The 72089-nt window shown below is 37.3% G+C and overlaps 1 long non-coding RNA gene across 1 annotated transcript; it reads left to right on the top strand.

Annotated features, from left to right (window-relative positions):
- The first annotated feature begins 28319 nt into the window (after positions 1–28319).
- Positions 28320–69878, top strand: LOC126953484 (uncharacterized). The gene is made up of 2 exons (XR_007725232.1): positions 28320–44684; positions 56189–69878. It is a non-coding gene; the product is annotated as an uncharacterized LOC126953484 (long non-coding RNA).
- The last annotated feature ends 2211 nt before the right edge of the window (positions 69879–72089 follow it).

The raw sequence follows: 72089 nt of genomic DNA, 5'->3' as shown, positions 1-72089 counted from the left end.
ATTTAAAGCTTGGACTCTTAAGATTTTTGTTTTTTTCTTTTTTTGCGCCAGAGTATCTCTGTCGCTCAAGCTGGAGTTCAGTGGCATGAACAGGGCTCATTGCAGCCTCAACCTTCCAGGTTCAAGTGATCCTCCCGCCTCAACCTCCAGAGTATCTGGGGCTACAGGCATGTGCCATCGTGACAGGCTAATATTTTTATTTTATTTTTGTAAAGATGGGTTCTCACTTCTGGGCTCAAGCAATCTTTCTTCAGCCTCCTAAAGTGCTGGGATTATAGGCGTGAGCCACTGTACCCTGCTGTAAAGAATTTCATATCCCTGTTTTCGGTATGCTGTGTCACTGTTTGCCATGGGTAAAGGTATATGAATCTCTTTTATTTTGCTGCTTGCAACCCAGTTCCCATGCCAAACCCAATTTGTATCCAAACACACAATATTGAAGACAAGTTCTTCTATAGAAAGCTTCATAAGCCAGATACTGACTACTGTGTCTGTAAATATACTCAAACTATTTTGTAGTCTTGCTATTTTAAAAAATGTGTGGGTGTGGGAAGTAATGTTGAATGAATTCAGGGTAATTGGTGGTTCTTTGTATTAGGAAAACTCACACTAGTTAAGGGAAGTCTGTTTTCATGATTCATGTATGTTTAACTTAAAAACAAAATTCTGCCATCCTTCCCTCTCTCCAGTTTGCACTCTACCTCATAAATTCAAGCAATGAAGGAATTTAAATAATAGAATTTTATAACTGAAAGGATTATGGAGAGAATCTGTTAACCCTCTTATTACAGTTGAGAAAATAGATGTCCAGTGGGGTCAAATGAGATCACGTAGTTCGTTTAAAAGCCCAAATAACATTTTAGTAGTTTATATCCATTAGTAAACACTGTTCTATTTAATTTGCCCTAACATGTTCATAATCAGAGTCATAATAAGGAAAAATCACTAATATGTGTGTGGTACTTTCTTGTCACCTCTTGTGGCACCTTAGTCACTTCTCAAAAGAGGTCTGTAAGGTGTCGGTATCCCGGTTTCCATTCAGGGAGAGAACAGGCTATGAGCCTAAGAGACCTGTCTGTGCCAGTCACTATCAAAACAGTCTAATGCTACGAGTTTTCCCACCTTGGCAAAAGTGTTGGCTGGTCTCTGGACAGTTCTCATAGACCACAGGATTGGGCGGAGGGGGAACCACATCTTCTTGTTAGGGCTCTAATCTGTACCAATTACTAACTGTTGTCTCTATTTCATCACTTTTTAAAGGGGAAAAAAAGCAGTTTTTAAAGAGCTGTGAGATTTTAAATTGTTCAAAAGAAGTATGCTGGATAATTATAAGGTGTGTTTTAAAGATCTTATCAACATCTTAAAATTAGCCAGTATGTACTGAACATCCACTGTATAAAAGGCACATTATGGGGTACTGCAGTAGGTACAGCAGTGATTGAGACAGAATCCTAGCCTTCAGGGAAGAGGTGTATGCAGTGTTCTCTCCTTCCAAAGATTACCTAGATAGAGAACTGTTAATAAGAAATATCTTGGTACCGTCTACATTACTCTTGAGATATAAAATATATTACTTCTTATGTCTAAAATGGGTCAGTTGTTTCTAAAACAATTTGTATTAAAGTATTCACATTAAAAATTGGTAAAATACAGAAAAGTAGAGGGGAAAAATCATGAATTTTTAACATGATTATGTCAGTTTCTTTCTTGGAGTTTAACTCGATGGGATAACTGCTAATTTTTTTTATCATTGCATAGCTTTGTAAACTTCTTCTAATGATTATATAATTTCAGCATGGGTTAGTTTCTAAGTATGTCAAAAATCTAGCTTTTTTTGTGGTGATTATTGTTGTTTTACACAAAATGATTAATAAAAGACTCGAAACTAACCTTGGCTTTAGAAATGCTTTTTAAAATTTAAAATAATGAATGAGTAGCAAGATTACTTTCTAGTGTTTCCTTAAGGTCACCAAAATCACTTAAGTTGCTTAAAATATTGGTGGAAATATCAACTACGAACAGTTGACCTAAATTAGAAATGAGTGTTTAATAGTGATATTTATAAAATATGTATATTTTAAAATGCAGTTTCTATTATAGAATTATGTTCCTCTGTAATAATTTCTCTTTACACTGAATCATGTTGAGTTTTCATTGTGCAGATAATTTAATCTTACAGCTTTGATCTTTTTTAAAAAATAAAACAGCTATTTGGAGTATGAATTCAGCCATGTAGTTATTACAATGAAATTCATCTTAAATCTACCTAACGTCCCTTTAGAAATAAGACCTATTTCAATAGAAGGGCATTTCTTGGTTAGGGTTGCTCTTCCTGAGAGGAGTCTCCTGGAGCAGGAGCCCCTGGGGAGGAGTGAAATGAGCCAGCAGGTGGTCTAAGGGAGGTGCCAGGGAACTGCTGACAGTGCCTGAAGGAAGGGAGGGAGCAGGATGGGAGTGGGGTGGAAAGTCCCTTATTAGCCTGGGGGCTGGGATACCCTGACTCTCTGGAATCCCCCTCCCTTGCAAGAATGCCAGCCAAAGTAGGAAGGAGGGGCTCCAGCCAGATGGGGGTTCCAGTGCAGGAGGAAGAAAGTAGGGTGACCACAACTAAGAAAGCTATCTGACAAGCTTTGAGATCTCCTATCTGGGGAACCCCAGCATAGATAGTAAATCAGTATTACCTTAGAGGAGAGTTTGGCAAGTGAATATATATGATGAATGAATGAGTGACTGAATGAACTGCTTTATCACCAAAGGATCTGGATATTTGTTTCTACTCTCAAACATTTTTTCATTTGTTAACTTTTTATGCCTAATTTTAAAAGAAAATACAATTTTCATTGAACTGTGATTGACTACTTCATATTTATTGAAACCCACACCTTCCAGTACTCCACACATGATTCAGAAAAGCTTACAATAAAAAAAATCAAAATAGAAAAGTGAGTAACGGATGTGATTTCAATTCTCCAAGCCTGTTGTCCTTATCTGTGATGGTAATGATTATAGATGCCTTATCTTGCTGTGGCAGGAATGAAATGAGATCATGTATAGGCATTATTTATCATACAACAAGTACCTAGTTGAGGTTGTATTAAAATTAAGGCTTTAAACTTGAGTACATACACTTTTGCTGAATTCTCAATTTATTTTTCATTACCATTTTATCAGAGAATGATATTTAAGCGATATTCATTTCTAGAGTAGAAGAGATTTTATTCCTTATAACTGTAAGCTCTATACTATCCAAGATAATACTTTTTTCCTAGAATTTGAATTATTTAATCTTTCACATTTGCACAATCCATGGTCAATCACTCCCAGTAAATTCTTACAGCATTCGTCCACTTTCATGAGGCAAGGAGTAAGTAGGTCTGTATTTGTATTAATTACAAAGAAATTCAAGGGAAGGCTCATCATTATCATCGGTAGCAGGAAATATAATGAATTAGAAGCCCTTGAATTAGACTAAAAGAGTGTGGATTATGTGTGAAAGATTGAATCAGAGAAGGTAAAGATTAATTTTAAAGGGCAGAATTTTGTACATTTAGGTCACTTCAATTTCAGATCAATTCTATGTATGCTTTCTAGAAAAGATATAAAAGACCGCCTAGATTTCTTGTCTTTAAGTGTGTTTTTCCAAAGCAACATGACAGAGGATGAATGCCAAAACTATTAATGCAGCTACCCTGGACACTAAGCCCCCAAAGAGATGGAGGATTGGAGGATGTAGAACGTGGGCACTGGGTCCAGTGCTGAGATGGGACATATTCATTCTTAGAGTTTCACTACGAACACTCCAAGAATAGAGGATGAGAAGGTTATGTGGACAGGAGAAGGGTGGAAGAGGGTTGAATGGTTGAGGGTAGCTAAAAAAAATTTTTACACTTTATCTCAGGCTACTCCTAAACTCTCCACCAGAAAGAATTAATCCTGCAAGCACTTAAAACTGATGTGAGGAAGATAATAAAGCCTGTCCAGGGTGCAGACATCCAGATTTGCAATTTAGGGTGGGAAGACTTTAGAGACCTTGTCTAACAGGGCTAAAGAGTATCCTTATGGTTTTAAAGTAGTTACATTGTTTTTTGTAAGCATTTCTAGCGTTATATAAGACAAGTCAGGGTCTGATGTATTGAACACAGTTGGATCTTATTCTGCCATGTTTGTTTTTAATTCACAATTTTTAAATGGATTTACTGGTCATATTTCTCAGGTCATGGCAAGATTTTTTAGTCTTAAACTTATTTAGCTCAGTCCTTCTAGATCAATGGTTCTCTGCCCTGGAGGTGTAGTAAAATTGTTTGATAGCTTTTGCAAAATTCACATACCCAGCAGCCTCCCCATCAACTGAATAAGAATTGCAATGTGGATGTGGCAGAGGCAATCCAGGTATGCGGGGTTAGAAGAAGCTGTCCTGGTCATTCTGTTGCCACCCTCTCACTTGGAGAATTGCTGATCCAATGAATTCCTTAACATAACTTTGAAAACACAGTCTTTTGCTCAGAACTTCATGAATAAACATCAAAAGTTCACTAAACAAAGTGTAAAGACCATGAGATCTTAGTTATAAGAGTTCATAAATAGAAAAGCACTTTATTGCCTGTATGTATGTGGGCTCCTCTTTTAGCAAGATATGAGCTAGGTGAAATCTATGTGAAAGCTAAAGCAGATTTATTCCAATCGGATGTCAGATAATTTTGCCAGTTTAACTGAGACTCAGTGTTACTTAAACTACGTGCTAATTTTTTTGGTTACTGAGTAGTATTGGTCCCACTTGGATCAGCAATTCTCCAAGTGAGAGGGTGGCAATAGAATTATTTAAGCAATTATTTGTTATTTGAGGCTGTTTGCTTAGTATTTACTTGTCACTGTTTTACATGTTAATTTACAGTTACTTAAAACCAGTAAGATTCCAAGGCAAGTAGGGGACCTGTCACTTTGAGAAAAATTTATGGTAGTAAAAATATTTTTTTTTAAAAAAGTCACTGATATACAATGTCCCCCCAGGGTATAAGCCTTGGTATTTATCTATTTTAATTAAAGAGTACTCTGCCTGTCTAGTCGTGGCTAACTTAAAAGAATTGGGTATCTTGGTGAGAAGTTCACAAGGTTGGTAGCCATAGCTGAGTTTGGTGGATTGACCCAAGCTCTAGTCAGCAGTGGTATATGAATGCCAAGTAGTAAGAATTTCTGGAATGTAGAATTGCACAGCACTGATAAAGTTTGCTTTGTTCCCCTATGTGACTTGACCCATTGAGAAAACGGGTTCCCTAGGAAGTTTTAATAGTTCAAAGTCCTTAGTTAATAAAGAAAAAGGCCACAACATAATTCAGCTTGTTTTCACCTGCTGACTCAAAGATTAACTTTTTTAACCTTAATGGGATAGAGTTACCGTTTGCTTTGAAAAAGTAATTTATGGAGTTCTTCATATTTGTTAGTTTCAGTAAGCATGATGCTTTTTGTGTGGATTTTATTTTTGTTTCGGGTTTGGTATCACAAACTAGTAAGACTTAATGCAATTTAAGAATCTTACGGTAACTTCATCTAAAAACAAATCTCAGGGAAAGGCACACCCACTTTTCTGTATCAACTTAATCTTTCACTAGACTCAGAATGGTTTTGAATTACTTTAGGAAAGTAGTGACTGATGGAGCTTAACCTTCAGTTTTCCTCATTTATTTTCATAAGAGAATGGGAGTGGAATTCAAAACATTCAAATTTGGAGTTAATGTGCGTCACTGTTGTGAGTGATAGGTTCTGTGTTTTTCCAGTGGGAAACTTTGATCCACATACTGATATATGCCTGTGTTATACCTCGTTATTCTTTTCTGTTTTTCTCCTGATTGTTGCTTACTCTTTCAAAAATCAGCTGACTGTACAAGTCCTCTCTGGGAGCAGACTTTAGAGCAAAAGCGATCCATAAAAGCAGCACGTAAGTCTTTCTTTTTTTTTTTGTCAGAGTTTATAACTTTTAAAGTAGACCTTTTATATTTTCACTGGTAGTCTAAGCTCACTTAACTGCAGTATTTAATGTTAAATGTATGCTTTATGCTGTTAAGATAATTTAGTTTCTGTGTTTGGTCACTTTTGCTTAAAGGATTTTAATTACATAATGCATGTTGAAGTCATGTTAAGTAACCTGGCCACTTGCCTATTTACTTCTTGTGGCTAACAATAATGAATGAAACCGTTTACATATGTTGTCTTAGTATATCACAAAATTTTATAGAAACTAGAAACTCGGTGATGAGTAATAGACATCCATGAGCCTTCTTGTTTGTTTTGAATTTGAGACATTTTCTAGAATATTGCTGTTTGAATGAGGCTTCAGTAATTTACAGAATCGTTGCCTGCACATCTTAGAAACACTTGCTGGGATTACTTCTTCAGGTTAACCGAACAGAAAGCTAAAGAAGGTATATGGCTGTTGACAGTGAGCGACTGTAAACATCCTCGACTGGAAGCTGTGAAGCCATAGATGGGCTTTCAGTCGGATGTTTGCAGCTGCCTACTGCCTCGGACTTCAAGGGGCTACTTTAGGAGCAATTATCTTGTTTACTAAAACTGAATACCTTGCTATCTCTTTGATACATTTTTACAAAGCTTGAATTAAAATGGTATATATTAAATCACTTAAAAACCGTCTCTGTACATTTTTAGAGGGCTTCAGCAGGGCATTGAAGAGGTGCTCTGTGTATGCATAGAATTTGCAATGTCAAAAAGAAAGTATTTGTGAGAGAAGTAAGGAAATGTGTTATAGTATTTTTATTATTTTTAAAAGTATAGTAGGGCAATATTTCACAAGCAAATCTATGAAGTGATTTGTCCCGCCCTTTCTGCAGTTTCAAAATAGGTGTTTTTTAGACCCATTCACAAAAAGAATCCATTAATGAAACCAAGATTATTTGGGGGAAAAAAGTAAGGTGAAGGGTTAGTTACTTTCACATTACTTGGATTAAACCCCTTTTATTTCCTTATAGGCTTAGTCTTTAAGTAATAAAGTAGCAGCTCTCAGCTTAATAAAGTGTCTATAAAATAAACAAATGCTGATTCAACTAACTCTGTTATTTGAAAAACCTATTCTTGTTTTAGATGATTAGAATAGTATTTTAGGAATTTATGGATACTGTTTCCATTTGGTTGAACTTTTAACTTAGTTTTATGCAATAACTCATATCTCTTAAAAATAATAAATGCGTCAAATTCTGTCCTAAATATATGAAGACAATTTTAAAATTCAGAATCCTGTGGAAGATTTCTGTGATGGACATAATTTCTAATTTGCCTTTTTTGTAAACACATATTTTTCTTATGATGGATTTGTTTAATATTAAGTATACACTTAAGTATAGAAATATTAAGTATACACTTAAATAGAAACTAGACACTTTAAAAAAATATGAAGGTGATATCTTTTGTCCTCTAAAACACAGTATTTTATAAATGTATAGTGTTTCCATTAATGTAAAAGAGTTTCTTTTCCCTGTTTAGTACCCATTGGTGATGATGATAAAGAAGTGATACTAAAACAGTATGATCATACCACTATTTAAAATAGTAGGCATTTATACTAATACCTGGGATGGAGAGAAGTATGTGTTAGAAATGTCTTTAAGTTTCCCTCATACATAAAGCTATCAAGTGAAAAAACTCAATTAGTCATGCTGGGCCGTGAGAGGTTCATCAACTGCCACTGAAATGCAAGGGGCTTGGGGAGGCCTCTGCCAGGCCCTGGGTCTGGAACTGAGGGTAAACTGGACACACCTAGAGCAAATAACTTGGCTGTTTTTCTGGGGGCACCCAGCCATATTTCCTAGGTAAATGACTATAGGTTTGAAGAAACGGTTAAACTTTTCCTAAATCTTTGACCTTCACTTTCTTTAGGTTCTCTTCCTGTGTTATTTTATATCCTCTTCCTTACCTTACTGCCCTCTAAATTTTCCATTTTTTCACTCTTATCTGGTCATTTTGTTCATGTAAATAATTAGTTATGGGAACTTTTTAATTTGTAAAAATTACAACACTTCTAAATGTTTTAAAATCAACAAATACAAACCTCCATAAGCCATTCTGGGTAGTTTTGAACTTAATACCTAGTATTTCTTATGTCTTGTGCCCCACATTTCCACAGTAATAATGTGAAATACTATTTTTAAATAACGTCAATAGTCCAGGCACGGTGGCTCATGCCTGTAATCCCAGCAGTTTGGGAGGCTGAGACGGGTGGATCACTTGAGGTCAGGAGTTTGAGACCAACCTGGACAACGTGGTGAAACCCTGTCTCCACTAAAAATACAAAAATTAGCTGGGTGTGGTGGCGCGCACCTGTAATCCCAGCTACTCGGGTGACTGAGAATCACTTGAATCTGGGAGTCAGAGGTTGCAGTGAGCCAAGATGGTGCCACTGAACTCCAGCATGGGCGACAGAGTGAGACTACCATCTCGCTCTCTCTCTGTATATATATATGCATGCACACATATATATACACACACATACGTATATAAAATAACCTTACTGCCCTCTACATTTTCCACTTTTCAATTTTCAACAGTGTGTTATTTATAATTGAAATAAGATCTGGATGCAATGTTTTATTTTACAAAAAAACATAACTTCTAAAGTTTTCAGTATTATGTTTCTACCACTACGGGGACAAAGTTACCATGCATGCACTTAGATAAGATAAACTAATATTTAACATAAATTAGAAACCCTTACTAATTGCTTTCATGTTTTTTTCTTATAATTTTTAAAATCTGACGTATCAGCATAATAAAATATCTATAAACTAAAACATAAAATTCTTAAAATGGACTGTAGGAGGTCAGTTACTGAAAATAAAACGCTGTCAAAATGTGTTAGTTAATTGTTATGTGAGTGTTGCTATAAAGTTAGTAATGTTTAAAAAATAGCACCACACTGAGTAATCATCAAAAGTATTATACATTTAGTTTTTATTCATGATTTGCCAAAATAAAAATTGGCACATGCTTGAAAGGGAGATTTCTAAAGGAAGTTAAGAGCTTCTAAAAGTGTCAGTGGTGATTCATTTAAATGATACTTATTTTTCCTGACCTTAAAACTCTGATTTGAACTTGCACTCCATTTTACAATGATGCTGTCTATAAATATTACACATGTATGAAGCCTTTCCTCTACTACAAAATAACTAAAACCAGACCGGAGGACTGTGGAGACAAGGGAAATGCATTTGAAGGCCGTCCTGCATGGGAATTAGTTACCTAGACCTGAGAAACCCCTTTCTATTCAGATTTCTGTCAGAATTGCTCTGTTTTCTTTTACTAACATTTTAGCTAAATATTGCCATTCAAGGGGAAAACAATCTTTCCTGACCGGTATCGATTTTTGGTAGCTTAATAACACTAATTCAAAGTTGCTAGTTTTTTTTCTGTATCAGAAGAGTAACAGAAAGTTAATTGTTTATCTTAATTTTGGAAGCACCTTACTGAAATTTTAAAGGTGGTGCTTAGTGTACTATGTTAACAATCTCACTAAAATAATAGAGAAGACTTTCTTCATGTGGTTCTGTATCATAAAAAGTATTCTGTAGATATGGAAGATAAATTTGCTAGTGTGTGCTGTAGTTGTTTTTGTGCACTGCCAAATACAGAACGAAGCTGATAAATCATTTGAGATTGAGGGTTTTTATGATTATTATTTTTCCTCCTCATTTTTACACCTCCTAATGGCAAAAAGCCAGTAAATAAAATGCAAAAAAAGGAGCCTCTGAATGTGTTTATTATTAGAAATAATAGTCAATGAATTAAATATTATTTAATAGACTTCTATTGTGATGCACGGAGAAGTGTCTCACTAATGTACACTTCTAAAATCTCAATATGAATGTGATGGGCAAGTTAATGTTGCCAAGCAAGTGATGCTAAATCTGCCTTTCCTAATTTGTATACCTCATTATTATATAACCTTAATAATGCAGTACTTTCAGGGTAGAGGCTTTTTGATGCAAATTAAAACAAAGTAGGTTGGGGATTCATTTAGCACAAACACTAAATGTGAACTTACTGTCCCTACAGACTTCAGTGCCCTGAATGGTTAGAGAAATTAATGAAGGAGCTCCATCGAGTGCCTTTACAACTCTTAGTAATATTAGAATCTTTCCACAGCTCTTATTTCAAAAATGATAACATATTTCAGGATGTGAAATAACATATTAGCAAGTGTGTTGGAAAATATAAAATATTCTACAGTATGATAACATATCATCAGCTTGTTATTCTTCGTGTGTTTCCTTGTAGGGCCGGACTACCATTTCTGAATTTTGGAATTTGGTATTTTTTAGTAAACATTTGAAAAGATGAAATGCTTATACCAATAGTCTTTCAGTGAAGGAAGAGTTATGTAAACGCTGAAGAAATGCATGTAGTTAAACATACAAATAAATATCTTAATGCCATAAAACAGTAGCATTTGTAGTCATAATTCCCACAGTCAGTAAAAATATATTTATTTTCAGGATGTGTGATGTTAATGCAATAAAAACATTGTTGGCCTATTTGAATGAAGATTTATTTGCACTGAGTGTAACCCTGCAGAAATGAGTCAGAGAATTGGTAAAAGTTGCAAATCCAAACATTCAACTTTGAGTGTTCATGTTTTGTGCATAATAGATCTTTCTAAGTGCATATCAAAGAAGTGATTTTGCCAAATTTATTACTCTTTAATCATGTTAGATTAAAATTATCTTTAGAATACAAATCTTTAAATGATGGAATGCCCATCTAGAAAATTTAATTTTCAAACATTTGTTCTTTTTGATGTGCTTTCAGTGGCTTTCTTGGCCATATCAGGTATATAGTTGTCTTTCTGCAATTCTCATTCTACTGTTATACCCCAGTGAATCTATGTTTGGCTTAAAATAAATTGAGATGGTCAGATACTGAGTAAGAAATTAGGAGGCCGGGCGCGGTGGCTCAGGCCTGTAATCCCAGCACTTTGGGAGGCCGAGGCGGGCGGATCACGAGGTCAGGAGATCGAGACCATCCTGGCTAACACAATGAAACCCCGTCTCCACTAAAAATACAAAAAAATTAGCCGGGCGTGGTGGCGGCGCCTGTAGTCCCAGTTACTCGGGAGGCTGAGGCAGGAGAATGGCGGGAACCCGGGAGGCGGAGCTTGCAGTGAGCCGAGATCGCGCCACTGCACTCCAGCCTGGGCGACAGAGCGAGACTCCGCCTCAAAAAAAAAAAAAAAAAAGAAATTAGGAAATCCGCATACTGTTAATTCATAAAAACAATAATGTTCATTGAAATAATTAACTTTTCTGCACTTTAACTTCAGTTTCTGGTTTGATTTTATTGATTTCTTATAATTTGACCTAAAATCTCTGTGTAATAAAAAATAAATCATCATGAGTTATTGGAAATTCTAAAATTTTAAGACTATTTAAAAGATAAAATTCAATTTATGAAAATGCAATTTACTGAAAGGTAATTTCTCTGTTCTTTTTGTATAGAATAGAATCTATTTAGGTTGTTGGTACACATGTAATTGTTATTGAATATGTGTGATATGCTAATAGTGAATTAAAACTACTTTCATTCAGTTTACCACCTGAGACAACAGTAAGACTAGTGCTGGAGAAGTTAAGGTTAAGTTTAGAGTTAGAAAACAAGCTCTCAAGGAATTGTAAGAGCAGTCCCATCCCCTGAATCTCAGGATATGGTAGCTCACTTTGGCTGGAGGAAATTTTAAAGTCCTAGGGTGACTAACACTTTTCTAGCACTGTTGATTTTCTAGATTAGAAAAGAATAAGAGAATACCAATGAAGGCAGGACGATTTTTTTTCTTTATTTTATTTATTTATTTATTTTGAGACAAAGTCTCACTCTGTTGCCTAGGCTGGAGTGCAGTGGCGCGATCTCGGCTCACTGCAAGCTCTGCCTCCCGGGTTTAAGCAATTCTCCTGCCTCAGCCTCCTGTGTAGCTGGGAGTACAGGTGTGTGCCACCATACCTGGGTAATTTTTGTATTTTTAGTAGAGATGAGGTTTCACTATGTTGGCCAGACTGGTCTCGAACTCCTGACCTCGTGATCCGCCCACCTTGGCCTCCCAAAGTGCTGGGATTACAGGTGTGAGCCACTGCGCCTGGCTGAGTTTTCTTTTTTTCTTTTGAAGAATGATTAATCTGTATCATAGTTTAAGATATTACTTTAGGGCTAATGTGTGTAAGTACTATATTGCCCCTCTTGTGGAGCTTACTCTAAAGAGGTCTTTGTGATCTGATGTATGCCCTACCTACTGCTGTCCCCCTACACTGACCACTGACTTTCAGTTGTTCAGACAACCTTGTTCTATTCCTTCATGTCTCAAAATCTTTGCCTCATCTTTTCCCTCTGCATAGATTGAATGCTCTTATTTTATTCACTTCTACCTCCAAACACATATACCCATGCATACACATAAACACACATGCATATTAATACTTTAGGTCTCAATCCAATTGTCATTTCCTCAGGGGAACAGTTCCTTCATTCCCTTGTCTTCATGCTATGGTCTCCTTCCTTGTCCTGAGACAGAAGTCATCAGGAGGAGCCAACCATGTGCAATTTTGGGGAAAAAACATTCCAGGGAGGGAACAGCAGGTGCAAATGACCAGAGGTATCAGATCAAGTAAAAATTATGAAGTATTCTGGTACAAAATCAGCAAAACAGAGTCAGAGGTAAGAAAAGGCCAGGAATTGTAAAGCCTTGTAGGTCATAATGACAAGTTTGAAATTTACTAGTAGGCATTAGACTAGTATTTGTTATTATGAAATGGTCTTTAAATGTTGAATTTAGTTTAGTTAAATAGTAGGACTGCTATCATTGTGACTGACCCTACCAGAATGTTAGTAATATTTAAAAAATAAAAAGGTCTCCAGCCTGGACAACAGAGTGAGACCCTTTCTCAAAATAAATAAATAAATAAATAAATAAAAATAAAAAGGTGAACAACCGCTTACTTAATAAATATTGAATACCTGTTTGTATAAAGAATGGTGTTAGGTGCTGAAAGGTGCAACGTTGAAGAAACCTTGATCCCTATGGTTACACATAAGAGTGCAAATATGATGGTATGTGGACCAAAGCCCCAACATTACCTGAAATCAGCTACCCCTCTCTGAAAAAGTTCCACAGGAAATAGATGCTAAGGAGAGGAAAAGAAAACAGAATAACATCTCATTACTAAGTAGGACATCTGCTTCAACCCCACTGTAGAATGCTGATGAGCTACACTGGAATTACTCATTTCACACTCCCGTAACCTAGAGCCCTATATTGGGCAGTTCTTTTTATGACATATGTTGAAGAAGAAAGATTATCTGAGAAGATGGAAGAGAAGCAAAAGTTGGGACCTTTCCAGAACACACCTTCCTGCTTGCTTTTGGGAGGAAGAATGTCCCCATGGAAGTCTGCAAATGGCATAACGACCACGTCTGTGTGTCCTTGAACCTTTAACTTACCCACTGGCCAAGAAAATGTCTGTAAACCTGACCCATCATAGCAGTACTCCTCAGTGTGTGTGTTTGGGATGCGGGTGCAGAGTGGAGAAGGAGTAGGAAGAGGGAGGAGGGTGAGGAAGGGTACTAATGTGCACCTTACTCCCTCTGGATGCCAATACTTGCCTTCAGGCAATTTTTCTTGAGGTGGAGTAGAAGATGTATGTGTGAAATCAGTAGTAATGGCGTATGACGTCCTAAGTAGTGCTAATAATAATGAAACTCTGAATGGCATTTTTTGAGTGTATGCTATGTGCCAGGAACTGTTCTAGGTGCTTTACTTGTGTTAGTCATAATTTAATCCTGACAATAGCTCTGTGAGGTAGGTGTCTTCGTAACTTTACATGTGAGGAAACTGAGGCATAGAAAAGCCAAATTATTTGCTCAAGGTTACTCAGTAAGTGGCAGAGAATCTAAAGTAAAGAATAAGGTGCTGAAGATCACAAAAGAAAGAACACTAAGCTGGAAAAGTTGTGGAAGGCATTTGAGCTCTACTTTCCTCAGGTTGAAAACATGAAGATGGACAAAGTATGTTTGGAGAGAAACGTTTGAGTGCAGGGAGGGTATGTGCCATAGAGATTTCCTGGGCTGGCTAGATTGCTGCCTGATTGGCCCCACAGCAGGTAACAGCAAGCCTGGAAGCAATACAGTCAGGAACTGCTGAGAGATTGTGGAGGTTTTGAAAACGTTGTATAAAAATATCTCTGTAAGCTTATTGCAAGCTACACTTTTAAATAGCGTTGAATTATAGGTTAAAGTTATTATGCAGACATGTTCTGCTTCCCTTGAAAGCTGGAAAGCAAGGGACAGCTCTCACTGCATCTGTAAATAGGCTGCTGTCTGTTTTTCTTTCTTTTTGTGGTTGTAAAGAATCATTCATGCCAGCGTAATGAGCTTCAGCAGCTGTTAAATGAAATTATATATTCTGTTCAACTAGGGCCTTCTAATGCTGCCATTGTCTCCTGGCCATCCTGGTGTCTTCTCTAGTACTGAGATACTTCAGAATCACAATGGTCTGAGTTGTTCTTAGTCCAGGAGATTCTGAGGTTTGGGTCAGACTGGGCCTGTAGAGTGAGAAGCTATTTTGGCAAAGGTAGCCATAAAGGGATGTTATTTTTCTGTATCACAGCTGCCCTCTTCAGCAAGGACTATGAGGAATGCTAGAGGGAAACTATTCACAATTTTCTAAAAAGGTTTTTTTAAAACGAAATTATTATTTATCAAGTTATATACAGCATGACTTTTTGTCTTCCAAGTAGAGAACTTAACCAAATTCATAGACAGTTGAGGCTGAGGGTGTTAAATGAGACTTGGCACTTCTTTTCCTTTGTGATGTTTCTTCATTCCACACCTGTCATTCTTGGAGCTTCCTGGTCAGCTCTTGTAGTATAAGTTTGAAGATTTTTAAATCTCAATCTATTACTCCTCTAAATTCAGACTTGAACATTCTTTTAAAACTATTTCTCTGAGTTAATTGTTTTCCTCTAGTGCATTCTAAAAAATGTCAGCTCCCCATGCACCACCAAGAAATCACTCTTCATTCTGGTACCACCAGGCCCCACTCTGGGTCTCTGATGTGCAGGAGGCTCACCTCTCCTGGACTATGCTGTGTGGGTTCTGTCCCTGTCACTGGTGGTGGGTGGGGTTATATCAAGGCACTTTTTGATGGAAAGGAAGTAATCCTGTTTGGGACTAACTGCACAAGTCTCATTGCCTTGGAGTTATGAAACTCTGTGCTTTTTTATGCACAGAATTTCCCTCTCTCCAAACACCTAATTCTCTCTCCTCCTCCATTGAAAAAAGGTTTATATTTTTCCACAAACATTTCTGCTGTATATTTATGAAAGGAAAACAAAATATTTGCTAGGCATTATTTGAATATGTACCAGTTAAAAAAGGTCTGTGGCTTATGGGTTACCATACGTAACTACTAAAAGGCAAATCCTGGTGAAGTGTTAATTTAACCAATTAAATTATATTTAAGAGTCTAAATATAAGGGAACCAGAGACTAAGCACAGGAAACATATTTGTATGAGGAGATGTGTACAGATATAAATTCAGTTTTATATATTTTCTATTTGTTTACATCCCTGATTTCTATAGGAACCTTCCATAGATGGCTAGTTTGTTATTTATAAATTTGAGCTGTTTGCACAGTAGATGTTACTTTATGTTATTCTAATTATTCATTACATCTGTCTGCTTTTAAAACTATAGCAATATATACCTGCTCTTATAATCTCTTCACTTTTATATCTGACTTTTGAAAAGGAAGTTAATTTCAATGAACAGTAATGAGGAAAATCTCCTTGAAGACTAAAACACTGCAATAAAAAGAGAAAACCATGAGAGATTTCCATATCTTGGTCTCTGTTTATATTACTAAGGAGATGTTAAAAATATCGTTTGGAGACTATCTTATATTCTATAACTAGAGCATAACTATCTGCTGACACATAGGCCACTTCTGAAATATTGCTTAATAACACATTTTCAAATACCCTGGTGCCATCTCAGGCAAATTAATCTCTGAACTAACAAGAGTCTTTTCTGTGCTGCACAGATCTTCTCAGAGATATGTAATAAATGGTATGTATTCAAGGACTGCTGCAGTAATAGTATTTATGTAGCTTGGCTAGAAACATTTGCTCTCTTAACAGTGGGCATTTAAGATGAAGACTGTCCCTGGCATTGTGTAGCACAGTAGGAACATTGGCCTGCTGACTAAACAAATATGATTGCCAAAGTGAATTATTAAATTCCAACTGGCCTCACTTGCTAGAGAATTTCACTCCTTTTTCTCCCACACAGCTTCCTACTTTTTATTAAAGGAACAGTTTTCAACTCTTACAAATAATTGCAGTATTTTGCTAGTCATTACTACAGCAGTTTCCCACTGTTTATATTTTAAAACTAGCACTTGGATTAGTCCCGTTGAAGCAGAACAAATAACTGTGTGTGCATCTGTGTAAATATTTATCAAAAATTGCTTTATTAAAAGTCCCAGTGAACTTTTGTTCTAACTGCTATACCTTGTGTCACTTCTGAGACAATCACATCATCAAGCTACTGTTACTTTACAAAACATGGGTGACTTCATTTCAGTATTTCCTTCAGAGGACTTATTTGGGAGACTCCCTTCCAATAGAGGAAGTGGGTTGATGAGTGCTGGTGTTCTCATTCCAGATCCTTCACATGTCTGAAAAGCTGCATCCTTTGTAGAAAATAGATCTGTGTGTGTGCCAAAGTACAACCCTGATGTTCATCAGGGCAGTGGGAGGAGGTCATATATTCCTTGTCTGTCTGAGCAGTAATCCTCCCATTTGGCAGGAATTTGAGAGGAAGTATTTAACAATGGAATTTTACAAAATTTAATGTAGCAAAGACTTTTTATATTTGAATGGGTCTAAGGAAGTTTTCTTTTTCTCCCTCCGATAAGTGGAGGGTGTTTAAGGGTAATGGTGTCTATGAATTTGTTGGGAAGATTTGGCTGTTTTATTGGACCTTCTGGAATAATTTGCTTTCATTTTATCATTTCCATGAAAGGTAGTCCTCAGAAGAAAAAAATGTGGTCTCTTAACTTCATACCAATGTTAAATGTTTTGCTTAAGGGGAATTAGTGAGGAAATAACAGTCTCAGGAAGTTTGAAAACTGTGATTTTACTCAACAACCATTGCTCTTTTAATGTCTCCAGCCATGCCAGAAACTATGAAGTTATTTTCTTTCACACATGCACTGTAAGACCTGGTATTTTAGAAAGCTTTAAATATAAGTAGCTTTATCTTGAAAATAAAAATTGTACGTAGTAGGGGAAAAGATGTTCTTATCATCATCCCTTGCTTCCAGTCACATGATGTCTCCAGTGGAGTTGCTGACGACACAAATTTCCCTAAGTCTAGCACACCCAGATAGTGTCAAATAGTTGGTTAGCAGTTACTGCAGAAAGTTAGAGGTCATCTGAGAAACAAAGGTAAATCCCTTTCTCCAAGAACTACTAGGTTTATAGGTCTAGAATAAAAGAAAGGTTTAGGTCTTCATTAGCCAGTGACCCAGGCCATCATAACACAGAGCAAAAGTTACCTCTCTGTGTTTGAAGTGTTTGAGTGTCTGCTGGGAAATATAAGAAGGAAAAAATAATACCACCAATGTACTTTTATTATATACTTTATTTAGACTTTATTAATTTCTAGTCTTTAAAACAGTAACTTTAAGGAGATTTACTTGGTATAGGATCATCATAACATCATAAATTCTTTCCCTTGGTTGGAGCATTAAATTACTTGGTCCACATCCTTATCAAATGGTAGCCCCACCAATTGGTCATGCAGACGATGTTTGGATATCTTCTGAGTCATATCATTACTGACACCATATTTTATGTATATAAAATTCATTCATTCACTTGATATTTTTTGAGCCCTTACCCACATAAATATATGGCAAATAGCAATGCAGTCTCTTATTTCAAGGAGTTGACAAGTTACAAGAGGACAAAAATGGAGGCAGTGATTGCATGAGAGAACCTGTGGTAGAGGTGCTGTTGAGAGTTTTAGAAGGGGTGGACGGAGAAGGTCTTTTGAGCTTAGTGTGAAAATCAGTTCAAAAAGAAAGATTTGAACATACTGAAACACAGCAGATCCTGGGCCAATGTATCAATGGAGCAGACAACCCAGAAAGCTAAAGAGCATGTGCAGAGGATGGAAGTGTGGAGAGCGGAGCCCTCAGGAAGAGCTGGTGGAACATGCTGCCCAAGTCAGCGCGAGAAGACGACCGCGGAAAGAACCTGCGAACGTGGGGGAATGGGACATCTAAAGGTGGGCAGAGGAAGATGCTGCAAAGAGGCGTCAAGGAGGGTGGCTGAAAGGAGCCTCTAGAGGAGGAGGAAGAGGAAAATGAGGCTGGAAATGTGAAGGGAGAAAGACCACAGTATCAACAGCTGTGAAGACCAAGGAATTAGCCTAGAACAGAAGGAGAGGTGTCTTTCCTGTGAAGAAGAAAGGATGAGTGGACGTTAGAATAGATTTCATCTGGGAAGCAGTAATGTAGAGAACAGAATGTACTTCATGAAGTAGGAAGTGAGGTAGGTCACACCTGAAGGGGATGAAAATAGGGAAGAGATGGAGGTTTGGAAAGGCTGCTGCAAGCGTTTAACAGAAACAAAAACATGCTGGCTGTGGAAGAGACTCTGTGCTTCACTGAAAGCCAATTGAGATTAAAGGCCACAAATTTGGGGTGGCATGCATCCACTTGGTGGCATGATTTTTTTTTTCTAGTGTTAAAAGTTCAAACATAGGTGCAAACAGGAAATATATCGTGCACTGGAGACCCCACCTGAAAAGGAAATGTGCCATCGTTGGGTATCTAGTGTACCATACCTGTAAAGAATAACATGATGCTGGTATTTTGGTAAAGTATACAAATTATACACCTGCCTTATCTAGAAGCAGCAGCAGCCCTTCCCTCCTCCGCTGTCTCCACTACATCCTCCCATCAGCATTCCAAAGTCTTTGGTTGTGCCATGACCTCAGAGTAATCAAAGCCCACAAATCTGGCTTGGCTCTGTAGTTAGGGGATATCTCATCTCTCTGACCTCTTAGGCTCATTTCCTTCTTTTCTTAGGCTTTACAGATGGACCTGTACACTTCAATGCTTAATTATGTACAGTAATGCCTGATTTATTTGACCCCATTCGGGAATGAGCTAATCCCCACAATTAAATTTTTCAGATACATGAATTATATTTCATTTAAAACTAAAACAACTAACCAAACCAAAAAGACAGTTTCTAAAATGTATTTCTATTACTTGATTTCTCTAAAGAGAGTAATGGACCTTATTTACAGCAGATTATTGATGACTTAAGGCCATGGTGCCAAACATCAGTTAATGGGCTACACCTGTTGAGTATAATGAACCCTCTGGTTTTTGGTTTTTTTTGTTTTTGGTCGAGGTTGGGGGACTTGGGCTTTGGGAATTCTGAAGGCTCATTGCCTTGATAGTTGAGACTGTCAAATCGTGTCTTTTATTACATTGTTCTGTAATTGCTAATCTTCCTATGACTAAATAGTACCTTAAAAGCAAGGATTATGCCTGATTCTCCTCTATTCCCCACTTTTCTGTTGGTGCTTAGAACAATGCCAGTAGAAGTTCCATAAATACTTGGTTGATTTCTAAAGATAGCACAGTTCTCTTAATGTTGGCTAAAACCACATTAGCTTTTTTTGTGCGTTTTTTTTGTTTTGTTTTGTTTGGTTTTGGCAGACATCTGTGTTACTCAGGTTGGCCTTAGTGTCACAACTCCTTCCTTTCTCACATGAATTGCTGTTTTGCCCCAGTTGGTGCTTTTTTCGCCTGTTACCGGAATTGAAGTAGGTATTTACATTTATCCCTAAGACTTCACAAGAGCTGCCACTGTCACTTTTCCCCCCATAGGAAATTTCTTAGAAATGCTGCCTATAAATTAGTTTTAGCCCATTGTGCTAATCTGTCATAGATTTTTTGGGGGTTCTTGATTCACTCTTCCAAAATATGCACTGCCTTCTTTAATGTCAAATTTGGAAAACCTTATTTTCCTCTAGTTTAAGATAGTAATATAAATTAAAATATTGTATAGAAAATGTCCAAGGAAGTTCACAGCTGTAAAGACTGATTCTCAACACTCTCCTCCAGCTTTATAATCTATAGATCATCAATTCCTTCAGTTCCTTTTTTATTTTTTATTTTTTCTCGAGGCGGAGTCTTCCTCTGTCACCCAATCTGGAGTGCAATGGCACAATCTTGGCTCACTGCAACCTCCACCTTCCGGGTTCAAGCAATTCTCCTGTCTCAGCCTCCTGAGTAGCTAGGATTACAGATGCACGCCACCATGCTCGGCTAATTTTTTGTATTTTTTTTTTAGTAGAGATGGGGTTTCACCATACTGGCCAGGCTGATCTCAAACTCCTGACCTCGTGATCCACCAGCCTCGGCCTTCCAAAGTGCTGGGATTACAGGCGTGAGCCACCATGCCTGGCCCATCAGTTCCTTTAGAGCACATTTGTGCAGCAGTTGTGAAATCTCCCTGGCTGTATTCGGATTCAGACTAAATTTCCCCACGTGGACATCTTGAGAGACTTAGTCATATAGACTTTGCCTAATACATTTTCTCTTTCTGCCCATCTAGTAATCAGATAAAAAGGGGAGGAAATAAAAATTAACACTCATGTTAAATAAACATCTGCCCATCTTCTCTCCAAACTTCTCGGAAAAGATAACCGATAATTGCTGATCCAAGACAGAGGGTTTCAGACATTTGTTTATTCACTTAATAAATATGTATTAAGTTGTTACTCTGAACCAGACCCTATGCTGAGAGTTTAGGATACGGCTGTGAACTAGTTAGATGTAGCCCCAGAAATGGCCGTTACTGCCTGGCTCTCAGAGAGACTGAAGGGTTGGGTGAGAGTGTAAAGCAGCTTATTGTGAGTAAGTGGTACACAGACTAGAGCTGGGAAATAGCATGTGCAGAAGTGGAAGCTTTTCAAGTTCCTGAGATTTTAAAATCAAATTCAATGTTGAGGTCTAGATGGATTGGGAAACTAGTTGAACTATGTAACAGATAACCCCTAAGAAACTGAAGTTTGGAGTATCTTGTTTCCTAAAACATTTAGTACTAACAGACTTTTCAGGCCAGTAATTCAAGCACATACTAGCAAGAGCTTCTTTCACATAACTGGTTAACATGCTATAAAAATGGCACTGTCATCTGAAGTAAATGTCTTTGAATTTACAACTGCAATATCAGAATTTGGACTCTTTTGCCACAGAGGGAAGAGGAAGCCCAGGAGAACAATGAGTCCGTTTTTTTTTTCCTACATTGCCTACATTTAATATTCTTTTTTTTTTTTTTTTGAGACGGAGTCTCGCTCTGTTGCCCAGGCTGGAGTGCAGTGGCCGGATCTCAGCTCACTGCAAGCTCCGCCTCCTGGGTTTACGCCATTCTCCTGCCTCAGCCTTCCGAGTAGCTGGGACTACAGGTGCCCACCACCTTGCCCGGCTAGTTTTTTTTTGTATTTTTTTTAGTAGAGACGGGGTTTCACCGTGTTAGCCAGGATGGTCTCGATCTCCTGACTTCGTGATCCGCCCGTCTCGGCCTCCCAAAGTGCTGGGATTACAGGCTTGAGCCACCGCGCCCGGCCCATTTAATATTCTTTTAGAGAATTTTCAAAGAACTGCTTATGCAATACCTATCTCCCAGTGTTTATACAGAGGGAGAAATTAATCATTTTTAGAAAGTCCTTTATTTGGGTACATATTATACCTGGGCTGACTCATACTGATTTTCTAAGTTAATCATATCCTATGCACATATCTCAAAAAGGCTGTGGGTGAAGAAACAAGATCATCAGCCCAAGACCCCTATTTAACCCTAACTGGGTTCCTTTTCCTATTTTCCAGTGCTTATCCCTGTATCTAAAGTTGAGTAGCCCCACTAGGAAAGACTGGGAGAGAGGAATATTTAATCACCCCTTGGAGCTTGCTGCCTGCAGGAGCCTACTTCTAGGTACTCAGCTTCCCTTCCACTCTCTAGGGATCCTGTAGACCACAGTGTTTGTGCTCAAACACAGAAGCTTCATGTGAGAAAAAAGTTTCCTTTTCTCCACTGACATATTCTTCCTCTTTTTCTTTATATAATTTCCTGCTGGTCTCTTTAATCCCCAGGCTTCTTTCAAACTCCTGTTTCTCTATATAGTAGCTTCCTGTACAAATGTATGTCACATTTATATGTGGAAACTTGCCTAAATAAAATTAGGCAGATGTGTGCTGCCAGATATACACATATGACTCACCCCTCACCCCCACTTGCTTCATTTAGTTTCCTGGACAGATACCACTTTACTAAGAAAGGCCTTACCTGACCACCACCTCCATCTAAAATAGCTCTCCTTCAGACTGATCATTTAGCTTACTGCACTTCCCCTTGCAGCAGTTGTCACCACCTGTGAAATTATATAATATCTTAATTAATTGTATTTGACTCCATGAATGCCAGGATATCACGGACTCACTGCTGAGTCTCTATAGCCGAGAACAGTGCTGGTACATAGTAAGCCTTTAAATTCTTTTACACAAAGAAGAACCTATTAAATTTTGTCAGTTAAGAACCTTGAGGTTTATCTTAATGACAGAGTTGCTATTATCACCACCATCTGTTTTAAAGTTGAGTATACTAAAATTCATAGCCTGCTCAAGGTCACACAAGTAGTTAAGTGGAGCCAAGATTCAAACATAGATCTCCTGACTCCATTCATATGACCCTATAAACTATCTCAAAAAAAAAAGATACATTAATATAAATATTTATTGATATGTCTTTGTAGAGAAAGCATAATAAGCATAAAGGCCAATGTGTTAAACTTTATCACAAGCAACCCTATTGGAATATGTCAACTTATCAGAATGAATAAGGCCAGAATATCAAGTATAAATGAAGCCTGTAGTTAACTGAAAGTTGCATATCAATCAGGCACTCCAGTTTCTCTGCTCAAACTCCAAATATTCAATGAGTAAGATAAGAAATGGCTAATTTGATTTTACTTTTCATTTTTTTGACCTAATTCTGAGGTGACTACTCACTGCTGAAGATTTAACTAATGTTGCTTTATTTTTTATCCCTCTGGGGAGACAGAAGAGATGATTGGGAAACACATGTTTGAAGTTTGTAAGTTCTGCTGCTTTCAACCCCACAGATGTCTCTTACTGCCCACTTGGGCCCTGGTGATTAAGCAACTAGATTTGGAGCCAGTCAGGCTTTTGTTTAGACATTTTAACTTTTTCTTGCTCTCCTTGCAAACTCCTCAGCCTTCAGACTGGTTGGAAAGTAAATGTACAATTTTACATAAATTTTCAGGTAATAGGATTTCAGCTTTTTCTCAAAGATTTTTTGTTTGGGAGGAGGCAGATTAGACTGAATTCAGAGTCTTGATTTTGCAAAGGTAATAAAAGACATGTTATTTTATAAGACTTTTCATCATAAGTTTATTTTATTCAACAAGCAAAATTTAATATAATGGAATAAAGATCTGTGATAAATCTGATCTGTGTGGATAATCACAATTAGAAAGACTTAAAGATTAAGTATCGAAACAAACTAAAATATTTTAATACTAATTTGTAAAAAATTCAGCACATTTTTCTTCTTTGCTTAATTCTACTGGGTCCTGTTTTTCATCAAAACATTCTGTCATGTTAGTATACAATAGCCAAAAAAAAAAAAAAAAAAAAAAAAAAAAAAAAAAAAAAAAAACTGCACAAGGGAGCCACCCTCAGTGCTGCTGAAAAGAAATCATTGTCAGAAGTTGTATTAGAATATAAGGAGTCTCTTATTCAGGTTTCCCTGAATATAATCAGCTACCTGAGAAACTTTTACATTCTTGCTCCTATTTTAAAAGCAAAGTCAGTTATTGTGTGGCAAGACAACATCTTTGGTTTGATCTACCTAAAAAGAGCGTTACATCCATTATCTAAGTCTCATCATTGTGAGACTAGATGCTGTCCTCTCCTTTGTCTTAAAAATTGTTGAAACGTTGGGAAAACCATAACAAAAATTCGTCCACAAAAATGATTCACAATCTTACTATTCAAAGCCAAATATTTTAGTTTTTGCCTGTTACCTTCCAATACCTGTCCATTTTTGTGCAAATGTAATCATGTGGGTATGCTGAAAGTAGTAGTATGTGCTTTTTTAAAAAATGTATACTACACATAGATATCATATTAATCACTTAAATTACTGTATTATATCCACATACCACATTGTATCAAATTACTGTTAAAATTGTTTTCATTTTGATGACTAATACTCCCATATAGTATTTTGGTTTCTGTCACTTTATTTCCTTATGATAAATTACCTTAAGCAATGTCACCAAGTCAAAAGCAGTGAAGCTAATAAAATTCTTTGTACTGCAGCCATGCCTACATTGTCTATATTATATATTAAATGTTGCTAATGTAGTAGTTGCAAAACGCTAACTCAAAAAAATTCATCGGCTTGAATTTTTAATTACAAAAAAGTAGTTACCTCTATATTTTACTTGAATTTCTTCTTCAGAGATATATCTCTGAAGTGAAGCAGAGATTCTTGATTTCGTTTTTGCATATTGAAATGTTAATAGGCAAGGATTGATAAAGACATTGCATGACCCCCAGAGAATTAACTTGAAATCCTATATAGTTCCCCATGAAGTTATAAGAGGCTGTAGAATATTCAGATACATCTGAGCCTTGTGTACTTTTAAAATATCAATCAATATTAATATCAAGCTTTTAGAACCAAAATGTACTTCCTTTCATTTATACTTTCTCTGTGTTGTGCATGTTTACATAGATGCTTAAAAAAGTAAATCTGAGTATAGATCTAACTCTTGGGTGAGTTTGAGCAAGTTTAAGTGTCAGCTTCCTCTTCTGTGTGGAGTTATTTGCGGCGTTATGATAATTAGCACTTAGCGCAGTGCTTGGAACGTGGAAATCACTGAAAAATGTTAGCTATTAATATTATGAAAGCCTGATTAATCATTAATCCAGAACTGTTTTAGCATGTGGTTTATTCAGGTAATTCAATGGAAGAACTATTTTTACATTTTAATTAGTACATTTTCTTTTTCTAACTATTTGGAGAATTTGTAATACTCAGTTTTAACAGTAATTGATGGAATTACAGCTGTAAACATGTTGTACCAGCTGTGTTTTCTGAAGCAAATCTAAGTGATAAAAGCATGTTGTCATCATCACCAAGTACATATAATCCTTACCCACATGGAGGAGTGTGCAGTTAGTAGTATAATGTGGTAAACATGATTATTGCCCATTTTGACCTTATAAACCTATAAGGCAACACAATGACCAAGATAGAGACAGTTGCTGTTTCACAAGTCAACAATGGATGATTGTAGGAGACTCCACTTTTAATGGGAAGCAAACTATCATAATGGAAAATAGCCAGATAGATTAAAGCTTAAGCCATTGAGGTTGAGTGGCATACCTCTTATGGATAGCATATAGTTGTGCCTGGCTTTTATATACAGCTTGACCCCAACAGGCCTTTTCATTAGAGTGTTTAGTCCACTTACATTTACTGTAATTAGTGATCTAGTTGAATTTAGTTCTGCCACTTTACTGTTTGTTTTCTATTTTTCTCATGTATTGCTTATTCCTCAGTCCTTCCTTTCCTGATTTCTTTTGTGTTAAACGTTATTTTACCATTTTAATTCTGTTGTCTTTTTAAAGCTACGTTTCTTTGCATTCTTCTTATCATGATTACTATAGGGACTATAATATGCTTATTTAATTTATCACAATGAAAACTGTTTATGAATTAACTTTGGTTTTACATATATAAATCTTGCAACACTGAAGTTCTGCTTACCTCCTCTCTATCCTTTGGTGCTATTATTGCCATATACATTACATCTATATTTTTTAAAACACAAAATGTAGTGCTACAGGTTTGTCTTCAAGAAACTAAGAAAAGTGTGAAAAGGATGTTAAAATATCTGGGTAGTTATTAAAATAAATTATCTCTAAAATGAATTTTATAATTTGTTATTATAATTTTATTAGTTAGAATTTTCAATTGTTATTTTTTATATCTTTAAGAAGTGAACCCAGTATAGAGTGTAGAACAAGAAAAGTGTCAGGCAGTCAGCTGGACTCACTCACTTGTTCCAGTCAAATGACAAGTCTGTTTCAGTCAAATGACAGATCACCATAATCATATGGACCTTCAGGTTTTCCCACCAATATGAAATCCTTGACCCATAAATATCTACTTACTGTATTATAAATCATGTAGCATTCATTAATCACTATTTACAGGTTTTTTAAAAATAAGGCTTGTGCCTTTTCTCATCTGTTTAGAATATTCAGTTTAGTAACTGTATGGCAACATAAGTTACTGACATGGAAAGCCTTGTAATACAGTACTCATTTACTTACGATGTGTAGTTTTCGCATTTCTTTACAATTGAATGGAAAAATTACCAGCAGTGCTTTGGGTTATAGTGACACCTGGTGGTGTGGTTTGAGGTTTAAAAAAAATTCTTTTTAAATTTGTTACTGTTTTTTTCTAGAACATTTTTTGTAAGGAATCATTTTATCAACTAGGATGATAAGAGGCCTTTCCCATCCTGGTTGCACATCACTTTCTATAACAGACGACTTGGGCCAGAAGCCCTGATGGAGAAAGCAGACAGCGTCCCTTACATTTCCACCTTTGGCTTGAGAAAAAGATCTGTATACTAAATACAAAAAAAAAAAAAAAAAAAATGAAGTTAGGCTGGAAGAAGAAAGACATTGTTACATGGTAAAATTGGAAAGATTCATACCAACAGTCTGGGATAAAGCAGGGGTCCCAAGCCCCCGGGCCATGGAACTGGACTGGTCCAGGGCCTGTTAAGAACTGGACTGCATAGCAGGAGGTGAGTGGTGGGAAGTGAGCATCACAGCCTGAGCTCCGCCTCCTGTCAGATCAGTGGCGGCATTACATTCCCATAGGAGTGCCAACCCTATTGTGAACTACACATGTGAGGGATCTAGGTTGCCCGCTCCTTAAGAGAATGTAACTAATGCTTGATGATCTGAGGTGGAACAGTTTCATCCTGAAACCATACCCTCACCACGCCCCCACATCCATGAAAAAATCGTTTTCCATGAAACTGGTCCCTGCTGCCAAAAAGGTTGGGAACTGGTGGTGTAAAGTACGTCTGATGGTGTATACTTACTGAGAATGTACCTTTATACCCTGTAAGATACCATAATGTTTTATCATTTTATAAAAGCTGAGGCTCAGAGAGGGTTCTAAGAGTACTCAAGGTCACAAAGTTAATCAACTTGATTAACTAGGGAAGCTAGAATTTCAGGTGAACCCTATCTTTAATTTGGATCAAGAGAGAATTTAAATTTAAATGACGAGATGTAATTTTCAAATTTGTATACATGTTGCATGAGTACATTCTCTTTTTAAAATATTAATATTGCTAATAAGGTTGAAATCTTCTTTGATACCCAAGTTCTAGTCCTAACCCCTCCTCTTTTCTACAATGATAACTCACACTATCATTTTGGTGGGTAGCTTTCCAAATACCCCTCCCTGTCACACACACACATACACATATACTGTGTTAAATACAGAGATGGGTGGCCACTTACCTGTGTTTTTGATACATAATGGATAGTATTTGGTCAAAGTAGCTTTTATACTGGTAAAACCTCATCACTGGAAGAATAAGGCCTCATCAAAATCTGAACTCATACCACTAAGTATTATTATAATAATTTGATATTCTATAGCAGTAACAGTTATTTCCAAAGATATTCCAATATGCCTCTAGTAAATATTCTAGATTTAATTAAAATATTGGCAGGACTACCATTTTCCAGATTACATTAAAAAGCAGTTATTAGCATATGCAGATTAAGTTTTTAAATGACTATTCAATTCAGTGACACTGGCTAGAATATCTTCTCTTTTGTCACAGTGTCAAAAATCCCATCACCATCGCTGTAAACTAAAATTAGCTAACTTTTAAACAAAAACCCACAATTATTTATTGTAACCCGTTCTGTAGCTTGTAACCTTGCTCATAGATATATTGGGGAAAGGACTCCAAAAATTATCTGTAAGAAAATCTTGTTTTTTTATTTAAATCACTTTCATTGGAAATCCAACTGTAAACTCATATTGTTAAAAAAGTTCCCATAATTTTTTTTTGAAATTTGCACACTTAAAATGAAACTAATATTGATAGGCAGTTTAAAAATAAATTCATGAAATTCATATATATATATGAATTCATCAGGAGAAGGTTGTCTTTTTTTCTTCTGGCCATACCAATGTAATGAAATAGTAAGTGTGAAAAAGAAAAAAAAAATACAGGAATCAAGAACCCAAAGAATTTTTAAGGAAACCATGATTAAATAGGTTATATCAGACTGACTGATCTCCTAACTTTTTTTGTTTCTGCCCACACCATTCTATAGAAAGAGGACATGGAATTCCAGCTATTCCCTCTGCTATGGAATTTACTAAATTTTAAATTTAAATAGGTTAATTTAAGCTACATTGATAACTTGAGACAGAATCTCATCAAGCACAGATTAAAAGTACCACACTTTGAGGTCAGAGTGGAGAGAGCTTTTCCCTTGAGATGAACATGAGAAGGTTAATTAACGAGGAAGTGGACTTTCTCAGAGCAAAGGGTATTTTTATAAAACCATGGAATTTTTGTGTTGGCTAAATCTCCATACATTTTATGAACATACTCTGTTCTTTTATCTACTGTAAAGTCACATTACTGTTGATTTTCCACATATGTTAACTGTAGTGAGTTACCCTATGCTGTAGTTTTCCTTTAGGGTCCAGGGTAAATAAAAACAAACTAGTATAAGAACCTTTAGTTACTGTAAGTGAAGGAGACTTAAAATAGGGTGTGTACTGTTAAATTTTCATTATTATTTTCTCATAGTTTTTCCTTGGAAATTTCCATGTATTCCTTAAGGGTGTGTTTGTCACATATGGGAGGTTTGGATCTTGCTTTCAACTAGGGAATGATAATTTTCCATTAAATGTTCATCCCATATACTGGGCAAGCTGGAAGATGAAATGGCAAATGTTAGACTAGGCAAGGGAAGGGAGCACGTGGCAAAGTCACTTGTGGAGATATGCCCATATAATAAGATGCAAAGAAGCATCCTCATTAGGGAATTTTCCTTCCATCTCTAAAATCCACCATCGTAGGAGACCTGGAGCCTGACTTTAAGAATTAATAAAACCTTGGCAGGGCGTGGTAGCTCACGCCTGTAATCCTAGCACTTTGGGAGGCCAAGGCAGGTGGATTACAATGTCAGAAGATCGAGACCATCCTGGCTAACATGGTGAAATCCCATTTCTACTAAAAATACAAAAAGTTAGTCAGGCGTGGTGGCGGGTGTCTGTCTGTAGTCCCAGCTACTCGGGAGACTGAGGCAGGAGAATGGCATGAACCCGGGAGGCAGAGCTTGCAGTGAGCCGAGATCACGCCACTGCACTCCAGCCTGGGTGACAGAGCGAGACTCCATCTCAAAAAAAAAAAAAAGATTTAGTAAAGCCCATTACTGGGCAAGGCATGAGCTGCAGTAAATCCTTGTATACAAAATACATTAAGCTTCAAATCTGGGAGCAGTGATTTTTCTCCGGTGAATCATTCATGGCTGTAAAGCTGCTACATTTTAATTTTAAAAATGTAAGTTTTTAAATTAAAAACTTTACATACTGTAAAGTTACTAAATTTTAATTTAAAAAATGAACCTTGGGAGTTGGAAAAAGCCACTGTGTATCCTGAAAAGTGATGTGTACCACTGCAGAATATTTTTTTAATTAATGGATAAGTAAGATTTTTTTGATACAGAATGTGACAAATTTGATCAAATAAAACCTACATTTGAAATAAATATATTTTCATTCAGAACTGGAAATGATCAAATGCTAGTTTATTGGAGATTGGTTTTATGTGACTAAAATGCCTATTACAGCAGAAGCCTTACTGAAGCAAGAGTAGATTTCATGTTACAAAAGGAACTTTTCAGACTTGACTTTAAGAAGTTAAAATCATTTTATGTAGCTGAAATTATTTTAGTGACTGTTTAATAAGGTGTGGTTCTTTCCATGTAGAACATTTTAAGCGCTTACATGATTATTCAGTATTGATACCCACATTTTATGACCATTTTCTTTCGTTCTTGTATATTTTAAAAGTGTTTACATAGATTTCTTCTCTGCATTTACTGTGTATCCTGGTTTTTCTTCACTTTCTAATCCATCATGAAAATAAAATTTTAAAATCAGGCTACCTTCATAAATGGTTAACTTTCCAGGAGTTAATGACATCATTTAAGAAGAGATTGCCTTCTCTTCTTAGCTATGAGTTCCTTAGAAAAGTAAAACAGCCTAACCTTGAATTTTGGGGGAATAAAAACAAAGTTTTAGAAACTGGTAAATATTTTTTATTTAGAGATTTTTAAAACCTGAATAATCATCTTAACATTGTTAACACATTGTCAGGTGGTAGATGGCATCATTCATTCATTCATTCATTCATTCATCAAACCTTCACTGAGAACCTCCTTTAGTACCAAACAAACCCTGGATGCATGTTGTGAATTTCTTCTGATGAAATGAAGTTAAGTTAGGTGAAACGTGGCGTTTCTTCCCTAGTAGAGAGATAGATAAACAAATAATTGTAATAAAGTATCAGTTCTGTGATCTAGGCATATGCAGTTATGTGACCTAGGCACAGTATAATGGTGGTAAAAGGACAAAATGAACAATTCTTCCTCAGGTTGGGGGAGGGGTGTGGGTGTTAAGGATGGTGATGACCAGAGAGGATTCAGAAGAGAGAATAGTTGATTTGGGATTTGAAGACTGTATGAGCACTTGCCAGGTAGAGGGGTAAGCAGAAGTGCAGAAACAAAATAAAGAAGAGGTTTGTGTGATTTAGTTCTTCGAAGTGTTTTCACCCTTTCAGTTGTGACAGAATTCAGTATTCACTGACCATGGGGTCATAAACTTTGTAGCCCAGCCCATTCAAGTTATCATTCTCAGGGTTCTTTCTTTCTCCACTTCTCTTCCTATTCTTTCCCTTGTGCATGAAAGGCCTTATCAAGCCCAAGCCAGGCTTGTGAATTACCCATTACTTCTCCATCTCTACAGTCCCTCTCCCCTCAACTACTTACTCACTGAATTCTGCTGTTCTTGTCTTTATAATTTCTCATATTCATTTTCTCTGTGTTCCTACTGCCTCTTCCCTAATTAAGGCTCCCATGCTCTCCCTTACATGTGATTCACTCTCCCTACAGTGATTCTTTTCCTGTTTTCCTTACATGCCACCTTAAAGCTAGAGTAAATTCTCTAAAGTATAGACACGGTCATCCCACTTACCTGCTTACTATCTTTCACTCGTACCCATCGTTTGGAGATAATGCCCAAACCCTTTAGCCTGGCACATAAGGACTCCCATCTTTACCTTGCGCCTCTCCCCTTACCCTTCACCCACATGCATCTTTGACTCCACCTCTGCTGAATTCTTAAAGGCTTCAGCATACATTACTTTGTCTTTCTTTCTCTATCGTATGACTGTTCTTTCTGGTACACTTTAAGCTACACTATCTTCTTCACTGCCCATCCCTTCCAAATCCCCATTAGCACCATCTTCACCTAGCTAATCTTATTTAGTCTTCAACACTCAGCCTGGCTATCAGCCAACTCAGAAGTGTCTTTTGATCTATCATAACACTTGTAATTATTGGTGTATGTGTGTATCTTGCAAATTAAGCTGTGTCTTTCTCAAAGGTAGGGATGATACCCTTCATTTCTCATCACCTAGAATTTAAAACATTGCTGATATGTGGCAGGCACTCACAAATGTTTGTTGAATGAATGAATGAATGAATGAAATGAATAATGTTCTGTAACAGTTTGGAATTATATGCCACTTGGGTTTATAGTGTGGTCTCTTACTATGTAGGGTTGTTCTGTGATATATAGTAATGACGACTTTCTTCTTCACTCAAGTATTTTGTGTACCTTAGACCAGTTTAGCAAATGAAGTCCAAGAACTGTTTGAATAAGTCATTCTTAGAAAATAACTTTAGGAAGCAACTGACTCCATTCATGTGTATTTGCCTCTAATTGCAGGTTCACTTCTGTCCAAATATGAATTTTTAAAATAACTTTAGCATTATATCAGCAATTTGCAATACACCATTTTTATGCATGTAAGTTGTATTCTAACATTTACTTTTTGCTCATTTGATTGAATTTGTCACTATGTAACCCATCATTAAAATAACTAACTTTCAGTAATTAAACTGTTGAATGATCTTCTGTTTAGCCAGGCACAGGTTAGCCATTATTCTCAGTTCTGTGCAGGAGTGAGCTGAAACAAAGTTGTATCGCCCAGAGAGTGAGAAGCTGCATTTCATTGTCTCCCCACAGTCAGAAAGGGAATATGTACTGTTTAAGGAAGGAGGTTGGTGAATATTTTGAGACCCTTTTGGGAAAGCATAGAATATTGAAAATCCAAAATTCACCAAATCTGTGAGTGTGCAAGCCCAAAGCTAGAGACCTTAGGAATATCTTAGCATGTGCCAAACAGGAAGAAAACAAGAAGTGAGCAGGCAGCACTAAGTGTCATATAGCCTCCCCACCCACCCTTCCAACCCTACTCCTAAAAGAGCCATAATTTAGTCCCAAGTATACTTTTCTGATCTTTTCCTGTGACATATTATGGTATCTTCAAATGGTACTGGGTTTCCGGAGGCTTGTGCTGCTGACTGCCAACCCCGCCCTAGAGCGCACTGAGCGACAGATACTGTAAACATCCTACACTCTCAGCTGTGGAAAGTAAGAAAGCTGGGAGAAGGCTGTTTACTCTCTCTGCCTTGGAAGTCAACTAAAGAGAAATGGATTTTGAATATTTCTGCATGTCTTAGAATTGAACCTATCCTGTGTTTGTTTCTGAGGTCAACTGTAAAAGGAAAAAGGTGAATTGACTAAGTCATCCAAAGAAATGTAAGAAAATCTATAGTATCAGTTATCTTTGAACTGTTCCACTTAGTTTAAAAAGAAAAAAAAAAGATTACCAAATACCTGAGTGATAAAAGTTCTTGTAACTTGTATGAGGCTACATTTTGTGAGTTGCTGCAGCCTGATCTGTAAAAGCAACACAACATTACCTAATATGTTAAGCTAAACATTTCTCCTTTAACTTGAGAACATTCCACACTTAAGTCTGCTTTTCTTGAAGCAAAAATTCTGGTGTCCTTGGACTTGCTATTTTATTAGGGATCAAAGGCACCTTGAAGCCCCATGCTTTAGGAATGGTAATGGTAAACAATATTAGTAAGGTCTGCTCTTTAAAGCTAGAATACAGTTACACATTTCAGGAAAAGATAGAATTGTTGGGGGACGGGAAAGGAAGGAAAATGTAGAGGTGGGGGATGGGATGCAAGAAGATAATTTTAAGAAAAATCTACAGAACTTAACTCATAAGTTCGGCCTTAACCAGAAAAACTCTTTCTTGTAAATCATTTAAATCAAAGGTCTATTAAACATCTAATCTAGAATGTAAGTTGCCTAAAATTTGAATCCATAGCTGTTTTATTGAAAATTAATATGAAATAAGCCGCCTTGTTAAAGAGAATATTTAAATAAGGCATATTTTTATATAACAAGCTCTTAAGAACTTAAATAATTAACGCTTACCTTAAAAATTAAACAAATTGAACAAAATTACTATAGTCTTGGCATATCAGCATATACCAGTCATTTAAACTAAAAAACACTCTACTACTTTAGAAGTATTAGAGGAGCTTTTAATTTTACCTGTTCACTGAATGTAGAGCCTAATACAATAGGAGCAATTGTTTCATATGAGTTTATAGAAAAAAAGTTTAAATACAATGAGTTTAGCATGTGATTTCAGGGAAGTATTTGAACAAGCTGGCCTTGAAGCAGTGGTAGACACTGTTGAAGTGCTTGCTGAGCAACTCCAGCTTGATTGAGTCATTAACCTTTTTAGATTTGCCTGCAGGCTTAAGAAAACCCTCTTTGAAACAATGCTCTACAGTCTTCTCAAAGAAATAATTGTTGTAAATGTTTGAAATTTTGCTTTCTGCTAGGAGAGGCAGATGACATGGGTAAGGGGAAAAGCAACTCTAAGCAGAGGACAATGATGCGTATGCTTTGCCATAGCATTTTATTATTCTGCCTAAATTAAAAGGTGAGACATTCAAATTTTCCAGATCTAAATTTATGTTAACTTTTAGTCATGAATATAGATGTTTCAAAGCTTACTGAAATACGTGCTGAAATTCATTTCATCATTCAAGAATTATTTATTGAGCATCTACTATGTGAGCTTCTAGGCACAGGGGATATAGCAGAGAACAGAAACAAAGTCCTTTCTCTCATGGAACTTACAAGTAAATATATAATGTGTCAGAATGTAAACATGTTTATGTATCTATGTAAAATATCTAATTTTATTCAATCTTTTTATTGCCTTATTCTCCAAAACCAAATTATTTAAATGTTCCAGAATATTTATTTCATTGACTATGAAAAACTTTGATATAAAGCTATATAATTTTGGTTTTTGTTGAGTATTATTCTTCTAGATATGTTCAATTTGTTAACTAGCCCGTTTTGTGACATGGGTAAGTAGGATTAATTAATAAGCATGCTTTAGAGGTCATTGTTTCATATATATATATATGTATATATATATGAGGGGACTTCAAAATATTCATGGAAAATCGAATTAAAAGATACAGATAAAAAATATAAACTTTATTTCTCAACATAAGCTCCATCAAGGTCAAGACATTTTTGTAAGAAATGATACCAGATAATTGTTTCATCCCTAAAGAACAGGGTCTTGGGAATTTCACGACATCAGTGCCATCTTTTTTACATTATTAACTGAAGAAAAATGGGTGCTCTAACAGATTTTTTTAAGATTAGGAAACAAAAGTCCAAGTGAGCCAAATCAGGACAGTAAGGTGGATGCCTAGTGGCATTCCATTGAAACTCTTGCAAAATTGCTCTTGTTTGATGAGAAGAATGAGCAGAAGCATTGTCATGGTGGAGAGGGACTCTGGTATAGCTTTCCTGGACATTTTTCTGCTAAAGCTTTGGCTAGCTTTCCCCAAACACTCTCATAATAAGTAGATGTTATCATTCTTTGGCCTTTCAGAAAGTTAACAAGCCAAAAGACTTAAGCATCCCAAAAAACTATCACCATGACCTTAGATCTTTACTGCTTTGCTTTTGCTTTGACTGGACCACTTCCCCTTCTTGGTAGCCATTACTTTGATTGTTCTTTGTCTTCAGGATCATACCAGTAAAGCCATGTTTCATCTCCTATCACAATCCTTCAAAGAAAAGCTTTAAGACCTTGATCTCACTTGTGTAAAATTTCCATTGAAAGCTCTGCTCTTGTCTGCAGCTCATCTGAGCACAATGATTTTGGCACCTATAGAGTGGAAAGTTTGCTCAACTTTAATTTTGCAGTCAGAATTGTGTAAGCTGAACCAGTTGGAATGTCTGTGGTGTTGGCTATGGTTTGTGCTGTTAATCATCAGTACTTATCAATTAGGGCACAAACAAGATTATTTTTTTCCTTGCAAATTGATGTAGTTTGTCTTCTATAGTGGGCTTCATCTTCAACATCATCTCATCTTTTCTTAAAATAAATTATTCATTTGTAAGCTGCCAATTTCTTTGGGGCATTGCCCCCAAAAACATTCTGTAAAGCAGCAATGATTTCCCAATTCTCCCACCCAAGTTTCCCCATAAATTTGATGTTCTTGCTTCAGTTCTAGCAGAATTGCTAGATAAGGGCTCTTTTCAAGCTGATTTCTTATCCTTTTCGTGCCTCAAAATAAATCCTGTTCAGACATGTTACAAATTAGTACAAGTTTATTTTGATATAAAAAAATTGAAATCCATGTATAGTTTTTCCATAATATGTATTTTCCATGAACTTTTTGAAATTCTTCATATTTGCTGAGATGATATTGCTAAGGAGTTATATAATATAAAACATTACATGTTTGTGTGTTTATGTTGCATATGTTATATATATTCAAATTATCATTGTTTCTGATACAAGTAAACTTTATTAATTTGAACCTAACTCTATTCAAGTTTGTAACTCTCTAAATACTGGTAAGGATGATTTATCTTTATCTTATGTTTGTATGTTTTTTGCTAAGCAAACGCTGTAAAGACTTTAAAAGAACAGATTACTTTTAAATGTAAACATCCATTTATATTTGGAAAAAAAGACATAAGCTTTCATTGACAAGCTTTGTAAGCCTAATTGTGTCATTAAAAACTCAGTAGAAATAAAGGTATCATATGTACTTTATTCGTTTATGAATTTATAGTCTCCTGGTCTCTCTCCATTTAAATTAGTAATTCTTTATAATACCTAGTGGTGATATATTTCTATAAACTACTCTGGCTTAGATTTCTATAAATGTAAATATAATTCTGCTTTTATCGCCTAGGCTGGAGTGCAATGGCATGATCTCAGCTCACTGCAACCTCCCCCTCCCAGCTTCAAGCGATTCTCCTGCCTCAGCCTCCCAAATAGCTGAGACAACAGGCACCTGCCACCATGCCTGGCTAAGTTTTGTATTTTTGGTAGAGACGGGGTTTCACCATGTTGGCCAGGCTGGTCTCAAACACCTGACCTCAGGTGATCCACCCACCTTGGCCTCCCAAAGTGCTGGGATTATAGCCATAAGCCACTGCTCCCAGCCTGCTCTCATCATTTAAAAATAGCAGAAAGCAGGTTATTAATTACAAAGTTGGTTTTTAGGTGTTATTTTGGTTAACTTTATCATTGGAAAACTATATGGTTATATATAAAAATCAGTTGTATATATATTAGCAACAAATAAAAATGAAAGTATTTAAAAGATACTTATTACAATAGCATTAAAAACTATCAAATACCCCAAGGGGAAATCTAACAGAAGATGCATAAGACCTCCACGCTGGAAACTAAATATTATTGAGATAAATTACAGAAGACCTGAATAAATGGAGAGACAAACCATGTTCATAGAGAACAGGACTCAATATTGTTAAGTGGCTAATTCTCCCCAAGTCGATCTGTAGATTCAATACAGTCCCGATCAAAATGTAAGCAGGTGTATGTTTGGAAATTAATAAACTGATTCTAAAATTTAGATTTCAAACAGCAAAAACTAGACAAGGTAATCTTGAAAAAAAGATGGAGAAATTACGCTTCCACATATCAAGATCTGTTATAAAGCCATAGTAATGATGAGAGTGTGATATTGGCACAATGGCAGACAGATACACAACAGATAAATGATAAATAGAATAGAGACAGTATTATGATAAAGATGATACTGAAGTACACTGGAGACAGTATGGTCTGTGGATCCTAATATGAAAGGTAAAACAAGCCTTCTAGGAAATAATATATAGAATATCCTTATGACCTTGGGGTGGGCAAAATTCCCTTTAAAAACTCCCAACACAACACCAACCAGAAAGGGAAAAAATTGATAATTTGGATTATAATAATACCAAGAACTTCTGTTCATCAAAAGACAACATTAAGAAAATGAAAAGGCAAAATATAGCAGAGGAGATATTAGCAACACATATAACAAACAACTTATATCCAGTATATATAAAGAAGTCCTATAAATGAATTAGAAAACACAGGCAACCCAGTAGAAAAATGGGCAAAGACTTGAACAGATAATTCACAAAAGAGGATATGTAGATGATCAATTAACATAAAAAGTTGCTCAACCTTATTAGTCATCAAATAAGTGCAAATGAAATCACAGCTCAGTGGCAAGACACCTACTAGAATGGGTAAAATTAAAAAGACAAAACAAAAAATATCTGGTATTGGCAAGGAGGTGAAGTAACACTGCAGATGAAAGCGTAAGTTGGTACAGCCACTTTAGAAAACTTCTTAGTGGTCATGATCTACTTATGCTGAACAGATCCATATCCTGTGACCCACTTGCTGTTACCTACCTCACAGAAATTTGTACAGTGTTCTTCAAAAGAAATGAATAAGAATGTTCATAGGAGCACTATTTGTAATAGCCCTGAATCAGGAATTATCCAAATGCCAACAGTAGGATTCATAAATTGTGAAATATTCATACAACGGAATACTATCTAGCACTGAGAATGAATGATTTGCAACTTCTGATAAAATTATAAGTGCATCTCACAAACATAAAGTTGAACAAAATCAGACACTAAAGAGAACGTTATGTTTCTATTTACATTAATTTTAAAAACAGGCAAAACTAGAGCTATCTATGGTGATACATATCTACGGTGACTGGTGCACTTTTCTGATGGTATGTTATACTTTAATAAAAAGTTTCTAAAATTAAAAAAAAAAAAAGCTGTATTACCTGGTCTTTAATAAGGCAGGTAAAAACTCTTATTCAAGCAGTCACTAAGAGAATCTTTCTCCCAGATCATCTTTCTCTAAAAACATAGCAACAGCACATATCTTGAGGAATGTTCTCTGAAACTGGCATAAAAGATTATGCTATCCATAAGCAAAGGGACGTTTCAGCAAACATTCTCTTTTCTCCAAAATACTGCAGTGTATACTGTCTTCTAGAACATCACTTCCTTCAAAAGCTACCAGTTCACCTCATTTTCCAGCAGGTAACAAAATCACTGAAAGATGAGGAGAAAAAAGGCTGATGTTGAACGGCATTCAGCTGTTGCCATGTTGCTGCATTGCCTCACTTACCCACGTTGTAGGAAAGAGGTCAAAACTTGGTTAACTGGCTTACCCAGGGTTATATAGGCTCTCAGTAGCCACAGGAGGACTGAAGGAGACACTGCCAGCTTCTGACTCTGATTATTTAGTCTTTGCCATAGCCAGGTAACCCAGGATTGGGCTAGAAAAATATAAGCCCTCTACCATCATATTTGTTGAATGTAAGATTTTCTCAGAATCAAGAATATGAATAGATTATGCACTTACTGTTCTTATTTTTAATTTCTGGAATGGCTATTGTGATTAGTTTTTGTTTTTTCTTTGGACAAAAGAATTTTGTGGTGTTAAAATTGTCTTTTGAAATTTCCTTTTATTATGGGGGGGGGGATAAAAAACTCTGGCCAGGCACCAGTGACTCAAATCCATAATCCCAGCACTTTGGGAGGCCAAGGTGGGAGGATTTCTTGAACCCAGGAGTTCAGGACCAGCCTGGGCAACATAGTGAGACCTCGTCTCTACAAAAAAATGAGAAATGAGGCAGGAGAATCTCTTGAGCCTGGGAGATTGAGGCTACAATGAGCTATGATCATGCTACTGCATTCCCACTTGGGTGACAGCGAGAGCCTGCCAAAAAAAAAAACAAAACAAAAAACAGTTTCAACCAGCCCGAACTAAAAAACTTTAAAATATTCAACCCAAACTCAGAAACCGTGATTCCTTCAGCAAGGCACATATGCTAACAAAGTCCCCTTAAAGTGTCTCTTCTGGAGACAGTACAGTCCCACAGGAGTGTTTTGAAATGTGTGCAGTGTGCAGGCAGTTTTGGTTGTCACAGTAACTGCAGAATGGCACTCCTATGAGGCTTGGAACAGTCTCATTCAACAAGAAATAGTTTTGAACAAAATAACAGTGCCCTCACCAAGATGAACATTCTTAAAGATCATTTACTTCTAGGAATATTTGAACTGTACATACATTTAAGTCTTCAGTTTAACACATCTCTGTAGTGTACTACCTGGGAGTTTACATGTCTGAGATAAATATGATGGTCTGGATGATCTTTAAAATAACCATAATTAAAGAATTAAAAATTACCTTAAAACTGACTTTTAAAATGCCCTATGACTTTAAAGTAATTTTAGAAACATGCTGTAATTTTGAGTTCATCAAAAGCTTTGTCATCAAAAAGCCAAGTATGGCTTTAAAATACTTCCTTTTGGCTCAGGGAGAAAAATACTTTTTATTTTAACCTCCAGCTTTTATGGAGTAGATCAGTTATTTCTGTAGTTTGGTAATGCTCATTATTTGAGAATCTGATAACATCCAGGACTTCACCATATAATTCAGTCACTTGAAAGCCATGAATTTCTAGCTGTACTAAAAAGCTTTCAACACTAGGATTAGGTGCTCCTACAAAGACAAATAAAATTCCACATTTTTAAAAACCACCTTTGGCCGGGTGTGGTGGCTCATGCCTGTAAAATCCCAGTACTCTGGGAGGCTGAGATGGGCAGATCGTGAGGTCAGGAGATTGAGACCATCCTGGCTAACACGGTGAAACCCATCTCTACTGAAAAAAATACAAAAAACTTAGGCGGGCATGGTGGCGGGCGCCTTTAGTCCCAGCTACTTGGGAGGCTGAGGCAGGAGAATGGCATGAACCCGGGAGGTGGAGCTTGCAGTGAGCTGAGATCGCGCCACTGCACTCCAGCCTGGGTGACAGAGCAAGACTCCGTCTCAAATACATAAATAAATAAATAAATAAATAAATAAATAAATATAAATATAAATAAATAATAAAAACCACCTTTGAATTTTAAAATAGTTTTAGTGTTGGAGCTAGCCCAGTTGTATGAGTGTGCTGAAGAAACCAGTCTCTGCTTGCCTTCCTATAGCTCCGATTAGACGTTAATTACAGTGCAATCACTGCAGTTATGCTGGGCCATTTCAACCCATCCCACTCCACGAATACTCAGCTCAGTCTTAGAACTGGACGTCAGTGGCAAGCAACTAGATGCTCGCACCTCAAGAAGCTTCTAGTTTTGTGGGGAATACCCCTATTGTGCTTATTGCTAAACTTATACTTCAATGAACCTTTGAATTCTACGTAATATATTCCAACTCATTTGGTGGAATCTGATTTTTTTTTTTTAACTGACTTTCACAGGTATTTAGTAAGTCAATGCTGGGCAGCAGCAAGCCAGGCTTCTATTATAGTAATAATAATCATGATAACCAATAATCACTGAGGATTCTGTACATTTCAAAGCCATGCCAGACACCATGAGCAAATACTTAGTGTCCTTACTATGTACAGGGCACTATTCTAAACATTTTGCTTATATTAACTGACTTAATCTTCACAGTTCAATATGCACGAACATTATTTTTCAGATGAGGAATCTGAGATGAGAGAGATTAAGAAAACTGCTGAAGGTTATGCTAACAAGCCTTAAAACTGGGATTTCAACCTAGGCAGTGTGGCACCGGAGGTCTGATAATGACCGTGAAGTGATAAATACAAGTATCCTCTAAGTTAGGTATCATTGTCTTAATTTTCCAGGGGAGGAAACTGAAGTTGAAAGATTTAAGAAAATGTGGTAGTAACCGGAGTTGTTTATGAATCTTCCCGTTCTCCTCTGGCACATGAGAAGATTGTGATGCAGGATTTTTTGCTCCTTAGTTTAACTAAATCCGGTTCTTGTCTCACAACCAGGAAGAATTAGGCACATGGACGCATCGAAGACTGAGGAGGAAGGAATTTATTAAGTGAAAAGAAAGCTCTCAACAAAGAGAGGGGTCCTGCATGCAGGATTCCACCTCATAAAAATTGAATGGCAGGCCACCACACATGAGTTGAAGAGGCCAGGCTCTTTCCCCTCATAAGGCATGAGTTCCTGGTGGCTCGACCTGCTTCCCCCAGTGGTTGTGGGGCATGCCCAGACAAGTCCCCTGTGCTGGCTCCCTTATCTGCACAAAGCATCTGATGTAAAGACTTGTGGGGCAGATTGGAGATTTGGCTGTCTCCTGCCTCTATCAATTGCACTTCTCTACATCTTCTGAGGTTAGGTGTGACTGTGTGACTTACTTTCATCAATGACATGTGAATAGAAGAGCCAGGGAAGTATTAAGAGCTTGTGTGCCCTTCCTTCTGTGTTGGTGAAAGGTTTTTCAAGACAGAGCCTTTGTCACCTTGATCCTTGAGTGACTAGATTGGATAGTGCCCCTCTGCTGACTGGTGTCGGACACACTGGTTAATTGATAAACTTCTGAGATTCAAGACAGGGTTGGAGAAAGGAGAGTACTTGTAACCACAACATAATCTTGTCTAACTTAATTTGCCTAAATAACTTTCGCACACCCTTATGCTTATTGGTGTCAGGTATTTATCTGGAATCCAGGGCTCTCTGACTTAACAATCCATGGTTTTTTCATGTATTTCCTCTCTTTTGGTATCACATGACCTGTAGGAACCCACATTTCATTCTTTTGCTTGCCTTTTAATTTTATGATAGTAATGAAAGTGCCTAAAAAATTCAGTCTGATGTCTATTGTTAGTCTAAGATTAAGAAAATGTAGAAGAAAAATCTCTGTCATTCTCTGGCCTACAAGTTTGGTCTGCAGCTTAATACGATGATCTGCAGGATTAGGAGAAATTTTCCTGGCTTGCTTAATTCCGAGATTCAAGTTCTAGCAACCAACTGTCAGCAATAATGTTAGCTAAAGAATGCTAATATGTCCTAAATGTTAACTCAAATTTCTCACTGTGCTTATAGTTTTCATGGTGTAAGCTGCTACAAGAGTTCACCCTTTTTTAGGTTGTAACTCACTCAGACACTCTGTAAAGTAATTCCATCATCCACATATATACATATATATATTCATATATATACACATATATATTCTCATATATATACATATATATTCATATATATATGTGTTACTGACACACCAGGGGTTGAGTCTAGGTCCTGCTGCTCGCTGCACAGAAACCCAGTGACTGAAACGATGAGTACTGCCAAGGAAGAGGTCTTTAATCTGGTGCTGCAGCCAAGGAGATGAGAGCTCAGTCCCAAATCCATCTCCCTGACCAACTAAAGCTAGGGGTTTATATAGCAGGGTCTTCCCTGCTATGTAACAATGTGTAAGTAAACAGGAACTAGAGAGGAGGTGTAAGGAAGCAATCATGAATGAAGGGTCTGGCATCTCATTGTCTGGATGTGGTGATCTGGTGAGTTTCAGTTCTTTAATTTTTTTTTTTCTTTTGAGAGACCTCAATGTGGTTTCCTGATAAAACAAATGTAAGTTTCAAATTTTAAAACCAGATGGGTCAATTTCCATGTTTATCCAAAAAAACTATCTAGGGGACTATTGGGTCAGTTTCATATACATATATATATATATATATATATAATCACTTTCTGTACACACCACCAAATTATCCAGGTTCATATGTTTAAATTTAGAATTGTGGGGATTTCCCAATCTACCAGCTGAGTATGCTTAACAGTTTAGCTGGATAGCATTGACTGTCATTACAGTGAATAACAGAGAGCCACATACAACTCTGAGTCTTTCCTGAGGAGTATCTTCCTGAAACTAAATGAATAGAAGATTCTGAGAACCTTACCTTTTCTATTATTTGATTATGGAATGACCTATGGGGCAATACATGTTCATGTAATATGGAAAAAACAAAAAGAAGACTTTAACCCCTTAATTAGCAGGCCTAATTTTTTAGAGTTGGGGGTTCTCTCTTTCTTTTACTTGCTGAAAATGGACTGTTTGGTTCCTTTAACTTTGTAAGGTTACTTTGTTTAATCACAAAATTCCTAAGCATTCAATAACTCTTGTAAACTAGTTTATTTGTTTATAGTCCTGCCTCATTCTAGAAATGACTAAAGGCAATAAAGTTATGTTTAACCTTGGCAAATACTGGTTAAATGATACTAAGCTAACTTTTATGGGATGAACTATACAGTGAATAGATTATGTAGGATTGGGACGTTTTTATTTTCATTTGGAAATTATAGATTTATAAGAAGTTGCAAAAATTGTTTGGAGAGATCTTATGTACCTTTCACCCAGTTTCCCCTAGTGGTCACTACAGCACAGTAGCAAGACCAGGAAACTGACATTGGTACAATGTGTGTGTGTGTGTGTGTGTGTGTGTATGTATGTGTGTAGTTCTACACCATGTTATTACGTGTATAGATTCTTGTAACCACCACTGCAATTAATATACAGATTAGTATACAGATTAGTTTTGCTATATCATTTTTTTCTAAAGACATATTAAACTTTTTTGAATTTTAGAGGGATGAAGCCCTTCTTGGTGACCTGAACAGCATCATCATTTTCTGTTGGTAATAACAACTAGCAAATAAAGCTTAGATGAAACTTACACTCCTGTGTAAAGTGTAGCTCTTCCAACAGGTCCTGTATTTAGTCTAATATCTACTTAATTACAGTAAGCCTTCAAGCTTTTTTTTGTTGTTCTGTTTGTTTTGGGAGCAGGGATTTGATATAAATCTAAATATGACAAGCTTTCATTAAAGAAAAATTGACCTTCCATTTAGAACAATGTGGTCTTTCACTGTATTGAGCTTATGTGGATGTATATTACTGTAGAATAATTTTACAGGGGATAAATTCCTATGAAATATTCTCATTGCTATCTTAATTACAAATAATCGTTTTATGCCCCCACTGTAGGTGATAAGTCCCCCATGTTCAGTGAATATACTTGCGATTAGGTCACAGTCTATTTTTGGGGACATACAGGCAGCCAACTGGCACATGGATTGTTATCCTGCCTAAGGAGAAGAGAAAAAACATTAAGGTAAAATTAAAATGCCAATACATGCTGAGAAAGAGCTAATAGAAAGCATGTGACGTTATGTACACTGGTGATACTCAAATGAAACAATGGAACCTATTAAAAGGTACCTATGTGGGTTTTATTATTTGAGAAATGGACTAAGGTAGGGGGTAGAAAGGCAGGGAAAGAATGAAGACAGTGTATTGAAAAAGAAGATTGTTTGACCCATTTATCTGAAATAAAAATCCTAAGTTTTATAAGATCCTCAAATGTTTGGCTACATTTTCAGGTAGGTGTGCATTAATAAATGTTAAATGGCTAAAAGAAAATGGGTTATATTCCACCAGTAGCTTGTCACATAGCTTTTAAAGTACTGCTTTAAGAATCATCAATTTAGAGGGAGGATTTGGGTGGCAAGCAACAGGACTCTGCTTTCAATCCTGTCCTACACCACATTTTAATTTTTATTAAAATAAAAACATTGTTGGAGTTATGATTTATTTTTTAAAAGAAGCAAACAGTGTTCAGTAGATGAATCAAGGTCCATATGAAATCTCAGCAGCCTGAAAGGATGGGCAGGGTTGGATACAATGAAATTGAATTGGTATAAATATGGAAGTCCAGCTACTGGAGTCAGACAGCTAATTGCACAAGGACTTCATTGGGGACATGTGACTTACCATCACATGTGGAAAAAGACTTGTGAATTTTCCTAACCACTACCTATGTGGCCCATGGAGTGACATGATGTTCCAAAAAACTAACACAACCTGTATGCGATCATAGACACACACACCACACCCCAGAACACGCTACAGAGGATATAATTACCAAAGTAGGACAACAAATTGCCTACTTTATTTTAAGTTGGCATTTTCCAAGTAGCACTGTGTTCATTACTGCACAACAGAGGTATAAGTAAAGCAGGGCATGTCTAAAACAATGTGGCCATTTGATGAAGGGTACTTGAAAATGTATGATTCAGCCAATCACAGATACTGAGGAAACTTGAGGCCAGGATTTTGAGGCTGCAGCATGCTACGATCATGCCTGTGAATGACCACTGCATTTCAGCCTGGAAAACATGGCAAAACCTCATCTCTTAAAAAAATTAAATTAAAAATGTATTATTGAAAACTATGGTGCATTGCTGTCTTCAGTAATAAAGGACTAGAGCAAGGACAGAGGCTTATATTTAAACGTTGTTTGCTCCAACCCTTGAAGATACATAGGAGCAAAACTCAACACAACATAATTTTTAGCCATATTTGGAGAATCCAAAAATGAAGCAGGGTCATTTGGAGGCAGTGAGTCCCTTATTACTGGAAATATTGAAGCAGGAATTTCAGTAGCCACTGAGCAATGGAAATGTTACAGTTTCTTCAACCCTGAAATTTTGTTAAATGTGTATCAGCAAATCGCAGGTGTCCCACTTACCTCATTCTTGAGTAGCACTTAGCTTCTACGGGCCCCAGTTTCTCTCATTAATGGACTGAAAGGTGATAATAACTTATAAAGCTGTTAAAAAAATTAAATAAAGTTAAAGAACAGTAACAGGGCCGGGCATGGTGGCCCACGCCTGTAATCCCAGCACTTTGGGACGCCAAAGTGGGTGGATCACAAGGTCAGGAGTTTAAGAACAGCCTGGCCAAGATGATGAAACCCCACCTCTACTAAAACTACAAACATTAGTTGGATGTGGTAGCAGGTACCTGTAATCCCAGCTACTCGGGAAGCTGAGGCAGGAGACTTATTTGAACCTAGGTGGCAGAGGTTGCAGTGAGCTGAGATTGCGCCACTGCATTCCAGCCTGGGTGGCAGAGTGAGAACCCGTCTCAAAAAAAAAAACAAAAAACAAACAAAAAAAACAATTAACAGTAGCCTGATTCCAATTCTCCTCCTCACATCCCTCAAATAAGCATAAGATCCACAAGGAGAACAAATGAAACTATACAGGACCTAAGAATTAAGGATTGTTAAGAGACAGAAAACGCTGCAACCCTGATGACACCTTGATTTCAACCTTGTGAAACCAGAGCAGAAAACCAACCAAGCCAACTGAACCTCTGACCTACAGGAACATGCAAGTATTACATGAAGACCAACATGAAGAAAACTACCAACTGTGCTGAGACCAGAAACTCATGGTACAAACATGAAATGAATGCATGTGAAACGTTCTGGACAAAAATTGATTACACTGTGTATTGGTCTGTTCTCATGCTGCTAATTAAAGACATACATGAGACTGGAAAGGAAAAAAGGTTTAATGAACTCACAGTTCCATGTGGCTGGGGAGGCCTCATAATCATGGTGGAAGGTGAAAGACACATCTTACATGATGGCAGGCAAGAGGGAATAAGAGCCAAGTGAAAGGGGAAACCCCTGATAAAGCCATCAGCTCTCATGAGACTTACCCACTACCACAAGAACAGTATGGGGGAAACTGCCACCATAATTAAATTATCTCCTAATGGATCCTTCCCACAACACATGGGAATTACGGGAGCTACAATTCAAGATGAGATTTGGGTGGGGACACATCCAAACCATATCCCACCGAAGTTAATTTAGTTTTAAAAAAATAGGTGAGAAAATAATAGGTGAAAACAGTCAAGAAGGTTTTGACAAAATTATATTGAAGGAGACAAGCCATACCCAGATACTGAAAAGTTCTTCAAAGTTATAATAATTAAAATGATACAGTGTTGACTCGGGTATAGACAGACACATTAGTGAAATGGAAAAGAGAACCTACAAATAAAATCATGTATATGATGTAGATAGTTATAAACCAATAGGTAAAGAATAAATTATTTCATAAATAGTACTAGGACAGTTGGTTAACTACTGGGGGAAAATGTTAGATCTTTATATTATATTACAAAGTAAATTGTAGCTAGATTAAAGAGTTAAATATTTTCAAAAGCCCAAATAGGTGTATGTTTATATCATCTGAAGATGGAGGAGAACCTTCCAAGCATTAGAGCAACATTTTAACATCCACAAGAAAATGGACTAATATAAAGATAATTAAAACCTTACCTGTCTAAAAATGCCAAACAAAATATAAAAACACATAATTTGGGGAAAGATCTGCAAACTTAAGACACAGAGAGGATTTATTGTCTTAATATCTGAGGCATACATCATTAAGTTAGACTTTAGTAGAAAAATGGGAAAATAAATGCTAATTCACAAAAGAAGACATTCAGATAACTAATAAAATGCTTAACAGTTTCAACACCAGACCTGGGCAAGATGACCGAATAGGAACAGCTCTCATCGGCAGTTCCCAGTGATATCAATGCAGAAGGCGGGGGATTTCTGCATTTCCAACTGAGGTACCTGGCTCATCTCAACCTGACTGGTTAGACAGTGGGTGCAGCCCACGGAGGGCAAGCTGAAGCAAGGTGGGGCTTTGCCTCACCCAGGGAGTGCAAGGGGTTGGGGAACTCCCTTTCGTAGCCAAGGGAAGCTGTGAAGGACTGTGCCATGAGAAATGGTGCATTCCAGCTCAGATACTACACTTTTCCCACGGTCTTCGCAACCTGCAGACCAAGAGATTCCAGCACAAAACTGGGTGGCCATTTGGGCAGACACTGAGCTAGCTGCAGTTTTTTTTGTTGTTTTGTTTTTGTTTTCATACCCCAGTGGTGCCTGGAACACCAGCAAGACAGAACCGTTTACTCCCCTGGAAAGGGGGCTGAAGCCAGGGAGCCAAGTGGTCTAGCTCAGCGGATCCCACCCCTACGGATCCCAGCAAGCTAAGATCCACTGGCTTGAAATTCTTGCAAGCTAAGATCCACTGGCTTGAAGTTCAGTAGTCTGAAGTCGACCTGGGGTGCTCAAGCTTGGTCGGGGGAGGGGTGTCCACCATTACTGAAGCTTGAGTAGGCAGTTTTGCCCTCACAGTGTAAACAAAGCCTCCAGGAAGTTCAAACTGGACGGAGCCCCCTGTAGCTCAACAAAGCTGCTGTAGCCAGACTGCCTCTCTAGATTCCTCGTCTCTGGGTAGGACATCTCTGAAAGAAAGGCAGCAGCCCCAGTCAAGGGCTTATAGATAAAACTCACATCTCTCTGGGACAGAGCACCTGGGGGAAGGGGCAGCTGTGGGTGCAGCTTCAGCAGACTTAAACGTTTCTGCCTGCTGGCTCTGAAGAGAGCAGCAGATCTCCCAACATAGTAGGACAGACTGCCTCCTCAAGTGGGTCCCTGACCCCTGTGCCTCCTGACTGGGAGATGCCTCCCAGCAGGGGTCAACAGATACCTCGTACAAGAGAGCTCTGGCTGGCATCTGGCGGGTGCCCTTTGGGGGCAAAACTTCCAGAGGAAGGACCAGGCAGCAATCTTTGCTGTTCTGCAGCCTCTGCTGATAACATCCAGGCAAACAGGGTCTGGAGTTGGCTTCCAGCAAACTCCAGCAGACCTGCAGCAGAGGAGCCTGACTGTTCGAAGGAAAACTAACAAACAGAAAGGAAGAACATCAACATCAACAAAAAGGACGTCCACACAAAAACCCCGTCTGAAGGTCACCAACATCAAAGACCAAAGGTATATAAATCCAAGAAGATGAGGAAAAACCAGTGCAAAAAGGCTGAAAATTCCAAAAACCAGAATGCCTCTTCTCCTCCAAAGGATCACAGCTCCTTGCCAGCAAGGGAAAAATCTAGACAGAGAATGAGTTTGATGAATTGACAGAAGTAGGCTTCAGAAGGTGGATAATAACAAACTCCTCTGAGCTACAGGAGCATGTTCTAACCCAATGCAAGGAAGCTAATAACCTTGAAAAAAGGTTAGAGGAATTGCTAACTAGAATAACCAGTTTAGAGACGAACATAAATGACCCGATGAAGCTGAAAAACACAGCATGAGAACTTCGTGAAACACACACAAGTATCAATAGCCGAATTAATCAAGTGCCAGAAAAGTATTAGGGATTGAATATGCACTTAATGAAATAAAGCGTGAAGACAAGTTTACAGAAAAAAGAATGAAAAGGAACGAACAAAGCATCCAAGAAATACGGGACGTTGTGAAAAGACCAAACCTACATTTGATTGGTGTACCTGAAAGTGACAGGGAGAATGGAACCAAGTTGGAAAACACTCTTCAAGATATTATCCAGGAGAACTTCCCCAACCTAGCAAGGCAGGCCAACATTCAAATTTAGGAAATACAGAAAACACCACAAAGATACTTGAGAAGAGCAACCCCAAGACATAATTGTCAGATTCACCAAGGTTGAAATGAAGGAAAAAATGTTAAGGGCAGCCAGAGAGAAAGGTCAGGTTACCCCCAAAGGGAAGCCCATGAAACCAACAGCTGATCTCTCTGCAGAAACCCTACAGGCTAGAAGAGAGTGGGGGCCAATATTCAACATTCTTAAAAGAATTTTCTTAAAAGAATTTCTTAAAAGTATTAACCTTAAATGTAAAAGGGCTAAATGTCCCAATTAAAAGACACAGACTGGCAAATTGGATAGAGTCAGGACCCATAGGTGTGCTGTATTCAGGAAACCCAACTCACGTGCAAAGACACACTTAGGCTCAAAATAAAGGGATGGAGGAATATCTACCAAGCAAATGGAATGAAAAAAAAAAAATAAAAAAGCAGGGGTTGCAATCCTAGTCTCTGTTAAAAACAGACTTTAAACCAACAAAGATCAAAAAGGACAAAGAAGGGCATTACATAATGGTAAAGGGATCAATGCAACAAGAAGAGCTAACTCTTCTAAATATATATGCACCCAATACAGAAGCACCCAGATTCATAAAGCAAGTTCTTCGAAACCTACAAAGAGACTTAGACTCCCACACAATAATAGTGGGAAACTTTAACACCCCCACTGTCAATATTAGATCAGCAAGACAGAAAATTAACAAAGATATTCAGGACTCGAACTCAGCTCTGGACCAAGCGGACCTAATAGACATCTACAGAACTCTCCACCCCAAATCAACAGAATATACATTCTTCTCAGCACCACATTGAACTTATTCTAAAATCAACCACATAATTGGAAGTAAAACACTCCTCAGCAAATGGAAAAGAACAGAAATCATAATAAACAGCCTCTCAGACCACAGTGCAATCAAATTAGAACTCAGATTAAGAAACTCAGTCAAAACCGCACAACTACATGGAAACTGAACAAAGAATGACTACTGGGTACATAACGAAATTAAGGCAGAAAAAAGTAAGTTCTTTGAAACCAGTGAGAACAAAGACATGATGTACCAGAGTCTCTAGGACACATTTAAAGCAGTGTGTAGAGGGAAATTTATAGCACTAAATGCCCACAGGAGAAAGCAGAAAAGATGTAAAATCAACACCCTAACATCACAATTAAAAGAACTAGAGAAGCAAGAGCAAACAAATTCAAAATCTAGCAGAAGACAGGAAATAACTAAGATCAGAGCAGAACTGAAGGAGATAGAGACACGAAATGACCTTCAAAACATTAATGAATCCAGGAGCTGGTTTTTGAAAAGATTAACAAAATAGATAGACCGCTAGCCAGACTATTAAAGAAGAAAAGAGAGAAGAATCAAATAGACACAATAAAAAATGATAAATGATAAAAAATGATAAATGATCACCACTGATCCCACAGAAATACAAACTACCATCAGAGAATACTATAAACACCTCTATGCAAATAAACTAGAAAATCTAGAAGAAATGGATAAATCCCTGGACCCATACATCCTCCCAAGACTAAACCAGGAAGAAGTCAAATCCTGAATAGACCAATAACAAGTTCTGAAATTGACACCGTAATTAATAGCCTACCAACCAAAAAGAGCCCAGGACAAGACGGATTCACAGCCGAATTTTACCAGGGGTACAAAGAGGAGCTGGTACCATTCCTTCTGAAACAATTCCAAACAATAGAAAAAGAGGGACATCTCCCTAACTCATTTTATGAGGCCAGCATCTTCCTGATACCAAAACTTGGCAGAGAAAACAAAAAAAGAAAATTTTAGGCCAGTATCCCTGATGAACATTGATGTGGAAATCCTCAATAAAATACTGGCAAAGTGAATCCAGCAACACATTAAAAAGGCTATCCACCACAATCAAGTCATCTCCATTCCTGGGATGCAAGGGATGCATTCACCATACACAAGTCAATAAACATAATTCACCACATAAACAGAACCAATGACAAAAACCACATGATTATCTCAATAGATGCAGAAAAGGCCTTCGATAAAATTCAAAACCCCTTCATGCTAACAACTCTAAAAAACTAGGTATTGATGGAAGGTATCTCAGAATAATAAGAGCTATTTATGACAAACCCACAGCCAATATCATACTGAGTGGGCAAAAGCTGGAAGCACTCCCTTTGAAAACTGGCACAAGACAAGGATGCCCTCTCTCACCACTCCTATTCAACATAGTATTAGAAGTTCTGTCCATGGCAGTCAGGCAAGAGAAGGAAATAAAGCGTATTCAAATAGGAAGACAGGAAGTCAAATTGTCTCTGTTTGCAGATGACATGATTGTATATTTAGAAATCCCCGCCATCTCAGCCCAAAATCTCCTTAAGCTGATAAGCAACTTCAGCAAAGTCTCAAGATACAAAATCAATGTGCAAAAATCACTAGCATTCCTATACACCAATAATAGACAAACAGCGAAATCATGAGTGAACTCCCATTCACAATTGCTACAAAGAGAATAAAATACCTAGCAATCCAACTTACAAGGGATGTGAAGGACCTCTTCAAGGAGAACTACAAACCACTGCTGAAGGCAATAAGAGAAGACAGAAACAAATGGAGAAACATTCCATGCACATGGATAGGAAGAATCAGTATCATGAAAATGGCCATACTGCCCAAAGTAATTTATAGATTGAATGCCATCCCCATCAAGCTACCATTGACTTTCTTCACAGAATTAGAAAAAACTACTTTACATTTCATATGGAACCAAAAAAGACTCTGTATAGCCAAGACAATCCTAAGGAAAAAGAACAAAGCTGGAGGCATCACGCTACCTGACTTCAAACTATACTACAAGGCTACAGTAACCAAACAGCATAGTACTAGTACCAAAACAGATATATAGACCAATGGAACAGAACAGAGGCCTCAGAAATAGCACCATATATCTACAACCATCTAATCTTTGACAAACCTGATACAAGCAAGCAACGGGGAAAGGATTCCCTATTTAATAAATGGTGTTGGGAAAACTGGCTAACCAGAAAACTGAAACCGGATCCTTTCCTTTTACCTTATACAAAAATTAACTCAAGATGGATTGAAGACTTAAATGTAACACCCAAAATGATAAAAACCCTAGAAGAAAACCTAGGCAATACCATTCAATACATAGGCATGGGCAAAGACTTCATGACTAAAACACCAAAAGCAATGGCAACAAAAGCCAAAATTGACAAATGGGATCTAATTAAACTAAATAGCTTCTGCACAGTAAAAGAAACTATCAGCAGAATGAACAGGCAACCTACAGAATGGGAGAAAATTTTTGCAGTCTATCCATCTGACAAAGGGCTAGTATCCAGATCTACAAGGAACTTAAACAAATTTAGAAGAAAAAGAAAAAACCTGATCAAAAAGTGGGTAAAGGATATGAACAGACACTTCTCAAAAGAAGACATTTATGTGGCCAACAAACGTGAAAAAAATGCTCATCACCACTGGTCATTAGAGAAATGCAAATCAAAACCACAACGAGATACCATCTCACGCCACTTAGAATGGTGATCATTAAAGAGTCAGGAAACAACAGATGCTGGAGAGGATGTGGAGAAATAGGAACGCTTTTACACTGTTGGTGAGAGTGTAAATTAGTTCAACCATTGTGGAAGAGAGTGTGGAAATTCCTCAAGGATCTGGAACCAAAAATACCATTTGACCCAGCAATCCCATTACTGGGTATATATACCCAAAGGATTATAAATCATTGTACTATAAAGACACATGCACACATATGTTTATTGCAGGACTATTCACAATAGCAAAGACCTGGAACCAACCCAAATTCCCATCAATGATAGACTGGGTAAAGAAAATGTGGCACATGGAATACTATGCAGCCACAAAAAGGATGAGTTCATGTCCTTTGCAGGGCCATGGATGAAGCTGGAAACAATCATTCTCAGCAAACTAACACAGGAACAGAAAACAAAACACTGCATGTTCTCACTTATAAGTGGGAGTTGAACAACGAGAACACATTGACACAAAGAGGGGAACATCACACACTGGGACCTGTTGGGGTCTGGGAGGCTAGAAGAGGGATAGCATTGGGAGAAATACCTAATGTAGGTGACGGGTTGATGGGTGCAGCAAACCACCATTGCACGTACATAACTATGTAACAAACCTGGATGTTCTGCACATGTAGCCCAGAAGTTAAAGTATATTTTTAAAAAAAGTTTCTACACTAAGAGTAATCACAAAAGTTTCTAAAATAAAAGTTCTCTAACATGTAGAGCTATCTTTTCTGATTGAAGTTAAGCCTTCATGAAACAGTCCGTTGGTTTCAGAGCCATATCAGATTGAGAATCTAAGTTGTTACAATACATCTTTTGAGCTGCATTTTTTAAAGCTTTGGACTGTGTCAGTGAAGTATGCAATTCTAATGATCAACTATTCCAGCTGGTTATCCCTGAAATTACAAAACCTTTTTCCAGAATTAATGGAAAAAAGGGTCGATTTTTGATGAAACCTTATAGGGAAGATAAATTTTAATATGCTAATTTTACACCAGAAACAAATGAATATGTACTATTTATTATGATAAACATAACTTCTATAGGATTTGGAATTTTAAAACCTTATGAACCTTCCTGGGCCACTGGGAGTTAACAGATAAGATTTTTTGAATCGACGCAGGTCAAATTGGCCTTAGTTTTCCTGCTTGCCCTAATTTCAAAAGCATGATTACCATGATGGAATCAGGGTTGGGTCAGTCTTCTCTGGCCTTCTGTAGGGGCACTTTAGTGTAGAAACAATCCCAAGGCAGAAGCAGTAGACTACAATTATGTTAAGTTATTTTTAGGTCCATAAATAGATACATTTGAGGGTTCTATTGTTACAAAGAGTGATAAGATGAAACCTTGTTTTCAACTGCAGATTCCATGTCTATGAAGCAGTAACTATCAGAACATGATAGTAGCATGTTTCTTCCTTCCTTGGTGCTGGGTGAGGGAATGGTGGTGTTGGTGAAAGATGAAGATTAAGAATAGGGAAATATTAGGAATAACAATAAAATCAATGTTTTTTCAAGGCTGCACTAAACTGAAATAATTTGCTTCTGTACTCAGCTTGTATGGAGATTAAATAAATTATTTTTCACAGTCAGGAATAAAATGGCTATCAACCCCCTCTGTTTATAAATGCGGTTCTCAAAATTTAGGCTTAGTATGATTTATTAATGATGATATAATGAAAGCCATCCTCATATTAATTTTTATTAAATATACAAATATAAAAAATAAACACAAAATAGCAAGGAAACTACTAAATAAGAAGACCCCTGGGAGGAGGTAGTGGGAGGAAGGCAGAACTACTCCCAGGCATAAAAATGTGTTACAAAGGTCTTTCATTAAATGGTAAGTACTGGCACAAGAATAAACTGTCAGATAAAGGGAATAAAATAAAACCTCCAGAAGTAGACCCGGCTACATATAAAAATTTATGACAAAAGTGGTATCTCAAATCACTGGGACAAAAATGCTCTGTTTACTATACAGTGTGGGGACTAGTGGATAGCTGTTTGGAAAAAGATAAAAGTAGATCCATTTCTTTCATCACACCCAAGAATAAACTCCAAATGGATCAGAGATCTAAATATAAAAAGTAAAACTATACAAGTACCAAAAAGAAAAAAATACCCCATGAGTGAATTCCTCTGAATCCAGTGTTTAAGGAAAAGCTTTCTAAGTATGACTACAGTCCCATAGACAATAAAAGACTAGATTTGACTACATAATAAAAATTTTACATGGCCTGAAAAATACTACTAAGTCAAAGACAGCTGACAAACTGGGAGAAAATAGTCACAACATAGATAAAGGGTTAACTCCTTTATTTGAGAACTTTCTCAAAAAAAAAAAAAAAAGAATAAAAGACCTATAGAAATCCTATAGAAAAAGACCTGTAGAAATCCTATGGAAAGAAACAAAAAGATATAGCCCTTGACCACATGAAAATATGTGTAATTTTAATCACATAAAAATGCAAACTAAAACTACATTGAAATTCTATTTTTCACCCAAAAAGTTGGCAAAAATTCAAGAGCTTGATAACACATTCTGTTGACGAGACAGTGGAGGAACAGCTAATGCCATATTGCTGATGCATAGGTGCAACTCCTCTGGAAGGGAATTTAACCATCTGTAAGCAACTATGTATGCCCAAATCTCAACACAGAAATCCCTCTATGAATTTATTTTAAATGTATATCTTTAATAATATGAAACTATGAAAACACATGTATTAAGTTATTCATAGAGTACTGTTTATCTTTGTCGAGCATAGAAGATTGGTTGAATAAACTATGGTACGTACAGAAAATGAAGTACTATACAGCTATAAGACGGAATAAGGAGGAACACTATTTACTGTTAGGGAATGATTTCTGGGAGACTTAATTAAGGGAAAAAAACAAAATGCAACAATGTATATATAGTATGCTAACTTTGTGTATAAAAGAAGGGACTTTTAAAAATTCATATAAATGCCTGTTTTTACAGAAAGGAACACTGGAAGCACAAACCAGAAAACAAGTTAGTTGCCTTTAGGAGTTTGGGGAAATTGGATAGAAGGAATACAGAAAGAAGTGACACATCTCTTATTATACCTTTTTTGTACAGTTTGACTTTTGAAAGCATGTTAATATTCTACATATTCCAAAAATAAAATCAATATCAACAAGAAGGAAGTTCCTTTTTTGTTTTTGTTTTGTTTTTTTGAGACAGAGTCTCGCTGTGTTGCCCAGGCTGGAGTGCAGTGGCATGATCTCGGCTCACTGCAACCTCTGTCTCCCAGGTTCAAGCAATTCTCCTGCCTCAGCCTCCTGAGTAGCTGGGACTACAGGTGCCCGCCACCACGCCTGGCTAATTTTTTGTATTTTTAGTAGAGACGGGGTTTCACCATGTTAGCCAGGATGGTCTTGATCTCCTGACCTTGTGATCCACCTGCCTCGGCCTGCCAAAGTGCTGGGATTACAGGTGTAAGCCACCGCGCCCGGCCAGAAGGAAGTTCTAAAACTGAAAGCAAAATAAAATACATTAACCTATTTATATTTCAAATGAATGCCACAGCCATACTAAAGGAAAGTAAAGGAAGGAGGAAAGAACAACTAAAGTAACTTGTAAATACAGTTATCTAACTATATCCCCTCATTCTTGGGGTAGGAGGGGAGGAAGAACTGCAAGCAAATCTCAAAATCTTCTTGGTAGATTTGTTACTATAATGACATGGGCAAAGCAATTCCAGACCTACTTCAGGTATACCAAAGGGTTGTACAAATGAATAAATGTGTTGATGTGGTTGGAAGTTCTCACTATGGAAGGAAGGACATATAAATATGGAATGCGGGAAGGCAAGAATGTATGCTTAGGGAGTGGATTGGAACTGCAGTTTTGATATGAACTCATAGTTTCTCCAATATGCATATATTTATGTGCACAGATACATGCACGTGTATATTTACACATGCCTGTCTATTGGTGTGCATGTGTATGCGTATGTGTATATGTGTTTGTTTATGCATATGTACATAGATTGCCTCGCTATCCTTACTGAGAAAGCCAAGAAGCAAAGACCAGAGTAGCCATGAGCAAACCTAACACCCAGACCATGGTCCTCACTAAAAGGAACTGCAGCTTCTAGGAGAAATGTCTGATTCCAGGGCTCAGACAGGGTTGCTTACTTCTGAGGAAATGGGCTACCTGTGGGCATCCAACATTTGTGTTCCTCTTCCTTCAAATCCTAGGAAGCCGGCCATAGTTTTCTTCCACCTACTGTTGATATGATTGTCAGCCAGTCTTCCTGGTCTTCCATGAAGTTTATAGTGATCCTCAGGATATTAAAGAACTTCCACCAATCCCAAATTGTCATTTATTTTTATCCTGTGTTCCTGTGAACACTTTTTTTTAAAGGCAATGTAAAACTTGGATCTTAATACCGTCATAGTAAGCTTCTCTTATTTGTAATTGGTTCCACATTTCTACTCCCCTATGTTTTTGTCAGACATTATAGATCTGAAAGGTTTTCCAGAACACAAAACAAATGTCAGAAACAGAGGCAACAGCAAATTAAACAGCTTACATTGCAGAATATACTCAGTATAGCATGGATAAAAACCCATTGGTCAAGAGGATTTACAGTGTGAATTTGCTGAAGCTTATTGGCCCTACAAGTTCAATAGCTGACAATGCAGCTGTCCTCAGAACATGGGGAAAAATACATCAGAAACAAATGGCACTATAATAAATTGGCCCTCTAACATCTTCCAGATATGAACATAACATTTTTACTACCAATAGTATTTGAGTGAAGATTATAGTTTAAATTATCAGCCACAATATTGTGTCCCAATCCCTGGGGAAACTTACCTGAAGGAGAATTGCTGCCCAGAATTGCTGCCATCCAAGGCCGATGGCCTTTACATCCTCCTGGAGGTGGGTCTGAGCTCTGATCCAGATGGGCTCAGCTTAGAGAAGCAGTCACCAAGCAGACAGGCTACGCTTCTTCCCTTGTGGAAGAGTTAGTGAGGGCGAGGAAAAGCAACTGAAAATTATTCTTCCCAGGTTCAGATAAGGCATTAACTGCCTAATTTATAGCCCCAAGAAGGATCTGCACGTTATGGCAAATTCTGAGTTCTATAGTTTATTTACGTGAGCTCCCAACTTTCTAGCATGCACCTCTTGCTTCTGCTTCACAGTGCTAAGCCAGTTTTCCCTTTTTTATATGAACTTTTATGGCTCCTTCTACAGTTAATTCTGGCATAACAGAAAAGGCTCAAATGACTGCATTATAAGATTGAGGCTCACCCAACATCAATCTTAGTTACATGAATTAGATTATTACCAATGTTAATGTTTATTTGCTTAATTTGCTTTTCTTTGGATGAAAAGAAAATGGGAAACTGAAAGCATTATGGAGGGAAAATAGATTTTCATCTTTTTCCTCTCTATCCTTGAACTACCTAGTACTGTACTTTCAAGTGACTTATGGAAAGGATTAAAAGTGAAGGGTGAAAAGACAAATAGGAGCTGTTTCTATTGTCAGCCTCTGAAGTTCCGTGAACAGGCTGAAAGTTCAATTGAGGTCTATGAAAAAATTAGCAGATGCCAAAAGGCCAGCAGCCAAGATTTGTGTCTTTGTACAAGAACTGAATAGCTACCAACAACTAGGAAATTTTTAAAACCTTGGCAATGATGAAAAGGTCCTATGAAAAAGAGAGTGAGAAAGGGTGAAAGATTTATGGAATAATTGGATTTATGAACTTGTAAAAGAGTGTTCTCTACAGATTCTAGGCCTCTACACATGTAGATAACTGAAATTTTAAGACTAGGAAATGACATTTTTTTTTTTTTTAATGATGCTGTTAGTAATAGTGGTTGAAATGACTCAGAGCTAACTTGGATTACTTTAGTGAAGGGAAGTGACATGCATAATTATTAGTCAAAATTGAAGTTTACAACAAGCAAATATGTAAATTTGTAAGATGATTCTATTTTTAAGTTAATAACATGACATCTTAAGAGAATTTTTTTCTCAGTAATAAATTTCATTAGTTATATTCAGAAAATAGTGATTGGCCCTTCTTAATTTTCTTATGCTTCTGAATATTTAAATCAAAAATATATCTATTTTGGTCATCTTTTAAAAAAAAGATACTAGTCAACATAGTTTAGGCTGTATAAAATGGCTGTAAAACATAGTTTAGGCTGTAAAAATTTAGGCTGTATAAAATGAATTGAAACAAATGCCAAAAAGTAGAAATGTTTTTTATAAAGTGGAATTTGAATTTTTAAGATAAAAGTGACAAAAATATGATTAAGGCAAATATGTAGGATTTTATTTACTGGTCAATTTATAAAACATGCACATGCTTCAAAATGCTTAGTTAATGATAATTTTCTTTTTTATAATTAGAATCTTTATCAGAAATGAATTTATTGCTGGTTATTTCTGTAAGGACAACTTTTCTATTAAATCAAGTATCTTAACAGAAAGTTGGCTGTAATGACAAAGAAGAAACAGTAGAGGGCACTTTAGTTCTCTGACAAAATAATAGCATTTCTATAACCTTTTATGAATCAGTAAAATCGACAATGAGATTTGAGCTACTAGTGAAGATTAAACAAAAATGTAAAGCAAGTTCCTCTGCTTCCCATAGCCTAACAAAAGATATTTCAGGTAAATTTCAACTTCTTTCCTTAAGCAATTCATGAATCACTTGGATACCATATGAAAAACATGTTCTCAGATCTGCAAATTAGTGTATTCAACATTTCAGAGTATTTCATTTTTAAAAATCACACAATTATTTGAAAATTGCCTGACTTATTGGATGCAGTTGACTTAAATCAATAAATTCTCATTATCCAGGATTTTTAAGAGGTAAATTGAGTACTCTAAATATTTAAGAATTAGCACTACGTAATTGTATTTTTTTAGTCTTAGACATGTTTCTTATTCATAATTTCCTCTAAAATCATCTTTATCATCATTGCCATCACCATCATAATCATCATTTCAAGGCATAGTTGCTGCTTTCAAGTATCTTCCACTCTATAATAATTTTGAGTAAAACAATAAATACATGAAAAAGCAAACAATGGAAAAGACATTGCACAGTTAAATCTAAATTGTGTAGTTTAGTTTGTAAATGAACTCAGGCAAATCATTAAAATTCCCTGGGCCTCAGTTTTTACATTTTATAAATGAGATTCCATACTTGACGATGAGACTCTACAACACTGTCATCCAGTCTTACTTTCTTTATTGTTCTATCAAATTTGGTCATCTGTGTCCTAGCTCTCTCAACAGATTTATGGTGTTTCTTAACCTTTTAGAGTTTAAAGACCTACTGGAAAATCTTATAAAATATATGGAGCTTATACCCCTAAACAATGCTATAGTGTATACCTTACTCAAAATGAGTAAGTTTCAGGAACTTCGAGGACCTTCAGAAATCAATCCATGAGCTCCACAAACACTGTATAAAGAGGCGTTCGAGACCAGCCTGGGCAAGAGGGTGAGACCCTGTCTTTATGAACAAAGAAAAAGAGAGAGAAAAATGAGTATTTCATAGAGGCACAAATCATACAGTTCCCACATTTTTGGGGGGGTTATTCCTAGAAATTTCATGTGCTGTTGTTGGGTAAAGATAGGCAATCAGGATGGAGAGGGAGGTAGGCCATGTCCAGCAATTTTGGACTTTATGAAACAAGAGGAAGTAAACTGGAGTGTTTAAATATAAAGGTGGCCAATATGCATTTTGAACAGCAAAATCAGAAAGTAGAATGTAAAATAACTGGAGAAGAAAGGCAGGAAGTGGGGAAAACATCAGTCTATCAGCACAATAATCTGGGTTGGATATAGTGAGAGCCTATTTTAAAACCTCTCCAACATTAAGGATGTTCCCTTTTCTAAGATAGGCCTACTTTGATTCTGTATAAAAAATAATAAGACAAAGTTTTCAAGCACTAAGGGATACTTTGAAATTAGCCAAACGTTTGTTCTGTAATTCCTTTTATTTTCTACTCAAGGCAACAGTTAGATGTTAGCCACCTTGCTTTTGTACCCTTTTGTCTACGTAGGGTACATCAAAAGCTTAAGCAGCCTAGGAGCCACTGAGATGTGGCAACTCCTCCTGAATAGGAAGATGTGGAGGGCTTTGCTCACCATGCACATCCAAGTTCAGTGACAGGTGTTCTAACTACTTTTATTACCTCCCTTGGGGCAGCAAGGGTGGCAGAAATGATTGACCACTCATATTGTCATTTAAGGCTGGACCCATGTGGAAATACCTTTCCATTCTCTAGTAGCCAGATTAAAATGAGCAAGCAAAATTTCTGGATAGGGAGGTTTATCACAGGATTTTAGTGAAAATTAAATGCAACATATATAACTTTATGTATAGATTGTCTTCTAGGAAATTTGTAGACAGACCCTGATACTGCCTTACATTACCAAATCCATTTGTTTTCTATAAGAAAGGGAAAATATCATTAATTTAATGGCTAGGATGAGATAGAGATGTCCTCATTTTTATAAAGGGAAATTTAACTAGGAGCCTCCAAAAATAGAGCCAGAAATAAGGCAAGGTCAATGGAATTGGAGAAAATAGATTAGATTTGAGCATTAGTATGTTGAGTCCAGTTGGAACTTGGTATTTAGTTAGATGCGGGAAGTGAAACTGATGGTTGTAAACTATCTATAGAACAAAACCCACGTCCCTCATTGGAAGCACGTCACGATCTGGCTCAATACACCTTCTAGCCTCAGGTCTACCCACTGCCCACCTTATGGTCTGTGTTCAGTGATCACCAGACTACTAAACACACCATGCTCCTTAATGTCTATGGGATGTAACATCCTCTTGAACCAGAATGTCCTTCCCCACTACTGTCCCCCTCAGGTGAAATCCTATCCATCCCTAAACCCAGCCCCAAAGTCACCTTCTCTACTTAAGCCCTTGTTGACTCCCTGTCTACCTCCTATAGGGAGACTTAACCACCACACTCTCTGCCACCTAGGACTGTGTTGGTATGTATAGTGCTTATCATAGTATACAGAGGTGAATATTATTCACATCCATCTTTCCCACTACACTGTGAGCTCCTCAGAGAAAGGTGGTCTAATTCCTTTCATACTCCAAGCTCCTAGCACAACGTTGGCACATAATATAAAATAGAACAATATTTCTTAAAGAAAAGGAGAGAGAGGAAATTCAGTCAAAAGGCTGTTGTAATAATCCAGACAGTCTCATATAAGCCTAGATATACAAGGTGGGACTGGGACTAGAAATTCAAAATTATTAAAATAGAATAGTAGATTGGATGTGTAATTAAATGTAGGGACTGAAAGGTAAGAAAAACTTGAAGATGATTCTGACCACGTTTTCTGGCCAGTAAGACTGAGAGAACATAGAAGATATTGTAAACATAGGAAGAGGAGGGAAAGGGAAAGGAAGTTAATTTCTATTTCAGACTTTTGAACTTGACATGAAGGGGGACATCAATTTGTAGATTTTAGAAGATAGTTGTATATTTAGAACTGAAACTTTGAGTTCAGGGCTTACAGCATGATCGTAGAAACTGTGAAGTAGATAATATTGAAGGGGAGAGAACCAATAACTGTATTTGGGGTTTTGTCTCTAAGAAATGAGGAAGAGAAGAGAAAGAAGTGAAAGGAATCTGTTGAGAGAGCAGATGAAGCGATCCAAGAAAAGACAGTGCCATGGGAACCAAGAAAGGAGACTAAAAGTGAAGAATGTTGAGTCTGAGCCAGAGAAGGACTGATGGAGCCATTGCCACTGTAACCTCAGAGAGGGCAGCTTCACTAGAACAGTGACAGCAGAATGGAGATGGATCCAGTGGGAAGAGGGGGTGAGGAGAGTGAGTGCAGCCTGCTCTTAAAAATATTAGTCATAACAAAGCTGAGGGATCTTGCTATACATCCTATAAATCATTTCTAGTTGTGACCTACATTGTCTTCTAATTGAATGTTGGCTCAATCAAATTTCATTAAAGTTTTAACTGCCAACAGCTACTAAGATAATTTTTGCTTTTTTAATTTAAGACATTAAAAATAGAATCTCTGTATAAACCTGGGGTTGGGGTGGAGAAATAGCTCAATGATTCATTTATCCTCTCTTTTAAAGTACATCATTTAAATCTCATTATGAATCAACTAATTTTGGGGGTTTTATCCTAATAAGATAAACCCAGAAGACCTTAAGGAGTTCTTGAGAGAGAGGGGTGGGGTGCGGGAGGCGGTACTACCATTAAATCCAGTTGGAATTGCATATGTTCAACTGCTGTAGGGCTGGGGTCAGGGTTTAATTGTGAGCCCTACACACTTGAAGTCATTATTTTTTACTTGGCTTTCTCCTCCTGTCACTGTAGATTGCAGGCTGTATTGTTTAATGTAGCAAAGGAAGAATAGAAATGTCTGCCTTCCTTGCAGTTGAGTACTTTTTATTGTCTCATCCCCTATTTATTACCGAGAAGGTCTGGATTTTAGATCATAATCAGTGAGGCTCGTGGCTCTCTTTATCCAGTGCCATGCCCAGCTCCAGGTAGGTTTATTCTACTGAATTTCAAATTGAAGACCTGTGTGTATTAATTTGGTTTTAGCCAATTATATTTTAAATACATTTTCTGAACCGGTTTTAGGAAGTTTGTTAAAATCCAGTTAAAAAGCAGGATTTGCAGAGATCAAAGATATTAATTACATAATACATCTCACTCTGTCAGTGACATTTTAGAAACTATACTAGATAGATTTCTGCAAAGGAAGTGTTTCTTTCCCAGGGGAAGAAACAGGAATCCCAGGTGAAAGAAGTTTTAAAGAGCTAAGAAACCTGAGGAAAGAGACTTCTGCTTCTAGTAATCGCAGATGCGGGAATTCCTCCTGAAAACCAATTTTAAGAAAAGCTGTAGTTTATATGTAATGTATTTATTTAGACATAATTTACTTATGTATTTTGTTTATTACTTGTTTACATGGTAGCATCTCCCTGCTAGAATATAAGCTACAGGAAGGCAAGAATGTTTGTTTTGTTCAATGATACATCCCAAGCACCTGGAACTCTATCTGGTACATACCAACTGCCCCATAATTATTTGTTGCATGAGTGAACAAATTATCTAAAACTTCATAAGTCCTGGGAGCATTTCACTTTACTACCACAGGGTAGCTCTCTGTAATGTCCCGTCCTGTCCCTGCCCCTTTACTCTCTCAGACCTCTTTGTTCTCCCACCCAGTGCACTTGTACTGCATCTCACTCCCCCAGAGAACACAACCCAGGGGAGAGCTCCTGCTCCACTGTTTAATGAAAAGAATCCTCCATTATCTTTTGTTCATTCTCGCCCCATGGAGTGGACATGAGAGTAGTGTCCCATGGCCCTCTTGGTCTTGGTTGGAACAGGAGTGCAATGAAAACTGGACATCCACCTTAGGACTTAATCCTACTGAGACCATAAGCTGAAAGAGGCGCTCAATATCAGCATGGCTTCTGTGGCATCTTGATGAGTATCATGGGCTCCACACTTAAATATTAATATCTTATTGTTTTGATGATGATGATGATGTTCATTGACCCGGGGCAAAAGGTAAAGGTTGTATTATAAAGCTGATTTATTCAATCTCTGTGGTTGTTTACCCCATCCCCTTATTGAACAATTGAAATGCCTGTAAGTATTGTATTGAGAAAGAAAAAAAAACTTAGGCAGAAGATATCATATTACCCATCCCTATGTGACATTTTGGCTGGCCAAGCCATAATGGCCAAAGAGGAGCAGCTGTCAAAATGTAAGTGGGGTTAGAAAAGAAGAGAGGAACTTGCACTTTTGTACCTATAAGGACCCTCTTTTCTCCTCTGGTAGCCATGGAAACCACTCGTTGGACCTCTTTTCAAGAGACCCTGCATGGGGAGCACAGTTGACTGATAGCTCCAACTGCTGCTCCTTCAAGTCCACCATGGCACTCATGCCCAGGCCATGTTTCCTCCAGACTTCTCCAGGTAGAGATGGAGCAGGTGGGGTTGCCAGAGGCAGGCCATCAGGCCATCTTGACTGATGTGGGACTTCTAATGCTTCCAGGTCTGAAGGCTCACCTGCCACTTACTGCTCCCTCCTCCATTATCCTTTACAGGAGTTTCCTCCCCATAAATTTCTTGTGTATCGAATCCTGTCTTGGCATCAGCTTCTTGGAGGACTTGAACTGATATGCACTCAACAGCCAGTAAATCCTGCTAATTCACAAAATCCTTGATTATCAGTACTAAAGAAAGACACTGTGGGTGAAGATGTCATCTTCTAAAAGACTTACTGGGGAGAATCTACCACCAAATGTAGGTGGCAAATGCCACCTTTGATCACATAATGGAATCAATGAAGGAGGTTATTGATCTGGTTCAGCGGTGACTTTAGAATGTCCCAAACCCTTTAAATATGTGTGTGTTGAGTATGTGTGCAATTCTCCTTGAAGAATATTTATAACTTTTATCTCATTAATCTACAAAATTATCAGCAGTGGCAGCTAATTGTCAGTTAACTGGGTAGTTCACAAGTCACATTAACATGAAATCTGTGTTACATAACTTATTTTATGCAATAATAGTCATGCCTCCATTTTTCACTCCAAACTAAGTGAACTTTAGTCATCTTAGGAGCTCTGCAAACTATGCCTCTAGTACAAAAACAATCAGTACTGCATTCTTCATCTAATACTGAACTTTAAGAGAAAACATGCTTTAATTTAAATAGTTATTAACATGAAAGAAGTAAGTAATTGAGAAATCAGTAGGTTAATTTTTCATATTAGGGAATTAAATCTCAGTAGAAAATGCTTCAACTCTTAGCCCAGACAGTGCTTAAAGTTAATCCACTGGAAGATAGTGGAAAAACAAAGCACCTCTAGCAGCTGTTCTCAAGGAAAAGGTTTATGTCAGCACCGCTTACATCAACTATACTCAGAACATTTGTGTCAGCAGTATAAATGCTGGCATGTCAGCATCTCTGTTTTATACCTACCCCCAAAATGTGCATAGTTTAATTAGACCAAATACAGAGAATGGTTTGTTGATAGCTGATCCTGAAAATAATAGCTTCCTAAGGGAAACATTCCTGCGTGACCCTGGGGGACCATCTGATACTTGTCAGTGAAAAACCAGCCCCTCGTGGCTTGTTCCCTACAGGAAACTCTTCTCAGAAAGTAATAACTTTACTCCTGGATCTAGTGGAATATTTTTGGTGAGTTGGGACCAATAATTTGTCTGGACACCCACAGACATCTGTGCTCTGCTACTACCAACTTTAGCTGAGCACTCTGAATTCCTCCCTATGCAGGTTTATCTTGTTCTATGCTCAATTTCAATGTGAAAAAGAAAGCTACAGAGAGAACTAACAGAATAACAGAACAGCCCTATAGTCCACCGTTAGGTTAAAATAAGTGAGGCCTTCAAAGGGACAGCAGGTTCCTTGGAAGGGAGAGTAACTCCATGGGCAGAGAGTGATTTAAGGACAAATGGAGAACTCATTTTCTTTCATCCTGGAATGTTTTTTGAATTTGTTTGGTCCTTACCTTGGTAGAAAACTCTTGCTCAGCACTCTCAATGTCTCAGTTCCTAGTCGTGAGTGGTAATTTTAGGAAGCAGCTCAAGTTCTTTCTTCAAAAACTGAGGGAAGAGATTTTGTTGGGTGGGGGAAGGTTAACAGTTGCATAGTGCTTAGGTTGCTGTCATTTCAGTCACCAAGGGGAGAATTAAATCCAGTTAAGGTTTAGAAAATATTGAATCATTTGAAACCCTTTCTGTGGAGAATAAGGTGCTAGGAATAGATGTCAGAGGAGAGTTAAAATAAAACTGCGTTCAGACTTTTGAAGCAGAAACCAGAGATTTCTCTTTAACAATGACAACCAGATACTAACTTCTGATGAAACAGTCACCACCTCCAGCTAAGTTCCTTCCTGACCACTAGCTGAGTTCCTTGTATTTCAGTTTCTACTGGCACCTTCTTTTTCTAAAAGGAGCCGTCAGCTAAATCCTGAATTAAAACATTTGTTCTGAAACACACACACGTACACACACACCGATGCTTTTAAAGCATTACTGTTCATTGCAGAGATATCATGGGGTAGTCAGCAAGTGTAATGTGGTCATCATAAATTCAGATCAAGTGAGGGCCCTTTTCTTGGGTTTTTGGCTATTTACTAAAAAATCTTTTTACCAGGGCTCTGAAAGAGACCCAGAAAGAAAAATAGAAAGCTTAACTTGGGCCACAGATGTCCTCACACAGTAGCAGTTAATGCTTCTGCAAATGCCTGTGGCTATGACCCCACTGACTCTTTAAAAGAAAAAAAAAGTATGCAAATCTTTCTTTCCAGTTTAACCAATGTCTGTTTCACATTTTAAAGATATACTTTCATAGTCATAATTCTGGAAAAGTCAGTTATGGACATGAGGATCAGGGTAAAATATATTAGGTGTCATATGTTACTTTGTTAACACAGAGTAATAATTTTTACTTGCACTGCATCTTTTTGGAGAATCGCAAATTGCTTTACTGCTGTCACTGCAGAGCCACATTCAATCATTTTGAGGAATTATAAAAGACATTAAAAAACCTCTGAAGATGAAAGAAGGAAAATGCTTTTCCAATCTAATAAGAAAGGAAAAAGAAGTGTCACAGGAAATTACAGACTGCTGGACCTATATGAGTACCAGAGCAAATGATCAAACAAGCCCTTATAATACTACATAAGATACGTAACAGTGACACAGCTTTCTGAAGAGCATCATACAAACTAGGATTATGTGGGGTTTTTTTGAAGCAGTTTTAATGCCAATAGACTTCTGAGTTCATTGCATTGAATAAGTAACAAGGCGTCATGGACTGGGAATAAGAGACATGGATCTAGCCTTGTCTCTTCCCCACGTGACTCTGAGTAAATCACTCATCCTTTTATTTCTTGGACTCTCCTCCCATAAAATCATATAATATTTCTTACTTGTCAACATCCCTTGAACTAGAGCCCTTGAGAAGTTTAGGGCTGGGGCCCAAAATCCTCAGGCTATTTGTCTGTCTAGTAAATGCCGTCTAGGGTGGCTGCTTGGCTTGCAGGATACCCACTGCTGAAATTCATCCCTTTCATGCAGGAGGTTTGGGATTGAAAATGGCCATATCTAGACCTCAGGATCCCACTCTCCTTTCCTCTTGTCCACTGCTGATTAGTGTAGACACAGACACTTTACTCAAACTCGGTTGATCAAATTCTCTCTCCCAGGACGCTGAATGGAAAGACAGAAAGGCATACAGTGATTGGAAATTGTCAATCTAGAGGGTCACAAGACATTTAAAATTGTGAAATATAATAGCATAGAATAAAATAGATCAGAGGGCGATATTCTCAGCATCTCTTCCCACCACTCATTGCAGTGGCTTCCTCACAGTGCGTAGGACTAGCTGGGGCCAGCAGTGCTAGTCAGAGATTCCCAAGGTCCCATTTCCTATTCCTCCTTTTTGGAATGCTCCACTCTACAACGCTTCACCCTCACCTAGGATCAACCAGGTGCCCCCAAAGAGTTGAATCTCATGCCTGTGGGCTCATCCTGGGGCCCTGTGGCTGGACCCTAGTTCCAGGAGGTGGCCTGGTGAGGGAATTACTCTTGCTGGCTGGCACAGGATTTCTTTTGTGGAATTGTATGAGATTGGGCTGCTAGAATAGTGCTGAGACATTGATTTGGGAGTGCTGCATACCCTATGGGGTCCTGTCAGTGGGCATCACTAGTGGTAAGAATAAGGCTTGTTTTGTGAGACTTTCATTTCATATATATAATTATGTAATTTCCACGTAAATATTATATAGATATTTATATAAATATTTTCTATATAAAATTCTTATTTAATAGAGAATTTTTATTATGTGTTATTATAAATTTATATTTATATATATTAAATTGACATACAATACATTTCTTATTGTGAGTCATAATAAAAAATACTGCCCTTGGTGAGCTACCACCTTCACCTAAAAATGTATTAATGTATGTAAAACCAGTGTGGGTAAATGGCAGTAGCAACACCTAATACAATTATAGTTTAATTATCTCAATCAAAACAATAACTTACAAAAGGCAGAAATGAAGAAGAAACTTTTTTGGTTTTTTTGGTAGAGACAGGGTTTCACCATGTTGCCCAGGCTGGTCTCGAACTCCTGGCCTAAAATAATTCACCCTCCTCAGTCTCCCAGATTGCTAGGATTACAGGTGTGATCCACTGCTTCCAACTGAAGGAGAAACTTCTATACCACGATATACAATTGCCAGTTATGCTGATTTGGATTCATTCATGAGTCTAATAAACAAAATAGATGGATTCTTCCTTTGAGAACTGAATTTCTAGCAGTGCTAGAAATTCTAAGGTCAAAACAGGCAAGTCCTAATGGTGACAGGTCGCCTAAACTGCAGTTCACAACTGCATTTTTTTTTTTTTTTTTTTTTTTGTTTGTTTGTTTTTTGAGACGGAGTCTCACTCTGTCGCCCAGGCTGGAGTGCAGTGGCGCGATCTCGGCTCACTGCAAGCTCCGCCTCCTGGGTTTTACGCCATTCTCCTGCCTCAGCCTCCTGAGTAGCTGGGACTACAGGCGCCCGCCACCGCGCCCGGCTAATTTTTTGTATTTTTAGTAGAGACGTGGTTTCACCGTGGTCTCGATCTCCTGACCTTGTGATCCGCCCGCCTCGGCCTCCCAAAGTGCTGGGATTACAGGCGTGAGCCACCGCGCCCGGCCAACACAACTGCATTTCTTAAACAAAGCCCACCATTTCAGGGCCCTTGCAGATGTCTGAGTCTAATCATTATTGCGAAGACTTGAGTTTAACCTTCTCATTTCACTACCTCTACCCTATCTACTATTTCAAATTGGCATTTTAAAATTCTATTATATTATTGATCAACAATGGAATTGTAAAATTCCATCATTTTATCATTTAAATAAGATCTTTTAATTCCATGTGAAAAATAAAATCAGTCGAGATAAGTGAAAAATCAAAATTTCAAACAGTTTTATATTTGCATGATTTCTAGAAATGTCAGATATAGCTTAAAATCTTTCTTAATCTATTCAGTCAGTTGTGTTGAGAGTCGACATGTTAGCCCTGTCAGTGCCTGGTCAAGCCTGAAAGAATCAAACTCTATGACTCAAGGCTAAAAGGAAAGTTTTAATGCTTGAAAACCTGTCAACTACCTCATGATTTTTTCCAGTTTATGGAACTCATTATAGTAGTATTCCTTCCTCTTAAAAATTCATCCATAACTTACTGTCAGATACACTTCCTTCAATTAAAGGTTATTCTTCCTCATAATGTTTCCAAATGTGTACTCCTTTTTTCTTTAAAAATCCTGAAGTTATTAACAAAAATAAGAAAGTAGGCTTGATCATCACATTCGTTGACAGCTAGCATCACTCTCCCTGCCATTTTTTTCTTTGAGACACCACAACCTTTTCATGTTCACGCTGTCTGTGCATGTTTATGACATCTATCACCGGAAACCATACCTGCTGGGGTAAAGATACGGCACCAGAGGAGGGAGAGACATTGCCAGCCAAATCCCTTGTAGATTATGTCAGAGTAAGTGATGATGGTGGAAGCTTGTAGAAGAACAGCAGAACCTGTGGGATCCTAAGATGCTTTATCTACATCAGAATTTGTGCAAGCCTCCTGTGCTGAACATTTTCTTGAACATTTTTCATATTCAACATAAGCCAAAATTCCATCTTTAAGCCAGATCATTCCACATCCCAACTTACTCAACTAAGGCTATTTTTCAATGTTTTTGTCATCTTGTTCGATGGGTACACGATGATTTGGTATTTAGTTCTGAGTCTACTCAATATTTTTAGGAGATCACAGTCTTATAAGAAAGTGACATAAAGAATGGGAAAATGCAAGTATTGGCTTGTCATTGTCACTATCTTTTTTTCAGAGAAGGGAACACTTGAGATCTCTTTTGCCTTTATTCCAAATTTCTGAGCATAGCTGCAAGGTTCTTCATGATTTGTCTCACCTCCCATTATTGCTTAGTTCTGGTAGTTCTTTAAAATCTACTCTACATATTATCCATTGCCTACCACATTCAGTTTGCAGTCACCTGCTCCAGGTGAACATGAGCAGGGAGGTGTGTGTGGCAAACAACCATTTTGCTATGGTTTAGCATTTATTGCCACTTCGAAGTTATGCTTTTGGCATTATCTCCAAATGATATTATATAGATAGTCACATAAATACACTGACAGGGTATGTCATCGTTCAGCTATTCATCACACTGTCTTAAACATGCAACATTGGTGGCCCATACTGCCTGGATACCTTCTTTAGATAAATCCTATGATTTCTTGTAAACAGCATTTTTATGTGTGTGTGCTAGTGGTTTGTATTTGTAAATATAGCAACTCAAAATATAACACAATTTTTATGTATTTGTTTTGACATTTCCTCAGTTTTTAATAATCTAGGACCCCCAACTGAAAGTCGTCACAAGCTCTGTAATATTTGTTTTCTACAACTTTTAAGTTCCAGGGTGCACGTGCAGGATGTGCAGGCTTGTTACATAGGTAAATGTGTTCCATGGTGGTTTGCTGCACAGATCAACCTAGGTATTAAGCCCAGCATCCCTTAGCTATTCTTCTTAATGCTCTC

Source organism: Macaca thibetana, chromosome 4, assembly GCF_024542745.1.
Source record: "Macaca thibetana thibetana isolate TM-01 chromosome 4, ASM2454274v1, whole genome shotgun sequence".
Taxonomy (NCBI): domain Eukaryota; kingdom Metazoa; phylum Chordata; class Mammalia; order Primates; family Cercopithecidae; genus Macaca; species Macaca thibetana.
Note: the sequence above shows the minus strand (reverse complement) of the source record. Positions and strands in the feature narration are given on the sequence as shown.